Raw genomic sequence first — 72089 nt, 5'->3', positions numbered from 1 at the left:
GCACCTCATGAATCACTGAAGTCTTTCACTATTGACAAACTGCAGTCAGAAGTGCTGTGGAATAATTTGGTCTGGCCTAACTAATTCCAGAAATACTCAAGGAACCTGGCGTCATTTTGTGACTTTTTTTTAATATATATATTTTAGAGGCATAGCATGGTAATCGACCCTTCCAGCCCAAATAGCCCATTTTGTTCAAGTACACTCAATTAACCTACTAACCCTTACATCATTGACATGTGGAAGGAAACTAAAGCATCCAGAAGAAACCCACATGGTCACAGAGAGAACTTCAGCCACAGAGGTGGGAATTGAACCCAAATCGCTGGCACGGTAAAGTGTTATGCTAACCACAATGCTACCACGCTTTTCCACATGGCAGCATAACCAAGTGACATAAACACTGGCACGTTATACACCCATTATTTATGTCAGCGTTACAACATGACTACAAGATGCAGTGGAGCAATCTGCCAGATTTTTTTTAAAAAAACAAGATCTCCCAGTCTTGCAGCCTGTTCACCAGGGGTTCCCAACCTTTATGCTACAGATACCTCCCATTAACCAAGGTGTTTGTAGGCCCTAGGCTGGGAACCCCTGTTCTACACTAAGAAAAAATCTAACAATGTGCAAGCCAGCACCAAGAGCAGGAATAAATCTTCCAGATATTAACCCTACAGCACCATTAATCAAGATTAAAGCTGTTCTCTTACCTCAGCTCCATTTTTCTGCATGATCTCTTTATCCATTGATGGGCAAAAATCTTTCCTGTTTTGAATTGACTCAGTGTATGAACCTCACACATTGTCTTTCAGGGTAGAGAAATCCAAAGATTCACCATGATCTGTTTGAGGTGATTTCTCTTCATTTTAGTCCCCAATGGCCCATCTTTCATTCTGAAACTATGACCCAATTCTGGTGTTGTCAGACAGTTGAAACACCCTCCTTGCATTTATCCAGTAATGATTTTGTAAGATTCAATTTGATCTTCTCTCATTCTTGTAAGCTCTAGAGATTGCATGCTCAATCTACTCAAGCATTTATCATATAGCAAAATAACATCCCTCAAACTACTTGGGTGCACAACTTAGGCTGCTTTAAAACTGTGCAATCTCATCAAGGCCCTTTACAAGCCTAGTAAGGCATCTTAACTCAAGGACAACTTGATTATTTGTAAATACAAGAGATTCGGCAGATGCTGGAAATACAGAGTAATATACAAAATGTTGGAAAAACTCAGTAGGTCAAGAAATGTGTATGGAGGGGTATAAACAGATGAAGGGTCTCAGCCCGAAATGTTGACTATTTATTCCTCTTCATAGATACTGCCTGACCTGCTGAGTTCCTCCTGTACTTTATGTGCAACTTACTATTTGCTTTTGTAACTCTGGTGTGTTAGCACCAAGTCCCTTGGAACATTAGTACTTCCCAATCTTCCACGACTTAAAAAGCACGCACTGCTTTTCTACTATGTACATCAAAGTATTGATCTCATTTTTTATTCTGTTGAGTTCGTGCCCAATAGAATTTGCCTATATCCTCTTGAAGGCTCTCGATATTCTCCTCATTGCTCACAACTGACTCCAACATTGAAAATAAGCAAACTTGAAAATTGGATATTCAGTCCTATCATTGATTTAAATTGTGAATACTTGAAGTCGAGTCATTAAGCCTGACTAACCCTTTAGTCAGAGGTGCTCAACCAGGAAAGACTCCATTTATTCATGCTTTTTGTGTTCTGTCCATTAACCAATTCATCCTTGTCAGTACTTTACCATTGCACTCCCCCGCCCGCCAATTTAAGTGCTCTAATTATTCTGATCATCCTTCTGTGGGAGGCCTTTACAGACGCCTCTGAAAATCTAAATACACACGATCTACTGGATCCCCTTTATCTAATTTTCATATGCTCAAAAAATTTCAAGGGAAATCGTCAAACGTGATTTCCCATCTGCAATTCCACATTGAGTCTGTTTCGCCTTATTGTTCTTTAATATGTGGACAGTTATTGCAGCCTTCATTCTCGATTTCAACTCTTCCCCTACTGCTGTTGCAATAAGTCGATAATTCCCTGAGCACCACATGCATGCAAACACAATCACCCCCAAATAACACATCATCCTGATTTGCAAAGGTATTGTTGCTCCTTCACTATCACTGAGTCAAAAATCTTAGTGCATGGTGAGAGTTCCTTCACATACAGATTGCAAGAGTTCAGAAAGGTGACTCGATATGACCTACTAAAGGACAATTAGGGATGAACAATGAATTTTAACCTTGGCAGTAACTTACACATCCTGTGAATAAAGAAAAGCATGACAATTGTGCATAACAGCCTATTGGTACCGATGATATAAATGGTGAAATATACCATTGTAATAATTGATAAATATTAGTCAAGGCAACAGATGAGAGAAGCAGAATTCCTCATGTTTACAAATATCATTATAGGGTGTATTACCTCCTTCTTACAGGACAAATACAATATATTTCAATGGATATCAGCTCAGGCACTTACTCTGTTTAATACTGAAATGTTAGTCTTGAGGAGTAATGACAAATCATTATCAATAGACCAGTATGAATATAGATATAGATGATGCAGAGTACAAACTTGAAGATTTCTGAATAATGTCAACGTCTTTCATCATGGCACTCAAGCAGATAAAGAGCATTAATTCAGTTCTATGATAATGGAAAACAATCAACAAAGGTAATTATGTAATTTAGTAATTGCTATTAATTACATTAAAATTATAATTTGGTATTCAAACCATAAAAAAATGGAAATGTGATGGACTGAACAGATGCATTATGTGTTAATTAACAAACCTAACATGAAAAAATTGCCAAGTTTTGCAAAATGTATTTGATTGGCTGGCCAGCTTTTTAGTAATGGGAAATAAAAATAAATATACTCAGTGGTCTAATCAGATTATTTAGCTTACTACAGTTAAACTCAACACATTTATAATGGCAATATTACTGGGCTGAACAATTTACCAATGATCAACTTTCTCACAAGATGCACATGATCACCTCCCTCAAAGTGGAGGATTCTCTTCTTGCACTCAATGCCTTATAAAAAGTGACCTTCTGCTGCTGCAGTCCATCCACTTCTAGGTTCAAGATGTTGTGCATTCGGAGATGCTCTTCTGCACACCACTGTTAAAACACATGTTATTTGAGTTACTCTCACCTTCCTGCCAGCTTGAACCAGTCTGGCCATTCTCCTCTGATGGCTCTCATTAACAAGGTGTTTTCATTCACAGAACTGCCACGAACTAGGTGCTTTTCATTTTTCACAGGGGATCAGCAGTTTCTGAGATAATCCAATTACCCTGGCACCTAAGAGCACGGTCAAAGTCACTTAGATCACATTTCTTCCCCATTCTGATATTTGGTCTGGACAACAACTGAACCTTTTGAGCATGTTGTATGCTTTTATGCATTGAGTTGCTGCCACATGATTGGATGATTTGATGTTTGCATTAACAAGCAGGTGTACAGTGTACCTAATAAAGTGGTCACTGGGTTTATGTGGAAGAATTCATGGGTTCATAAAGAGTGAGTACCAGGTGATAATAATCATTAAAAAATGCTGAAATGGCTGACTTCATCTGAAAGATTGACATGCTTGATTACACTGTGTATAGTTGGCTCATGTATATCGGAACAGTATTTTGAAGCAAATGAAATAACCAGAGAGAAATGAGTGTCAATTTTGCTGAATGTGTTGGTTTTAAAGGCATCCAGTTTGCTTTGAAGTTTGATTCCTCCAACGAAAACCATCAGAAATGAGCTTTGCTACAATTGTAATAGTGATGGAGGAACACTTAAAACTGAAACCGTTGTTGATGGCAGAATGCCTTAGGTTTCATAAAAAGGCGGCAAGTCCATTTCAGTGTACATGGCTGAATTGAAGAAATTGTCTGAGCAAAGTCAGCTCAGTGATGGGTTAAATGATACACCAAGAGATCATTTAGTTTGTGGAATCCTAAAAGAACACATTCAAAAATGGTGCCTAACAGAAGCGTAACTTATATTCAAAAGAGAAATTGAAATTGCTGTTTCAATGGAAACCGCAGACAGGGATGCAATTACCTTACTGTCAGGAATGAAAAAGCAAGTGAGAATAAAATTGAAGTGTGTAACAGCAAAAACAAATGGTGTTATCTTTGTGACAGGGGACATGCACCAGACCAATGAAGGTTTAAGGGCAGAACTCACAGAAAATGCAACAAAGTTGGACACATACAAAAGGCATGTCAGGCAGACGAAAATAAATGGACTGCACAGGGTACAGGAAAAAATACAAAGTCAGGTTGCAATTTCAAAAAGAGCACTAATCTGCATTCTGTTGATGAGAGTGATACTAATGAGAGTGATGCAGGACAGGTTAGACATGAGAATTGCAAATTTGGAAACTAATAGGAGATAAGTAATACGGCTCAAACCAGAAGTGAACAGAAAATTAGTTTAAATGCAATTGGACACTGTTTCAGCTGTTTCAGTCAGTCCATGAAATGAGTTTGAATACCATTTCAAACATAGCCAACTAAAGCCTGCAAATACCCAACTAAGAACTTATAATGGAGAACAGATAACTTCAATTGGAATGACATTTGTAACAAAGAAATATAACAACCAACAAGCCACATTGATCTTGCATGTGGAAAGACCAGCATTGTAGGGACATGATTGGCTGAGACATCTACAAATTGATTCACGATCCATCCACAATTTGCTTGCCACATTGCCCACAATGAAGCCACCTAAAAGCAAATTAAGAAAGATACTGGATAATGCCACAACTGTCTCCATGCTGTACACCATAAACCATTCTCCAGTAGATGGATACCTCAGGCTGCAGAAATGAGAGGTTAAAGCTCTCAGTGAACCAAATGGCGCAATGCGTATTTATCAAAAGTCCAAAAGCAGAGTTTCCTTTTCCAATGACTTTAAAATAATTTGGGACATCAAATATACCTTCACACTTCAAAAATGGTCATGACAAAGCCTCAGTGGCTGAAGTTATCACCCTGTGGGGGTATTGTGTTTGCTGTCCATGAAGTTCTAAACTCAAATGAAGATCTTAAACTCTATACGATGTGGATAGCTACGGGAGGTTATATTGTAGCCAGCTACTCTTCAAAAGTTAGCTCACTTCCCTGTTTCTTCTCCATGGTGAGCCTAGCTGCCGTACCCATAAATTGAGCGGTGGGTGCCCCCTCTACCATGGAGGAGATACTTCCAGTTAACAAAGTAGCTTGAACACATTTAATTTACTTTTAGTGATACATGTTTAAATTTAGTTCAAGTTCGTAGAACCCTTTCAAAACTGATAGAAGTCTTTTATCTTATAAAAAGGTCTTCAAATTACAAATGATTTCAAAAACACAAGACTTTCAAATCATAGCTACAATTCCTATAAGCTAAAAAGACATACTAATGATTTGCACACAAATGAGACGTCCTTCACAGAATTCAAAGGAAGAGGAATGGATTCTTCTGTTATTCCTTTTGTTGATCCTTGATTATTCCTAACAAGCCTGACTGCTCTCTTACATTTATACAGTTTTGTCCTACTTGGTGACTTTACAAGCATGAGATGATTTTAAGATATCTTTACTGGGAAATTCTCAACTATGTTCTGAAAGCTTCAGGGGACAGAGAAACCAGACATCCAACATTAATACAGTGAAGGCTGACCCTCTGATTATACAAAACTCCCAACTATTTATAGGTCAGCTATTTGATGTACACTGTGATAGTTTCAATCTTGGCTGCAAGCTTTCTTGAACTAAGTAACTTTGCCAGTGTTGTCTGGTTTGATACAAGCTCTATTAACATAACCTCATTGTCTTGCATTGCATTGCTTGAGCAGCCAACCCCGTGCTGTGTGCTAACAGACTGTCCTCTGTAGATAGTGCTGTTTCTTCGCAAAGCCATCCTTTTAACTTCAGATTGATTATTGCTTGCAATTTGCAATACATTATGAGCTGAAGACTTGTCCTTGTTTTTGAGAAGAAGCTGAGCAAGGAATATCGGTTGGGAGTTTAACTTATCCAAAAACAACTCTTGGATCTCTACAAGTGTCAGTTGCTATGGTAGAAAGCTGAGCTTAGCAAAAAGCACCTTGCCCCCCCCCCCCGCCCCGGGTCCTGAATAGTGAATATCCATCACAACTGTAAGTCATTTGCATCCCCAATTGTCCCCAATTGATAAATGCAGACCAGAAAAATCACTGAGCCAACTTTAGAAGAGACCAATTTGATTTGATTCGTCTGGGGCAATAGTGCTTACACTGTACTTGGCCTGTCCTGGGGGTAGAGGACTGTCTATATATGTGAGTATAGCATTGTGCAGAATTTAGGCACACACTAAGACTTTTGCATAGTATTTGTCACAGTGGAGTGGAGAGTGAGTTTGTGAGTCTGGTAGGTGTGAAGGAGTTGGGAATGGTGAAGAGTGGAGCACCGCAGGAGGCGTGTGGACAGATGACTGAGAATGAGTGCCGAGGAGGCATGGGTGCAGATACACCCAGCCCTCAAATACCAGGCAAGGTTATTTGCTTTGAAACAATTGGTTTATTGACTGATGCTTCCTGCTCCCTCCCCTCTCCCTTCCCCCTTCACGTCCATGATTCTCCTCTTCCCGCCCCCTTCCCATTCTCTGTCAACAAGAGAATCATATATTTTATGAAATTTGTTGTTGTTGTGGCAGCAGTACAGTGCAATACATAAAATTACTACAGTGCTCTACGAAAGTCTTGGGCACCCGAGCTATATATATATATGTGTGTGCCTAAGAAGTTTGCTCTGTACTGTAGATGGGTGGGAGAGAGAAAGGGAGATCACTTTGCTTTTTGTTTAGCAACCAGCAACAAAAAGCACTTGATATTGTTATTCTGGATATTTAGTGATATCCTTGCAACTGATGCAAATAAGAAATTTTTGAATATCTGGTTCCAATTTGATTAAACATAATCAAAGATCACCTCTTTTCACATCAAAATAGTTACAAACTTTTGATATCAGGTGAAGAGCTTGACTAAAACCACATTCAACTAGATAAGAGGGGTGAAATCCAATTAAAAACGACTTTGCTTTCTCCCGGAGCTCTGAAAACTTATTTTGAAAAACGCTAGTTATCCAGAATTTTGCTTGAGTTGTATCACTCTGCAGCTCAATAAGTCTTTCTTGCAATGTGATGTCAACATTACACATATTTATGCCAAATGGATCCACTACCCATCCTGGGGGTGGATGTGGAGCTGGTCTCTGTGGGCCGCTCTGCAAGGTGTGAACAGTGCTTTGTGGGAGATCAAACAGGAGCAGAGATAACCATTTTCATGATACACACACATGCATACACATACACAGGCTAAACTGTTTTGCTGCCTCACTTACATCATCTAGTATTTTTTCCCATTCATTTCATTCAGGCTTCCAATTAAGTTACATATATTCATTGATTTTTTAATTTATATATTTTAGTAATACTTCACTAAGTTATCACGAACCATTTAGAAACTCCTGTGGCCCCCAGTCTCTTGTTTTTTTTTTACTTGTGGCCCCTATGGAATCTGGCATGGTCCCCTAGAAGACCATATGGCCTACTTTGAGAACCACTGTTTTGGAGGTGCATAAAATCAAGAGGGGCAAAGATAATGTGAACGTACACAGTCTTTATTCCAGGGAAAGGGAATCACAATCTCATGGGCATAGGCTTCAGGTGAGAGGGGAGAAGACATACAAGGGATCTGAGTGATAACTTCTTTATTCAGAGAATGCTATGTATAAGGAATAAGCGGCCACAGAAAGAGGTGCCGAGAATGTACCAAAAAAAAGATATTATAAAGATACTTTACCAGGTACAGTGATAAGAAATGTGTAGAAGAATATGGGCCAAACATGGGCAAATGGGATTAGTTGAGATGGGGATCCTGACCTGCATGGACAATCTAGGCCAAAGGACCTGACTCTAAGCTTTATGACTCTCTGTATCTATCGTTGAGTTGCTAGACCATCTGAATCGTGCTGTGTCAAAGAGGCATTGGAGTCAGTGTGCGAAGGCAGGCAGTCTAAGAGCAAGTGGTAGTTTTAGTCAATTTGCTTGTGAGTGCAAGACCCTGTTGGACACGGTTAATACGAAATACTGATTCACTGATCTTTTGCCAGACAGCAGGAGGAGCTGTGAGGCCTCGGTTATAGCAAAGACTAGGCCTCAAGCCGTAGTGTCACCTGTTTACACCACTCAAGAGAGATATGCCAGAGTCGGTGTGCTCTACTAGGGGTGGCTGAAGCTGGTGCTGCCCCCAGGGTTTGCTTGACAGAAGACAAGCTGTATTTTGTTCAACTGCAGACTGTCACAGCATTCATGGACTCAGAATCTTGGACTGTATATTTTTTTTGTGTGACTGTACTTTACTGATATCTTATGTGCGCTTACTACCTTTTTTGTGCCTTGTGCTGTGTGCGACTGTTGCTACTGCGTCTTGCACCTTGGCCCCAGAGTAACGATGTTTCGTTTGGCTGTACTCATGGGTATTCGTGTATGGCTGAATGACAATTAAGAATGAACTTGAGCTAGATGGCATGGACATCCTCGTCTGTTCTATGATTGGAAATGCTTCTGATCTCTGTGCTCACACTTCTACGTTGCTAACATTCCACTAGCTTTTCCCAAAAGTATAGCTCATACTTTCAACCTTTGGAAAAGCCCACCTTAACTCCTTGTTAACCAGTTACATTCTTCTCCCGATTTAAAGCTCTCCTTAAAACCTATTTATTTGTCCAAGGTTTTGATTGCTCCCCTTTATACCTGCTATATTCTTTTGGTCAGCATTATTTCATTTTCCAATTGCTCCTCCATGAATTCTCTTGGGATATTTCTTTCTCAACGTTATAATTTATTTGACGTGACAAACTGTACCAACTGCAAAACATAAATTGCTGGAGGGGCTCAGCATTTCAGCAGGCATGTCAAATACTAGAGGATGTGTATTTAAGGTGAGAACAGGAGAATTTAGAGGAGATGTGCATGGCAATTTTTTTTTACACAGAGAGAGGCTGGTACCTGGAATGGACTGTAAAGGATAGTGATGAAAACAGATATGATAGGGGAGTTTAAGAGGCTTTTGATAGAGACATGAATATGTAGGGAACAGAGGGATATAGAACATGTACAGGCAGAAGATATATAGTTTAATTCAGCGTGATATTTGTTACAAACATTGTGGACCAAACGCTCTGTTCCTGTGCTGTGCTGTTTCATGTTCTCTGCCTTTTACTTAACAGGTCAAGCAGTATCTGTGGAAGGAAATAGATGGCCAATAATTGGGTCAAGACCCTGCATTAGTCCTGAGTCCTAACAAGAAACTTTGGCTGTCTCTTCGTCTCCAAAGATGTTGTCTGACCTACGGATTTCCTCCAGCAGTTTATCTTCTGCTCCATCCTTCAGCATTTGCAATCTCCTCTGCTTCCAAACTGCACTGATTGCTGTTTCAACTTAGGTAACAAATGGGGCATTTTAGTTCACAAAACAAAGCACTGATAATCTTGGAATATAATCCAAATTTAATGCCAGAGTATTATTGCTCTTTAATTATTTTGTACATTTTGCTTTTCTTGATCTTATACAACATTCAAGCTAAAATATCATGATGTCATGTGTAGTGTCAACACTCTTCTAAGACTTGGTGGAGCTGCTTGATTAAGTTTGGTGTCTGCATAGATCAGATGAGCAGGAAGCAACTACGCCTCATTTGAACTGCAGGGCTAAACTTGTATGAAACTACTGAGCACTTATCATAATTAACCTTTTGTTTATTGAGAGAAGTTATAGATTTTTTCAGCCCTGTTTACTGAGTCAGTGTGCGAAGCATTATTTGCTGAACCTGTTACACAACAGTAGTTTAATACATTGTTTAGATCCAATCAAAACATTTAAGGCACTTGTTTCATTATGCAAAATATCCTTCCAAACACATGATCAAACAACCTTTTTCCTCTCTGATAAGTACTTCCTGTTGCATTACAAATCACTATAGCAACCAACTTTAATTAAGTTGTTTACCACATTCTTGACACATTAACCATTACTACAGCAGTATTTTTGCACATGTCACAACATTTCAATAAACTGAGTAGAAAGCATAATATCACTATTCAAATCCAATTGCAAAGTCCTTGCTGTCCTTGCCACCTGACTACAGTATCATTGGCTGTTTATGAGAAGATCAGATATTTCTCCCATTCCACCTCCCAACTCATTGGCTGAAAGACTGCTTTCAACAGAAATCATAAACATAAAGCACTCAGTTCAGCTGGAGTGTAAAGCGATGCACAGTAGTGGTGCTAGCAGTGTGGGTATAACCATGATCTTTTCATGTACGCCCTTTGTGTGTTAAAAGAATAAGTTAACCATTTGGCTCTGGGATCTAAATGTCGCAGGGACAGCGCATCAAATAGTTCACTAAAGAAGCATTTTATTTTGTTTTTCTTCATAACCTTCAAGCTTGTCACAAAATCCTAATTTAGGGATAGACTTGATAAAACAACTGGCAATCATCTTATAAACATGAGAAAGTCTGCAGATGCTGGAAATCCAAAGCACACACACCGATCGCTGGAGGAAATATGCAGGTCAGGCAACGCCTATGAAAAGGAGTAAACAGTCGACGGTTTGAGCTTAGATCCTTCTTCAGGAGTGTGTGTGTGTGTGTGTGTGTGTGTGTGTGTGTGTGTGTAAACTCTTTACAGATGGATACAGTTGATTGTGTGTACTTCGATATTGATCAATATGTCATGATTCATGCATCACCTTATCTAAGCGGGATTTAATGCAACTACATCCAGTGTTTGCAGAAAGGTACAATTACCTCTATTTGGCTGACATTTAGAAAACATTTTTCAATAGAAATTACTCTTCCCCCTATATCTGAAGCCATACAAGGATCCATACATCAATATATTTACTCTTCGTCTCAAACAATAAAGAGGTGGCCTACAGGGAAGAAGTCACCTCTCCAACACAGTGGTGTCAAGAAAACAACCTCTCCCTCAATATCGGAAAAACAAAGGAGCTGGTTGTGGATTACAGGAGGAATGGAGCCGGGCTAACCCCTATTGACATCAATGGATCTGGGGTTTGAGAGGGTAAACAGCTTTCAGTTCCTCGGCATCCACATCACTGAGGACCTCACATGATCTGTTCACACCAACTGTGTGGTGAAAAAGGTACAACTGCGCCTCTTTCACCTCAGACAGTTGAGGAAGTTTGGTATGGGCCCCCATATCCTAATAACTTCCTACAGGGACACAATTGAGAGCATCCTGACTGGCTGCATCACTACCTGGTATGGGAACTGTATCTCCCTTAATTGCAGGATGCTGCAGAGACTGGTGTAGACAACCCAGTGCATTTGTAGTTGTGAACTTTCCATGATTCAGAACATTTAAAAGGACAGGTGTGTAAAAAGGGCCCATAGGATCATTGGGGACCTGAGTCACCCCAACCACAATCTATTCCAGCTGCTGCCATCCAGGAAATGGTACCGCAGCATAAAAGCCAGGACCAACAGGCTCCGGGACAGCTTCTTCCACCAGGTCGTCAGACTGATTAACTCACACTGATTGGCGTGTACTCTATGTTACATTAACTGTTCTATTTATTATAAATTATTATAAATTACTATGATTGCACATTACACATTTAGACGGATTTTTACTCCTCATGTCTGTGAAGGATATAGGAAATAAAGTCAATTCAATTCAATTCAATTCTTTTGCCTTCTTAGGACATTCAGCTATTCTTAATGCTGACATGCTGTAGATCATCCAGAATGGACAGGACAGTTTAAAATTGGTCAAAGTAAACAAAATCCTGAAAGCAGATACTACTAAGCTCAAGAGTAGCTTGCTGAAGGGTCTCTACCTGAAACATCAACTGTACATTTTTCCATAAATGCTGCCTGGCCTGCTGAGTTCCTCCAACCATTTTGTGTGTGTTTTGCTTGGATTTCAGCATCTGCAGATTTTCTCTTGTTTGTAATGGCATCTATCCCACTGTTCTAAGGCTACTAAGTGGTTCTCTGATACTTTTGAACTCATAACCTATCTCAATGGACTCACGATCTCACATTCTACGTCATTATGAGGTTGCAGTTATTTCCATCTGCACTGCATGTTCTCAGTAACTGTAACACTTTATTCTGCAGTCTGTTACTGTTTTACCTTGTACTACTTCAACGCACTGTTGCAATGAATTGATCTGTATGCCAAGCAGGCAAGACAAGCTTTCACTGTATCTTAGTACATGCAACAACAATAAACCTATTTACCAATTTAGATGAAAGCATCAAGAATGGACCTCATCATTGTGTTGGATGATTCATGCAAAGCAAGGTAATTGAATCTTTGGCAAGTTAATTAAGTTTTTGATGGACATGTGATATTGTTGACATAAATGGATAGTGAGATGAGCTCCTCACCAAACAAGTGCAAACATTGATGAGAAGAACCAACAGCAATGCATGTAGTTTCTTATGTGTGTGACTTTGGATTTCTATCATCTGCAGAATTTCTTGTGGTTATTCAGTTTATTTTCTGCTTACTGTTAACTGACCAAACTATTTTAAAATCAATTGTTTAACTTCAATAAACGATAGGGAGTCCGTCTTTACTGCTGAAGAAGTTGTATGCCGAGTAACGTAAGTGCTACAGTGCTACAGAATAACTGAGATCACATTACTCCAAAACTTAACAAATTATTGAATTACCGGGTCAATGGTGAATTTAAGTAGAGCACAGACAGATCTGTGCCTCATTGATATGCCGGTGCTGCAGCTGTCTTGGAAGACTGCCTTTTCAGGTCACAAAAACTCTAGGCTCTCGTAAAAGAATCACAGCCAGGGATGAAGATGTGTGAAAGACAAAGGGTGGGATTGAAGGTCCAAATGGGGTTCCAGTCTGACACGAAGGGACATCCATTCTGTGTGTTAGGAAGGTTTTGCAAAAAGGCAAATATTCATAAACACTACCATAATTCAAGAAAAAATTGAAACAGACGATGGTGAACTTTGTTATAGTCACCATAGATGTAGCCCTGGTAGCTTATACTTCCTTCAGCTTTCTCTGTAAAAGTGAATTAAGCATGCTTATATCATCTCCTGTAAAGAAGTGCACCTCAGACTCAGCCTCTGACTCAGTCCTCATTGATGCCCTTGTTTCCTTTAGAGATAATTATTCCAATCCTCTCCTTGCTAACTTCTCAAAATATATTATTCCTGAGTTTGTGGGACTAGACTGTATTTCTCAAATGCAATGTTATTTTCTGGAATCCAAATAAATTTAGTCTAAAACCTGATCAATAAAGATATTAGTGTCTTTTATGCTGCGCAAGACTGGAAATGGGAAGTCCTACTTAGAGGTCGCGACCTGAAGCAATGAGTGCCCAATTCCTTCCACAGAATCTGCTTCCCCCAGAGTCCCCCCGGCAGATTTTTTGTTGCTCCAGATTTCATAATCTGCATTCTTGTGTGTCTGCATTTTCTTCATGTTGTTGGTTGCTTTACAACTTGGTTATAGTACTGAGGCATATATTGTGTACTGTATCCATATTTACTTCAAGATTCCAACTGGTCCCTAATATATGACGTCAGATACCAATCCATGTATTAATACTGACCTGTGCAAAGCACTTGAATCTTTTGAATGTCCTCCTGAGGAATCATTCAAGAGCCAGTGGCTGAATTATTGGTCTACTATAGCCAGACTGTAACTGATGATGTTTCTGGCACATATCACATTACAATAGAAAATCTGGCATCCTAATCTATAGGATGAAAATCAAATTCAACACAAACTGTTGATAAATTTGGTTGAAAAGGATTTTCATAGGATTGTGATCTTTTTCTCATTGTCTGGCTCCAGAATCTGTTGAGAATATCAGAAGGCTTATGGCATTTTAAGGGCAAATTATATCCAATGTGTACGATGAGCCTTTGCCATAGTCTGAAAAAACTGTGCTGGAAGCTGGACACACCTACCAAGCCTAGCCATGAACCCAGATCAAATTAATCACCATTGCAGGTTTCTGTGAATTGTGCCAATATGGGCAGAGGGAGATTCATAAAATTAAATTTATTTAGACTCTAAAAGACAAAGAGGTATGTTTTGAAAACTCAAAGAGAATTTATTGTTTGAATTATTCAAAAAATGACAGTTGTAATCAATATGACTAACATGTACTGGGCTTGATGAAGTCCATTTCAAGTTATATAAAATTGGGTTATTTTACTGGTTACTGATTAAAGCTCTTCCTTATAAATAAAGCATCTTCACATGTTCTAAACAAACAAATGTAATAAGGAATATATTTTAATTCTATTTGGAGGCCTGGGTCTTGGAAGCAGGGGTTAACAATGTTACGTCTGTGAGTTCAAAACATTAATCTAATTCAAACAAAGACACAGGGGTCTGAAATGCGGATCTAACTTTGAGTTTAAATGATATGTGCGCGTATCACGTGATTGTGTATGCAATTCACATATTTATACATATAACCCATAATGGATTATTTAAATGAACAAGAATGCCTAATCAACCAATATGTACACAAAATTACTCAAATATAACTGACATATTAAATACTCAACATGTCTCCCTGCTTAGCTATAAACTCAAATTCAATAGAATGAATCTCATGTATATACTTAACATACTATATAATAGAACTACAATATGTAGGTATCTACAGTGTAGTAAATTTTAAATTGACCACTCAGGCCAAAAGATTTAATCCCTGTAGAAGCTTTCTTACTCTTGAAGGATAACGTCTTTCCTGAAAAGGGGGATCCCTCTGCTTGGCAGGTGAGACTTGCAGCTGTGAAACTGTCTCTGGTTCTGGGGGGACCTTCTCCATGGAGATTGTAGGAGTTAACTCTGAGACTGCCATAATAACAATTTCAGCAGATCATTCGCTCAGAAGCTTGATATAAGGCTCCTGGACCATATAGTAAATTGCATGTACCATGGAGAAGGTGCACGATAATGACTAGATCAAGAGGTTTTAACTTATTTAGAGGAGAATCCAAATACATGGACAAGAATTGATCCTGTTCTGGAGTTTTCACTAAATATGAATAGCAAATACTATGCACTGCAGATCTTGGAAAATATAATAAAAACTAGATGAAGATTCTCCCAAGAAATCAATGTGAAGGAATTTAAAAAGTATGTTTTTGGATTGATTATTAAGACTTCATCTGATTCTGTAAATATTGAGATGGAGAAAATTTTCATTGGGAAGCTAAAAATGATTTTGGTGTCGATGCTCACAAGTATTCCCAAAGCACTAGCCTACACTCATCAGTGACATTGTAGGTGCAAATAGAACCAGCAAGGAACAGCGAGTCACATAAGCAGCCCAGCACGTACAGACAGTTGAGTTAAAAAAAAGGCCATAAACAGAAGAATTCAGGGTACATAAAGACTAAGTATTGGGTGATAATAATCATATTTTAAAAAAGCAGAAATGGATGACTACATCAAAAAGATTGACAAGTTTGATTATGCAATGGATAACTGGCTCATGCATACTGAGCTACTGGAACAGCATGTTGAAGCAAATGAAATAACGAATGTGAAATGAGTGCTAATTTTGGTGACTGCATTGGGTTAACAACATATGCTTTGCTTCAAAGTTTAACTGGTCCAACCAAACCATCCGAAATTATCTTTGCTGCTATTGTAAAAGCAATGTAGGAACACTAAGAATCAAAACTAGAATGCTTTAGGTTTCATAAACAGAAGCAAAAAGGAGTCCATTTCAGCATACCTGGATGAATTGAAGAGATCATCTCAGCATTGCCAGTTTGGTAATGGTCTTAAGGATACACTAAGAGATTGTTTAATTTGTGGAATTTTAAAATAAAACATTCAAAAATGGCACCTACCTAAAGAACAGTTGAAATTGCTGTTTCAATGGAAACAGCAGAGCACAACTGAGTTGCAATCTGCAGCGTCCAAACAGAAACAAGCCTGGCTGAACAAATTGTGTTAACCATTGTAGCAGGGGCTCACATACACCAGATCAATTAAAATCTATATTACCACATAACCATATAACAATTACAGCACAGAAACAGGCCATGTCAGCCCTTCTAGTCCGTGCTAAATGCTTACTTTCACATAGTCCCACTGACCCACACTCAGCCCATAACCCTCCATTCCTTTCCTGTCCATATACCTATCCGATTTTACTTTAAATGACAATATCGAACCTGCCTCTACCACTTCTACTGGAAGCTTGTTCTACACAGCTACCACTCTCTGAGTAAAGAAATTCCCCCTCGTGTTACTGTTAAATTTTTGCCCCCTCACTCTCAATTCATGTCCTCTTGTTTGAATCTCCCCTACTCTCAATGGAAAAAGCCTATCCACGTCAACTCTATCTAACCCCCTCATAATTTTAAATACCTCTATCAAGTCCCCCCTCAACCTTCTACACTCCAAAGAATAAAGACCTAACTTGTTCAATCTTTCCCTGTAACTTAGGTGCTGAAACCCAGGTAACATTCTAGTAAATCTTCTCTGTATTCTCTCTATTTTGTTGACCTCTTTCCTATAATTTGGTGACCAGAACTGTACACAATACTCCAAATTCAGCCTTACCAATACTTTGTACAATTTTAACATTACATCCCAACTCCTATACTCAATGTTCTGATTTATAAAGCCCAACATACCAAAAGCTTTCTTCACTACCCTATCCACATGAGATTCCATCTTCAGGGAACAATGCACCATTATTCCTAGATCACTCTGTTCTACTGCATTCTTCAATGCCCTACCATTTACCATGTCTGTCCTATTTGGATTATTCCTACCATAATGTAGCACTTCACACTTATCAGCATTAAACTCCATCTGCCATCATTCAGCCCACTCTTCTAACTGGCCTAAATCTCTCTGCAAACTTTGAAAACCCGCTTCATTATCCACAACGCCACCTAACTTAGCATCATCTGCATACTTACTAATCCAATTTACCACCCCATTTAATGAAAATGCAACAATGTAGGACATAGACAAAGAGCATGTCAGGCAGTCACAAATAAATGGACTGCACAGGGAAGAGAAGAAGATAAAAAGTCAAGTTTCAGTTTTAAAAAACACACTAATCTGCATGTTGTTGATGAAAAATCTGATAATGATGAGAGTGACACAGGGCTGTGTAACCTTGTGATTTACAATGTGAAAATTAGCAATAGGTAAGCAATATGGCCTACAGCAGAAGTGAACACAAATTAACTAAAATGTAACTAGATACTGGTTCATCTCTTTCAATCATTCAACAAAATGAGTTTGAACGGCATTTCAAAGATACCAAACTGAAGCCTGCAGGTTTCCTGGAGAACTTACACTGGAGAATAAATATGGAATGGAATTCGTAACAGTGAAACTCAGCAACCAACAAGTCACAGTGAGTTTGTATTTGGTAAAAACAGGAGGGCCAGCCTTGTGGTGGTGTGATCGGCTGAAAGAACTACAATTTCGTTGGAGATCCTGTTCTTGTCACCAACGTTATATTTTGTAACTTCAAAACATTGGACTAATTTAAACAAAGACACAGGAGTCCGAAATGATGGTATAACTTTGAGTTTACTTTAAGTGTGGTAGCGTGATTATGTGTACAATTCACATATTTATACATATAACCCATAATGGATTATTTAAACAAGCAAGAATGCTTAATCAAACAATATATATATACAAGATTACTCAAAATAAACTGAAATATTAAATACACAAAAAGCATGGACCATTACTAGTAATATCATATTCAAATAAATTGAGGAAACGAGAGGGGAAAATGTTGCTTTAAACAAGCCCAAATTTTGATACTGTTTGTGTACAGTTATTAATACTCAAAGCAGAAACTCTATCATGACACTTCTAAGAATAAAATTACAGTTTCTCATTGTATCACATTGGACCCAAACATATTCATCATTTTGATGAAAGGAAAATTATGTTTTCAAACAACTCTCTTTGTTTGAAAGTGCTGAGTTTAGTTATCTCTAAAAGATCATCAGAAAACATAAACAAGCTAAAGAATTCAGCTCTTGAAGAATGCTGTCTTTTGGGATTATCAGTGTTGCTAAGAACCAAAGCATTTCTTTGCTAAGCTGCTCAATTGCATGTCTCTGTATGAATCACGATGCTGTCCTGAAGAAAAAGAATATTCGTGAAAATGGTTCCGTTAAATTCAAAAAGGTCGATGAGACAGAATTTTATACTTCATTGTTGCCAAATAGTATCATATGTAAGTTACTGATTTTTTTCTAATTTGTTAATTTAAAGACTAACCAAATACTTTAGCCCAGAATTATCAGTCACCTATGAGCCATCTCTATTTGCCATTCGTCTGTCTTGAATATCCAAATATACATTTTACATACTGAATGTTCCTCAACCACTTCCTGGATAAACCTGGCTTTGACTTCATCACCAAGGTCAATAAATGAGTTGCATGACAGAAACAGGATAGCCACAGAAATGATATAATATATTTGACACCCAACTAAGTCAAGTCTCCAGGTGACTGATTGGCAAAATTGTCAAAAAGAGAGTGTCTGCTAGGGCAGAAAGCAGAAAGCAGTGTCAGTCAATCTTTAGAGGTCAGTGAATCCTAGCTGCATTCCAACACACAACTAACCTTTAACAACAAACTGATAGTCTATCTTGATTTTTGGAGGGAATGTTGATGGAAGAAAGCAGAGGTTGCAGTTACTGCTTGTAACAGAGGACTTAGGCCCGTCTCCAGCATCTACTGCAACTGCTAGATGTACTATGGTGCATTTTCTTGGGAACTAGAAGGGAACATTCATCTTGGCTCACTTCCCTGTGAGTTGCACCATGAATCCTGAGTTTGTCACAAACTGTGAAGGAGACCAGCCTAAACAGTTAGCTGAATGGAGCAGGAATCAGCCATTGGAGGAATAATCTTTAATAATGAAGGATTAAAGATTGATCTGCTGCAATGTTATTGATGAAAAACCACTAATGGTGAGTTTCAAGTGGATATATTCAAAATTGGCTTGTGCCCATTGAACTTTTTGATCACTAGTTGCCACTGTGAATTTTTTTTTCTCAGTGTGAAGAGTATTGATGTTCTGGGATTGATTGACTCCAATTATGGCAAAAACACATTCTGTCGTGGCTTTCAAAAGGGAAGTGAATAGGTGCTGGAGGAAAAATAATTCCTACTGGACACCCTAGGAATGTAGCTGAATGGATACAAGGAGCATTAGGAACTCAAAGTACAAAATGGCCCCCTATGCATTCCTATCAATTTTTTTGGTTCAATGATTCAAGTTCAAATTCAAGTTGATTACCATTCAACCATACACACAGTCAAATGAAACAGCCTTCCTCTGTGGCCAAGGTGCAAAGCACAGAACCAACAATCACACACAGCACATGACACATATAGCACATATAATTGGGATAGCAGAAAAATGTACAGATACTAAAAATAATATTCAAAAAGTAATAATAAAGCCCAAGTTCCTGAGTGCCATGGCCTGTAGATTGGTGGTGTATGGATGTTTTCTAGGGGCCAGGTTTCTGTAAGAACAACCCACAGCAGTTCCTCCCATCATGCACTGCACCAGCAAATGTAGGCAATCTAGTTTGCATTCCTGGAAGTGATACTGGAGTGCAGCCCCAACAAGAGGGGACCAGCCCCCAGTAGGGTGAATCAGCAGGGAATCCAATAGCACACAGAGAGTGCCAGATTCTATTTAATACACCTGGAAACTTGCAATTTAAAAAAAACGTATGGATCACCGAAAGCTTATAGCTCTCTCTTGCAGCTACTGCTCTCTATTGAAATTAATGGAGTCAAATGAACCAATGCTTTGTTTCACTTGGTGCAAAATTTGATTCTGCAATGAGAGAGCTAGGGAATTGCAGTATAAGTGTTACCTGTGTAATGCCCTGCTTAAGATTTTTACTGCTGATGCTGCAGGGTATTTCATTTAGTAGCTTTCTGTGGAAGCCGTGTGTCTTGCTGATAGTGCATTTGGGTTTTGGGTAAAGATAAGGGGTTGTGTTGTTCATCTTAAGAATGCAGTGTCAGTCAATCAGGAATGTGGAATTGGGTGAAGGTTCTAGAGAAGGTTTCATTTTTAGACAATAACGCAGCAAAGATGTTTTGGTGGAGGAAAATGAATGAGTTCACCAGCAGTCTAGAAGCTATTACCATGTTTTTCTCCTGATAGCTACACATGCAAATGGCTGTTGGGAACTAACACAGACATCAGTGGCATCTTGTCATCTATTCAATGTCATGTTACTTTGCAACACAGCAGGATCCAGAAGAAAAACTTGTTTTTACATAAATAAATTCCCCAGCCTTTCCTCTCAGTCTACAGTCTGTTGGAAAAGTTCAGCACTGACACCAGGTTCCTCACAACGTCCTCAGGTTGGGATTATAACCAGTTTTGGTTCACCACGGTTTGCACATTCTTGCTGAAGACAAGACTACAGATAGGATTTCTGCAATTTTGCTTAGGAATCCTCAGTTTCCTGCACTGCTGTTACTTCTTAGAAAAACCCAACTAAATATTTTTGTAAAATAATACTTAGTTTTTGTTTTCATTGTTTGGCTGCATCTTCTAAATAATTTGCTTGATAAATCAAATTGTAAACAGTTTGCAATTCAGAGAGCTAAATAATAGAATTAATTTACAACTATATACAAAAAATCCACTTATGGTGGAATCTGCTCAGCAAATGTAAGATAAATTAAATCAGCTATAATCATAAACAGATTTTGTCTTTATTCAATCCAGAATGGTGAGTATCATTATCAAGTATAGCTTTCTTAATCACAACTGATTGAGGAGTTGGTGGAGTACTTCCTCCAAGTGTTCGACATGCTACGATTGTGAAATCATCATTCATCTGGTAAACAGTTGGGGATAGGAACATTAAGGTGTATCCAAGGACTGAGAAAACCAGCATAAAATTAACGCATCCATTTTCTTTGAACTGGAAGAGAAACTCTTCTGATTCCATCAGTTTGCTTGAGTTGTATGATGCCATGTGCAGTCAAATGTTGAATCAATGTCAAAGGCATTCTTTCACCTCGCCTCTGCAGACCATCTGCTTTAGAGTCATTGTCACAGAAACAGAACCTTTGGCCCATCTAGTCAATGCTGAACTATGATTCTCCCTCGTTCCATTAACCTGCACCAGGACCAGAGCCCTCCAAAATCCTCCTGCCCATAATGTGCTTATCCAATCTTCTCTAAAATGTTGAAATCAAATCCGCTTCCAGCACTTCTGCTGGTAGCTCATTCCACACTCCACCGCCCTCTGAGAGAAGAAGTTACCCCTCATGATCTCCTTAAATATTTCACCTTTCTCCTTTAACCCATGACTTCTAATTTTAGTCTCCCCCATCCTCAGTGTAAAGTCTGCTGGCATTTACTATCTCTACCACTCATTATTTAGTATACTTCTCTCAAGTCTCTTCCCATTCTCCTATGCTCCAAGGAAAAAAGTCCAAACCTATTGAACCTTTCCCTATAATTCAGGTCTTCAAACCCTTATAGCATCTTTGAAATTTTTCTCTGTATTCTTTCAATTTTATTGATATCTTCCTTTCTGTCCATGCTGAGTGCAAGGCTGTAAGATGCAGAGCTAAGTAGCTTTAGCGAAACCCTATGTGAATACTGGTGGAGATTTAATTGCTGAGTTACCACCTTACCTTTGGTTAGCACTGCCAATGGCACCTTCCAACAAATTGCAATATATGGCAACATACTGATGGTTTGGCAATTAGCCAGGATGGATTTGTCCAACTTTTTGTGATCACTGCTTCACTGGGCACTTCTCTATTTAGGTGAGATTCTGTCTAACAACTGTGACACAACTACTTAGCGAGAGATACAACTGGTCTCAGAGCACAAGTCTTCAGTACTATAGTTCAAAGTTCAAAGGAAATTTCTTAATAAAGTACATATATATCACCATATACTATCCAGAGGTTCATATCTTGCAGGCATTCACATCAGAACAAAGAAATATTATAGAATCAATTACAAATTACACAGAAAGACTAGCAAACAAACAGTGTGCAACTGAAGGCAAACTGAAATTTTTTTACAAATCAATCAATCGATAAACTAATAAATACCAAATGCTGAGACCATGAGTTGCAGAGTCTTTGAAAATGAGTCCATAGGTAGTGCAACCAGTTCAGTTTGGGGCTAGTGATGTCCATGTTGGTTCAGAAGCCTGATGGTTGAAGGGTAATAACTGTTCCTGAACCGGATGGTGCGGCACCTAAGGCACCTGCATCTCCTTCCCAATGGCAGCAGCAAAAAAAAAGAGAGCATGGCCTGGACTGGGAGTCCTTCAAGATGGCAGCACTCTTCAAGAGAAAGTAAAGATTTTGTCAGCCTCGTAATTTTTAGATTTTCATGCTGTGGAGTGAAGAGAGTGGATCTGTTTGAAGACTGACATCTGTTAATCTTGTCATTTGAACTTTTGTGTTGGTCTCCACCAGGATGTATTTAGTCATGTTCTTACGGAGCCTCCAATGTGCCTTAATTATTTAATTGTTCACCACCATTTGTGGGAGGAGTGTGGAGTTTTGATCTGGTTATTTGGCCAGGCGATTGCTAAGCTGCTCACATAGACATGACATGACAGTGGATATATTTCATTTGGAGTTTGAAGTAACTTGGCATGTCACCAAAGCCACCCAAATTTCTTCAGATATACCATGGACAGCATCCTAACTGGTTGCATCACTATCTGGTATGGAGGGGGGAGGCACTGAACAGGGTTGGAGAAAAGCCACAGAAAGCTGTAATCTCAGCCAGAACCATCTCAGGCACCAGACTCACCAGCATCGAAAGGTAAAAAAAAGAGGCATCCATCATTAAGGACCCCTGTCAGCCAGGACAAGCCCACCTCTCATTGCTGCTGTAATGTCCTGGTTCATATTTTTTACTGTTATACTGTTCTGTATTTCATTTTCTGCTGTTCTGTGTGAGCTGCTTGCTTTCCGCTTAAGTTTGGGTTATTGCTGAAGATAAGAGATGGGAAGACATGACCGCCATTCAGTTAGGATGGTCAGATTAAGGGGAGGAATTTGTGGTGAGGGACACTAAGTTTGGGCTTGGGACTTTTATTAGAAAGAGAGAGATGAAGAGAGAAGTCGCCGGAGAGAAGCTGTCGTAGGATTCGATCCGGAGTGGGATCATGCTTGACGAAGCCCGGAGAGGGACAGTGACTCGACGAAGCCCAGAGTGGGACGGTGACTCGACGAAACTCGGACTGGGACCGTGACTCGACGAAGCCCGGAGTGGGACGGTGACTCGACGAAGCCCGGAGAGGGACAGTGACTCGACGAAGCCCAGAGTGGGACGGTGACTCGACGAAGCCCGGACTGGGACCGTGACTCGACGAAGCCCGGAGCGGAACGGTGACTCGACGAAGACCGGAGTTGGACGGAGACTCGACGAAGCCCGGAGTGGGACCGTGACTCGACGAAGCCCGGAGCGGGACAATGACTCGACGAAGCCCGGACTGGGACCGTGACTCGACGAAGCCCGGAGCGGAACAGTGACTCGACGAAGCCCGGAGTGGGACGGTGACTCGACGAAGCCCAGAGTTGGACGGTGACTCGACGAAGCCCAGAGTGGGACAGTGACTCGACGAAGACCGGAGTGGGACGGTGACTCGACGAAGCCCGGAGTTGGACGGTGACTCAACGAAGCCCGGAGTGGGACAGTGACTCGATGAAGCCCAGAGTTGGACAGTGACTCGACGAAGCCCGGAGTGGGACGGTGACTCGACGAAGCCCGGAGTGGGACGGTGACTCGACGAAGCCCGGAGTGGGACGGTGACTCGACGAAGCCCGGAGTTGGACGGTGACTCGACGAAGCCCGGAGTTGGACGGTGACTCGACGAAGCCCGGAGTGGGACGGTGACTCGACGAAGCCCGGAGTTGGACGGTGACTCGACGAAGCCCGGAGTGGGATGGTGACTCGACGAAGCCCGGAGTTGGACGGTGACTCGACGAAGCCCGGAGTGGGACGGTGACTCGACGAAGCCCGGAGTGGGACGGTGACTCGACGAAGCCCGGAGTTGGACGGTGACTCGACGAAGCCCGGAGTTGGACGGTGACTCGACGAAGCACGGAGTGGGACCGTGACTCGATGAAGCCTGGAGTTGGACGGTGACTCGATGAAGCCCGGAGTTGGACGGTGACTCGATGAAGCCCAGAGTTGGACGGTGACTCGACGAAGCCCGGAGTGGGACGGTGACTCGACGAAGCCCGGAGTTGGACGGTGACTCGACGAAGCCCAGAGTTGGACGGTGACTCGACGAAGCCCGGAGTGGGACGGTGACTCGACGAAGACCGGAGTGGGACGGTGACTCGACGAAGACCGGAGTGGGACCGTGACTCGACGAAGCCCGGAGTTGGACAGTGACTTGACGAAGCCCGGAGTGGGATGGTGACTCGACGAAGCCCGGAGTGGGATGGTGACTCAACGAAGCCCGGAATGGGACGGTGACTCGACGAAACCCGGAGTGGGATGGTGACTCAACGAAGCCCGGACTGGGACGGTGACTCGACGAAGCCCGGAGCGGGACAGTGACTCGACGAAGCCCGGAGTGGGACGGTGACTCGACGAAGCCCGGAGTGGGACGGTGACTCGACGAAGCCCGGACTGGGACGGTGACTCGACGAAGCCCGGAGTGGGACGGTGACTCGACGAAGCCCGGAGTGGGACGGAGACTCGACAAAGCCCGGAGTGGGACGGTGACTCGACGAAGCCCGGAGTGGGACGGTGACTCGACGAAGCCCGGAGTGGGACGGTGACTCGACGAAGCCCGGAGTTGGACGGTGACTCGACGAAGCCCGCAGTGGGAATGTGACTCGACGAAGCCCGGAGTGGGACGGTGACTCGACGAAGCCCGGAGTGGGACGGTGACTCGACGAAGCCCGGAGTGGGACCGTGACTCGACGAAGCCCGGAGTGGGACGGTGACTCGACGAAGCCCGGAGTGGGACGGTGACTCGACGAAGCCCGGACTGGGAATGTGACTCGACGAAGCCCGGAGAGGGACCGTGTCTCGACGAAGCCCGGAGAGGGACCGTGTCTCGACGAAACCCGGAGTTGGACGGTGACTGGATGAAGCCCGGAGTGGGACGGTGACTCGACGAAACCCGGAGTTGGACGGTGACTCGACGAAACCCGGAGTTGGACCGTGACTCGACGAAACCCGGAGTTGGACCGTGACTCGACGAAACCCGGAGTGGGACCGTGACTCGACGAAGCCCGGAGTGGGACGGTGACTCGACGAAGCCCGGAGTGGGACGGTGACTCGATGAAGCCCGGAGTGGGACGGTGACTCGACGAAGCCCGGAGTTGGACGGTGACTCGACGAAGCCCGGAGTGGGACCGTGACTCGACGAAGCCCGGAGTTGGACGGTGACTCGATGAAGCCCGGAGTGGGAATGTGACTCGACGAAGCCCAGAGTGGGACAGTGACTCGACGAAGACCGGAGTGGGACGGTGACTCGACGAAGCCCGGAGTTGGACGGTGACTCGACGAAGCCCGGAGTTGGACGGTGACTCGACGAAGCACGGAGTGGGACCGTGACTCGACGAAGCCTGGAGTTGGACGGTGACTCGATGAAGCCCGGAGTTGGACGGTGACTCGATGAAGCCCAGAGTTGGACGGTGACTCGACGAAGCCCGGAGTGGGACGGTGACTCGACGAAGCCCGGAGTTGGACGGTGACTCGATGAAGCCCAGAGTTGGACGGTGACTCGACGAAGCCCGGAGTGGGACGGTGACTCGACGAAGACCGGAGTGGGACGGTGACTCGACGAAGACCGGAGTGGGACCGTGACTCGACGAAGCCCGGAGTTGGACAGTGACTTGACGAAGCCCGGAGTGGGATGGTGACTCGACGAAGCCCGGAGTGGGATGGTGACTCGACGAAGCCCGGACTGGGACGGTGACTCGACGAAGCCCGGAGCGGGACAGTGACTCGACGAAGCCCGGAGTGGGACGGTGACTCGACGAAGCCCGGAGTGGGACGGTGACTCGACGAAGCCCGGACTGGGACGGTGACTCGACGAAGCCCGGAGTGGGACGGTGACTCGACGAAGCCCGGAGTGGGACGGTGACTCGACGAAGCCCGGAGTGGGACAGAGACTCGACAAAGCCCGGAGTGGGACGGTGACTCGACGAAGCCCGGAGTGGGACGGTGACTCGACGAAGCCCGGACTGGGACGGTGACTCGACGAAGCCCGGAGTGGGACGGTGACTCGACGAAGCCCGGAGTTGGACGGTGACTCGACGAAGCCCGGAGTGGGAATGTGACTCGACGAAGCCCGGAGTGGGACGGTGACTCGACGAAGCCCGGAGTGGGACGGTGACTCGACGAAGCCTGGAGTGGGACCGTGACTCGACGAAGCCCGGAGTGGGACGGTGACTCGACGAAGCCCGGAGTGGGACGGTGACTCGACGAAGCCCGGACTGGGAATGTGACTCGACGAAGCCCGGAGAGGGACCGTGTCTCGACGAAGCCCGGAGAGGGACCGTGTCTCGACGAAACCCGGAGTTGGACGGTGACTTGATGAAGTCCGGAGTGGGACGGTGACTCGACGAAACCCGGAGTTGGACGGTGACTCGACGAAACCCGGAGTTGGACCGTGACTCGACGAAACCCGGAGTTGGACCGTGACTCGACGAAACCCGGAGTGGGACCGTGACTCGACGAAGCCCGGAGTGGGACGGTGACTCGACGAAGCCCGGAGTGGGACGGTGACTCGATGAAGCCCGGAGTGGGACGGTGACTCGACGAAGCCCGGAGTTGGACGGTGACTCGACGAAGCCCGGAGTGGGACCGTGACTCGACGAAGCCCGGAGTTGGACGGTGACTCGATGAAGCCCAGAGTGGGACGGTGACACGACGAAGCCCGGAGTGGGAATGTGACTCGACGAAGCCCGGAGTGGGACGGTGACACGACGAAGCCCGGAGTGGGAATGTGACTCGACGAAGCCCGGAGTGGGACGGTGACACGACGAAGCCCGGAGTGGGACCGTGACTCGACGAAGCCCGGAGTTGGACGGTGACTCGACGAAGCCCGTTGGACGGTGACTCGATGAAGCCCGGAGTGGGACCGTGACTTGACGAAGCCCGGAGTGGGACGGTGACTCGACGAAGCCCGGAGTGGGACGGAGACTCGACGAAGCCCGGAGTGGGACGGTGACTCGACGAAGTCCGGAGTGGGACCGTGACTCGACGAACCCCGGTGTGGGACGGTGACTCGACGAAGCCCGGAGTGGGACGGTGACACGACGAAGCCCGGTGTGGGACGGTGACTCGACGAAGCCCGGAGTGGGACGGTGACTCGACGAAGCCCGGTGTGGGACGGTGACTCGACGAAGCCCGGAGTGGGACGGTGACTCGACGAAGCCCGGTGTGGGACGGTGACTCGAGGAAGCCCGGAGTGGGACCGTGACTTGACGAAGCCCGGAGTGGGACGGTGACTCGACGAAGCCCGGAGTGGGACGGTGACTCGACGAAGCCCGGTGTGGGACGGTGACTCGACGAAGCCCGGAGTTGGACGGTGACTCGACGAAGCCCGGAGTGGGACGGTGACTCGACGAAGCCCGGAGTGGGAATGTGACTCGACGAAGCCCGGAGTGGGACGGTGACTCGACGAAGACCGGAGTGGGACGGTGACTCGACGAAGACCGGAGTGGGACGGTGACTCGACGAAGCCCAGAGTTGGACCGTGACTCGACGAAGCCCGGAGCGGGACGGTGACTCGACGAAGACCGGAGTGGGACGGTGACTCGACGAAGCCCAGAGTTGGACCGTGACTCGACGAAGCCCGGAGTGGGACGGTGACTCGACGAAACCCGGAGTGGGACAGTGACTCGACGAAACCCGGAGTTGGACGGTGACTCGACGAAGCCCGGGGTGGGAATGTGACTCGACGAAGCCCGGAGTCGGACGGTGACTCGACGAAGCCCGGAGTGGGACGGTGACTCGACGAAGCCCGGAGTGGGACGGTGACTCGACGAAGCCCGGAGTTGGACGGTGACTCGACGAAGCCCGGAGTTGGACCGTGACTCGATGAAACCCGGAGTTGGACGGTGACTCGACGAAGCCCGGAGTGGGACAGTGACTCGACAAAGCCCGGAGTGGGACGGTGACTCGACGAAGCCCGGAGTGGGACAGTGACTCGACGAAGCCCGGAGTTGGACGGTGACTCGACAAAGCCCGGAGTGGGACGGTGACTCGACGAAGCCCGGAGTGGGACAGTGACTCGACGAAGCCCGGAGTCGGACGGTGACTCGACGAAGCCCAGAGTTGGACGGTGACTCGACGAAGCCCGGAGTTGGACGGTGACTCGACGAAGCCCGGAGTGGGACGGTGACTCGACGAAGCCCAGAGTTGGACGGTGACTCGACGAAGCCCGGAGTTGGACGGTGACTCGACGAAGCCCGGAGTGGGACGGTGACTCGACGAAGCCCGGAGTGGGAATGTGACTCGACGAAGCCCGGAGTGGGAATGTGACTCGACGAAGCCCGGAGTGGGAATGTGACTCGACGAAGCCCGGAGTTGGACGGTGACTCGACGAAGCCCGGAGCGGGACGGTGACTCGACGAAGCCCGGAGTGGGACGGTGACTCGACGAAGCCCGGAGTGGGAATGTGACTCGACGAAGCCCGGAGTGGGACGGTGACTCGACGAAGCCCGGAGTGGGACGGTGACTTGACGAAGCCCGGAGTGGGAATGTGACTCGACGAAGCCCGGAGTGGGATGGTGACTCGACGAAGCCCGGAGTGGGACGGTGACTCGACGAAGCCCGGAGTTGGACGGTGACTCGACAAAGCCCGAAGCGGGACGGTGACTCGACGAAGCCCGGAGTGGGACGGTGACTCGACGAAGCCCGGACTGGGAATGTGACTCGACGAAGCCCGGAGAGGGACCGTGTCTCGACGAAGCCCGGAGAGGGACCGTGTCTCGACGAAGCCCGGAGTGGGACGGTGACTCGATGAAGCCCGGAGTTGGACGGTGACTCGACGAAGCCCGGAGTGGGAATGTGACTCGACGAAGCCCGGAGTTGGACGGTGACTCGACGAAGCCCAGAGTGGGACAGTGACTCGACGAAGCCCAGAGTGGGACGGTGACTCGACGAAGCCCGGAGTTGGACGGTGACTCGACGAAGCCCGGAGTGGGACAGTGACTCGACGAAGCCCGGAGTGGGACGGTGACTCGACGAAGCCCGGAGTTGGACGGTGACTCGACGAAGCCCGGAGTGGGAATGTGACTCGACGAAGCCCGGAGTCGGACGGTGACTCGACGAAGCCCGGAGTGGGACGGTGACTCGACGAAGCCCGAAGCGGGACGGTGACTCGGCGAAGCCCGGAGTGGGACCGTGACTCGACGAAGCCCGGAGTGGGACGGTGACTCGACGAAGCCCGGAGTTGGACCGTGACTCGACGAAGCCCAGAGTGGGACGGTGACTCGACCAAGCCCAGAGTGGGACCGTGACTCGACGAAGCCCGGAGCGGGACGGTGACTCGACGAAGCCCGGACTGGGACGGTGACTCGACGAAGCCCGGAGTGGGACGGTGACTCGACGAAGCCCGGAGCGGGACGGTGACTCGACGAAGCCCGGAGTGGGACGGTGACTCGACGAAGCCCGGAGTTGGACGGTGACTCGACGAAGCCCGGGGTTGGACGGTGACTCGACGAAGCCCGGAGTGGGACCGTGACTCGACGAAGCCCGGAGTGGGACGGTGACTCGACGAAGCCCGGAGTGGGAATGTGACTCGACGAAGCCTGGAGTGGGACGGTGACTCGACGAAGCCCGGAGTGGGAATGTGACTCGACGAAGCCCGGAGTTGGACGGTGACTCGACGAAGCCCAGAGATGGACGGTGACTCGACGAAGCCCAGAGTTGGACGGTGACTCGACGAAGCCCGGAGTGGGAATGTGACTCGACGAAGCCCGGAGTGGGACGGTGACTCGACGAAGACCGGAGTGGGACAGTGACTCGACGAAGCCCGGAGTGGGACGGTGACTCGACGAAGCCCGGAGTGGGACGGTGACTCGACGAAGCCCGGAGTGGGACGGTGACTCGACGAAACCCGGAGTTGGACGGTGACTCGACGAAGCCCGGAGTCGGAATGTGACTCGACGAAGCCCGGAGCGGGACGGTGACTCGACGAAGCCCGGTGTTGGACGGTGACTCGACGAAGCCTGGAGTTGGACGGTGACTCGACGAAGCCCGGAGTTGGACGGTGACTCGACGAAGCCCGGAGTGGGACGGTGACTCGACGAAGCCCGGAGTGGGACAGTGACTCGACGAAGCCCGGAGTCGGAATGTGACTCGACGAAGCCCGGAGTGGGACGGTGACTCGACGAAGCCCGGAGTTGGACGGTGACTCGACGAAGCCCGGAGTGGGAATGTGACTCGACGAAGCCCGGAGTGGGACGGTGACTCGACGAAGCCCGGAGTGGGACGGTGACTCGACGAAGCCCGGAGTGGGACGGTGACTCGACGAAGCCCGGAGTTGGACGGTGACTCGACGAAGCCCGGAGTGGGACGGTGACTCGACGAAGCCCGGAGTGGGACGGTGACTCGACGAAGCCCAGAGTGGGACCGTGACTCGACGAAACCCGGAGTGGGACCGTGACTCGACGAAGCCCAGAGTGGGACGGTGACTCGACGAAGCCCGGAGTTGGTCGGTGACTCGACGAAACCCGGAGTTGGACGGTGACTCGACGAAGCCCGGAGTGGGACGGTGACTCGACGAAGCCCGGAGTGGGACGGTGACTCGACGAAGCCCGGAGTTGGACGGTGACTCGACGAAGCCCGGAGTGGGACGGTGACTCGACGAAGCCCGGAGTGGGACGGTGACTCGACGAAGCCCGGAGTGGGACGGTGACTCGACGAAGCCCGGAGTGGGACGGTGACTCGACGAAGCCCGGAGTGGGACGGTGACTCGACGAAGCCCGGAGTTGGACGGTGACTCGACGAAGCCCGGAGTGGGACAGTGACTCGACGAAGCCCGGAGTGGGACGGTGACTCGACGAAGCCCGGAGTGGGACGGTGACTCGACGAAGCCCGGAGTGGGACGGTGACTCGACGAAGCCCGGAGTCGGACGGTGACTCGACGAAGCCCGGAGTTGGACGGTGACTCGACGAAGCCCGGAGTGGGACGGTGACTCGACGAAGCCCGGAGTCGGACGGTGACTCGACGAAGCCCGGACTGGGACGGTGACTCGACGAAGCCCGGAGTGGGAATGTGACTCGACGAAGCCCGGAGTGGGAATGTGACTCGACGAAGCCCGGAGTGGGACCGTGACTCGACGAAGCCCGGAGTGGGACTGTGACTCGATGAAGCCCGGAGTTGGACGGTGACTCGACGAAGCCCAGAGTTGGACGGTGACTCGACGAAGCCCAGAGTTGGACGGTGACTCGACGAAGCCCAGAGTTGGACCGTGACTCGACGAAGCCCGGAGTTGGACCGTGACTCGACGAAGCCCAGAGTGGGACGGTGACTCGACGAAGCCCGGAGTCGGACGGTGACTCGACGAAGCCCGGACTGGGACGGTGACTCGATGAAGCCCGGAGAGGGACGGTGACTCGACGAAGCCCGGAGCGGGACGGTGACTCGACGAAGCCCGGAGTGGGACGGTGACTCGACGAAGCCCGGAGTTGGACGGTGACTCGACGAAGCCCGGGGTTGGACGGTGACTCGACGAAGCCCGGAGTGGGACCGTGACTCGACGAAGCCCGGAGTGGGACGGTGACTCGACGAAGCCCGGAGTGGGAATGTGACTCGACGAAGCCCGGAGCGGGACGGTGACTCGACGAAGCCCGGAGTGGGACGGTGACTCGACGAAGCCCGGAGTGGGAATATGACTCGACGAAGCCCGGAGTGGGACGGTGACTCGACGAAGACCGGAGTGGGACCGTGACTCGACGAAGCCCGGAGTGGGACGGTGACTCGACGAAACCCGGAGTTGGACGGTGACTCGACGAAGCCCGGAGTTGGACGGTGACTCGACGAAGCCCGGAGTGGGACGGTGACTCGACGAAGCCCGGAGCGGGACGGTGACTCGACGAAGCCCGGAGTTGGACGGTGACTCGACGAAGCCCGGAGTGGGACGGTGACTCGACGAACCCCGGAGTGGGAATGTGACTCGACGAAGCCCGGAGTGGGAATGTGACTCGACAAAGCCCGGAGTGGGACGGTGACTCGACGAAGCCCGGAGTGGGACCGTGACTCGACGAAGCCCGGAGTGGGACAGTGACTCGACGAAGCCCGGAGTGGGACGGTGACTCGACGAAGCCCAGAGTGGGACCGTGACTCGACGAAACCCGGAGTGGGACCGTGACTCGACGAAGCCCGGAGTGGGACGGTGACTCGACAAAGCCCGGAGTGGGACGGTGACTCGACAAAGCCCGGAGTGGGACGGTGACTCGACGAAGCCCGGAGTTGGACGGTGACTCGACGAAGCCCGGAGTGGGACGGTGACTCGACGAAGCCCGGAGTGGGACGGTGACTCGACGAAGCCCGGACTGGGACGGTGACTCGACGAAGCCCGGAGTTGGACGGTGACTCGACGAAGCCCGGAGTGGGAATGTGACTCGACGAAGCCCGGAGTTGGACCGTGACTCGACGAAGCCCAGAGTGGGACGGTAACTCGACGAAGCCCGGAGTCGGACGGTGACTCGACGAAGCCCGGACTGGGACGGTGACTCGACGAAGCCCGGAGTGGGACGGTGACTCGACGAAGCCCGGAGCGGGACGGTGACTCGACGAAGCCCGGAGTGGGACGGTGACTCGACGAAGCCCGGGGTTGGACGGTGACTCGACGAAGCCCGGGGTTGGACGGTGACTCGACGAAGCCCGGAGTGGGACCGTGACTCGACGAAGCCCGGAGTGGGAATGTGACTCGACGAAGCCCGGAGTGGGACGGTGACTCGACGAAGCCCGGAGTTGGACGGTGACTCGACGAAGCCCGGAGTGGGACGGTGACTCGACGAAGCCCGGAGCGGGACAGTGACTCGACGAAGCCCGGAGTCGGAATGTGACTCGACGAAGCCCGGAGTGGGAATGTGACTCGACGAAGCCCGGAGTGGGACGGTGACTCGACGAAGCCCGGAGTTGGACGGTGACTCGACGAAGCCCGGAGTTGGACGGTGACTCGACGAAGCCTGGAGTGGGACGGTGACTCGACGAAACCCGGAGTGGGACAGTGACTCGACGAACCCCGGAGTGGGAATGTGACTCGACGAAGCCCGGAGTGGGACGGTGACTCGACGAAGCCCGGAGTGGGACGGTGACTCGACGAAGCCCGGAGTGGGACCGTGACTCGACGAAGCCCAGAGTGGGACGGTGACTCGACGAAGCCCGGAGTGGGACGGTGACTCGACGAAGCCCGGAGTTGGACGGTGACTCGACGAAGACCGGAGTGGGACCGTGACTCGACGAAGCCCGGAGTTGGACGGTGACTCGACGAAGCCCGGAGTGGGACGGTGACTCGACGAAGCCCGGAGTGGGACGGTGACTCGACGAAGCCCGGAGTGGGACGGTGACTCGACGAAGCCCAGAGTTGGACGGTGACTCGACGAAGCCCAGAGTTGGACAGTGACTCGACGAAGCCCGGAGTGGGACGGTGACTCGACGAAGCCCGGAGTGGGACGGTGACTCGACGAAGCCCGGAGCGGGACAGTGACTCGACGAAGCCCGGAGTTGGACGGTGACTCGACGAAGCCCGGAGTGGGACGGTGACTCGACGAAGCCCGGAGTGGGACGGTGACTCGACGAAGCCCGGAGTGGGAATGTGACTCGACGAAGCCCGGAGTGGGACGGTGACTCGATGAAGCCCGGAGTGGGACGGTGACTCGACGAAGCCCGGAGTGGGAATGTGACTCGACGAAGCCCGGAGTCGGACGGTGACTCGACGAAGCCCGGAGTGGGACGGTGACTCGACGAAACCCGGAGTTGGACGGTGACTCGACGAAACCCATAGTGGGAATGTGACTCGACGAAGCCCGGAGTGGGACCGTGACTCGACGAAGCACGGAGTGGGACCGTGACTCGACGAAGCCCGGAGTGGGACCGTGACTCGACGAAGCCCGGAGTGGGACGGTGACTCGACGAAGCCCAGAGTTATCGATGGACGATCGGCAAAGGTGAAAACGTGAGCTCCAACTTGTCCACATTAGACTGCTTCATTAAAATGGGTCAGTTTCTTTCTTTTTGTTCTTTCTTTACTAACCCTTAAGTCAAATTAAGAATTATAATGCTAAATCTTCTAATAGTATGCGGTGTACTGTCTGTTATTTTGTGGCACTCATTTGTAACAGGGTAATGAATTACACCACATCCACACAAGCAGGGGGTTTGGGGTGGGCCCACGTCTCAATCTCACACGTTTTGCGGGGCCCGAGATTGTCTACCCCAGTCTTACGCAGCCAAGGAAACCAAAGTGTTTCATTGCCATCAAGGGGGAGGTACTGGAGCCTGAAGACAAACACTCAACAGTTTAGGAACAGATTCTGCACCTCTGCCATCAGATTTCTGAATGGGCAATGAACTCATGTACACTACCTAACTTTTTCTTCTCTTTTTGCTCTACTTATTTAAGTTAATTTTTATATATGCTTCTTATACTTATTGTAATTTATAGTTTTTAATTATCTCGTATTACAAAGTACTGTTGTGGCAATTTAAATACGTTCACGGCTTATGCCAGTGACGCTAAACTTGATTCTGATTCTTCATTGTAACATCAACATAAGAGTTTCTGCAGATGCTGTATCTCTTGAGCAGTACGCAAAAAATTCTGCAAGATCTCGGCAAGTCAGGCAGCATCTATGGAGAGGAACAAGCAGTCGATGTTTTGGACTGAAACCTTTCATCAGGTCTGGAAAGTAAGGGGGAAGGAGCCAGAATAGGATAGTGTGGAGGGAAGGGGAGAGAGGAGGAGAAGGAACACATACTGGCAGATGATAGGTGAAACTAGGTGAGGAGAAGGTTGGTGGGTTGGAGAGGGGGGAGAAAATAAGAAGCTGGGTTCATATGTGGAAGAGGTAAAGGCCTGAAGAAGAAGGATTCTGTTAGGAGAAGACACTAGACTAGGGATAAAAGGGAAGGACGGGGGCACCAGAGAAAGGTGATGGGCAGGTAAGGAGGTGAGGCGGGGACAAATCACCATGTTGCACCTCAACTTTAGGTACCGTAGGAATTTCCAATTCAGAACAATCTTACAAGGCTAGAAAGCTACAAACTGTGAAGTGGTTCATTTTGGTAGGTCAAATATAATGGCAGAATATAGTATTAATGGTAAGACTCTTGGCAGTGTGGAGGATCAGAGGGATCTCGAGGTCTGAGTCCATAGGATGCTCAAAACAGCTATCAGGTTGACTCTATGGTTAAGAAGGCATATGGTGTATTGGCCTTCATCAATCGTGGGTTTGAGTTTAAGAGCCGAGAGGTAAGGTTGCAGCTATATAGGACCTTGGTCAGACCCTACTTGGAGTACTGTGTTCAGTTCTGGTCACCTAACTACAGGAAGGATGTGGAAGCCATAGAAAGGGTGCAGAGGAGATTTACAAGGATGTTGCCTGGATTGGGGAGTATGCCTTACGAGAATAGGTTGAGTGAACTCAGCCTATCTTTCTTGGAGCGATGGAGGATGAGAGGTGACCTGATAGAGGTGTCTAAGATGATGACAGGTATTGATCATGTGGATAATCAGAGGCTTTTTCCCAGGGCTGAGATGGCTAGCACAAGAGGGCACAGTTTTAAGGTGCTTGGAAGTAGGTTCAGAGGATATGACAGGGGTAAGTTTTTTACGCAGAGAGTGGTGAGTGTTTGGAATGGGCTGCCAGCGACGGTGGTGGAGGTGGATACGATAGGGTCTTTTAAGAGACTCCTGGTTGGGGACGTGGAGCTCAGAAAAATAGAGGGCTATAGGTAACCCTAGGTAATTTCTAAGGTAAGGACATGTTTGGCACAGCTTTGTGGGCCAAAGGGCCTGTATTGTGCTGTAGGTTTTCTATGTTTCTATGCACATCCTATGTACCACCATGAGCCCTTTGCACCTTATGAATGTCCACCTCTGAACTAATGAGAATTTTCTATGTAGATCCTATTTAGCAAGGTGGTGGTATGGTGTACATCACATCAGAGAGCTTGTTTACAATGAACTGGGGGTACTGTCACCACAATAATGCTCACACGCCATTTCGCTCATGCCCCAATGTATCTATAACAGGTTAAATAAAGAGGATGACTTAGAGAGTGTTGTTCAGTCACACTGACACTCTCACTGCCTGTCATCATTAGTTAATTAAAAATGAATCAGTGTTGAAGATGATGAAATGTAAAAGGGAACACTAAGAAGTGAAGAGTAAACACAACTAATGCTCTGTTGTAAATATATTTAAGACAAGGTTAGATAGATTTTTGTGTAATAGAGGAATTACGGGATATAGGGAAAGGGCAGGTAGGTGGAGATCAATCCATGGTCAGATCAGCCATGATCTTATTGAATGGCAGAGCAGGCTCGACGGGCCAGATGGCCTACTCCTGCTCCTATTTCTTATGTACCGTGTCCCATCCGGTATACTTCCCTATCATTGCCTAAGCTATATTTTTTATTTATTTAGCAATACAGCGCAGAGTGGCCCTTCTGACCCTTTACACCATACCACCCCAGCAACCCTCAACAACCCCAATTAACCCCAACACAATCACAAGAAAATTTACAATGACCAGTGAAATGAACGGTATGTCTTTGTACTGTGAGAGGTAACTGGAGGGTGTACAGAGACTCTTTACAGAACGGCGTTGGACTTGAGCTCCAAACTCTGACTCTCTGAACTGTAATAGTGTCGTGCTAACCACTATGCTACCATGGCACATATAAGATATAACCATATAACAATTACAGCATGGAAACAGGCCATCTCGGCCCTTCTAATCCGTGCCAAACACTTAATCTCACCTAGTCCCACCTACCTGCACTCAGCCCATAACCCTCCATTCCTTTCCTGTCCATATACCTATCCAGTTTTTTTTTTAAAATGACATCGAACCTGCCTCTACCACTTCTACTGGAAGCTCATTCCACACAGCTACCTCTCTCTGAGTAAAGAAATTCCCCCTTAAGCTTACCCTTAATTACCCTTAAACTTTTGCTCCCTAATTCTCGTGTCCTCTTGTTTGAATCTCCCCTACTCTCAATGGAAAAAGCCTATCCACGTCAACTCTATCTATCCTGCTCATAATTTTAAATACCTCTATCGTCCCCCCCTCAACCTTCTACGCTCCAAAGAATAAGGACCTAACTTGTTCAATCTTTCCCTGTAACTTAGGTGCTGAAACCCAGGTAACATTCTAGTAAATCTCCTCTGTACTCTATCTATTTTGTTTACTTCTTTCCTATAATTCAGTGACCAGGACTGTACACAATACTCCAAATTTGGCCTCACCAATGCCTTGTACAATTTTAACATTACATCCCAACTCCTATACTCAATGCTCTGATTTATAAAGGCCAGCATACCAGAAGCTTTTTTCACCACCTTCAGGGAACTATGCACCATTATTCCTGGATCACTCTGTTCTACTGCATTCCTCAATGCCCTACCATTTACTATGTATGTCCATGTATAACATTATATGTTTAATTTTTGCAAGTAACACAATAACACTGCCACACAAATGGTTGCAGTCCTGAAGCAAAGTTTTGACCCTAAATGACAGCATTTCCTTTCCCTCACAGATGCCGTTTAACCTGCCGAGTTCCTCCAGCAGTTTATTTGTTGCTCCAGATTCCAACATCTGCAGTCTCTTGTGTCTCCCCTATAACACTACCACGTTCCCAAACTTCCTGAACACACTGAAATAATGAAAATTGTTCTCCTAATGATTATTCCAACACACATTAGCAAAAGAATTATGGCCTTGGCTCAGGGAGAGATTTTTACACCATTCTGTGGACTGAAAAGGAATTCCAGCCTTGTGAGGAAGCAGGCTGAAACAATGTACACAGATTCTTCATTATAAATGCTATCTACAATGATCATTCTGTAGTCTCATATTGAATCAGAAATTACATATCTTATTGATTTAAATAAGCTGCAGAGAGTTGTACACAGCTATATCATGGACACTTTCAAGGAGAGTTGCCTCAACAGAGTGGTATCCATCATTAAAGACCTCCATCACTCTAGGTGAGTCCTCTTCTCATTGTTACCATGAGGAAGGAGGTACAGAAGGCTGAAAGCACACACTCACTCAATGATTCAGGAACAGCTTCTTCCCCTCTGCCATCTGATTTCTGAATCAATATTGAATCCATGAACACTACCTCACTACTTTTTTCTTATTTTTGCACTATTTATTTTATTTAACTAATATATATATTGTTACGTACCCGTAACACGTGACAGTGGTACCCTTGTCACGTGACTGGTGTTGAAGCTATACTGGAGTTGAGGTAATGGTCTTGTGATGGTGGAGTGACGTCATTTTCCCACCAGTAGAGTCATGTGACAGGTTTTTTTTACAGGGTATAAAAGGAGGACCCCTCCCTGTGAGGAGGGGCAGTTCGTGGCTGGATTTGCCATGTTGACTTCATGCCACTGCGTGATTTAATGTTATGACGCAGTTTAGTTGAAAGATGGAGTTTTATTTAATGCCTAAAGTTTAAAAGGTCATTGCCAGCAGTTTCTTTATAATACTGCTAGTTGAGAATCAGTGGAGAGTGAAGATCGGAGTTCGGGAGTTAACGATCGAGGAAAGTCGATTTCGACGGTGAAACAGGTTCGACCTTGTTTGATCCTCATTCAGAAGGAATTCATTGACTGTGCTCGTGTTAATCCCTGTGAATAGCAGAAAGGATTGAGGACAGTGTTGTAAAGGAAAGGTCAGTGCCTTTAAGCCGTTACATTTCATCTTCATAAATTCTTCGTGAGACAAGTAGTTCGACTGGGAACCGCAACAAGATGACGTGAAAGAGAATTTAAATCATCTTAAGAATTCTCTCCCTTAAATGGACTGTAAGCATTTTGAACTTTTGCACATCGCTTTAAGAACTGTTTTTGCAACATTGCTTTAAGAACTGTTTAAGCTGCTGCACTGCAGCTGATTTCCGGTTACGTTAGTGATTTGTTTACTTTTGGGGGTTTGTTTTTCAGTGTTTAATAAACGTGTTATTTGTTATAAAAACCCCTGCCTCACTCATTTATTGTTGCTGAATCCGTAACTATAAATATATATATATATATTTGCTGTAATCCACAGTTTTTCTCTATTATGGTATATTGCATTGTACTGCTCCCATAAAGACACCAAATTTCACAGCATATGCTGGTGATGTTAAACCAGATTCTAATTTTACACTTCAACACCTTTCTGCTTTCTAACCATTTCATTATTCTGTCAAGACAAGGGAGAAGGGATCAGGAGATAGAACTACCGAGTTGCTCCATTTGAGAGCTAGCATGGATAAGATGAGCTAAATGGCTCCTTCTGTGCTTCAGTCATTCTCTGATTTCAATCTATGTTGCTCTCATAATTGTCCAGAGGCTCTGATAAAGACTTCATAATTCCCCAGGTAATACAACTAGTCACATGATATAGAATTTTACTTGCAAGAAACTTGATTCTTTTTTGTTTTTAGTGCACTAAACATTTGCTGTTTAAACAATAACACTCAATAAGATTTCTTACAAAAATAGCAACATTTGCCAAAAAATACATTAAAATGGTTGTTCACATCCAGAAAAGTGTGCTAAAATGGAACCTATGAGTTTACAAAGGAGAGCTTCATGATAAGCCTCAAGCCACTATATGGTTGCTAAGATGACCAGTGGGAAAGGTGTCAACCATGAAAGAACTCTCCCCACAGTAGTCAGAATGAATCTTTTCAATGAAGTGCATAGAGCTGAGGGAAAACATGTGGGAAGGGGTACATGATAGTCTTTTGAACATGTGGACATGTTATTGGCCAGAAGAAACTACAATATGCAATTAGTGGATTTGATGAATCAAGGACAGGGGAAGCAGACAAAACAGTTGTCTTTGTTCTCCCCCACCCCCACCCCCACACATCTTGTGGACTCTGAATTGAATCTTGCTCGAAGATAACCTAATCAGAGCAATTGAATGTGGACACAAGGAACTTCAGGTAATGGCCAGCTAAACCTGAGACCATTCTCAGACAAGTAGCTGCTTGTTATGTAAAGAGGGTGAATCCTGAACTGATTCTTGTTCTGGGACAATCTAATCAAAGCAATTCAATGTGGACACAAGGAACTTCAGGTGGCCTGCGACCATTTTCAGATGAGTAGCTACATACAGTATAGTCTCATTAGACTTTGTCTGGGTTGCCTCGTTTAACTGGTTTGGAGCAGTCAAAGACACAAATACACAAGGATGGGGTGGGCAGAACCATTTAACAAAGTTGGCTGTACCCCTGTACAAGAACCAGTAAGAAGGTGGCCGAGGTAGGTCAGGTGACCTCGAGCCAATGGGTTGGAGATCCACCAGTTCAATTAATGAGGAGCAATATGAGAGTCAGGAGCTCCAAGTACACGGGGAAACAACTCTCCACTGACCAGAGACCAACCATCACAGATAAGGAGGACCCCACAGACGTGGAGATCGGGACCATGAGGAATGCCTGGCCAACGGATACACCTTTCCTGGGAGATACCTTTTCACTTCATTGGCTGTTCACGGAGGGTCAGGTAGTTAGTCTGTGAACCCACGTGCCTTTCAGTTGAGACAATAAAAGTTACTTGTCAGTAAACACTGATTCTCTGTGCCTCACTGATCTTTACTACAAGGAGTGATTATTACAATGTCCTACATAACTGCCTTTTCCGAATGATTTCCAAGCTGGAATGGCTCCATGCCACTACAAGGGATGGGATGATCAAAGAGGCAAGAATCACATCATCAGGCTTTGATCTGCACTATATGAAACAATTGTAATTAGTGATGAGACAAACCCTGATGAGGTGTCAGATTTCCTGGGCTCTGGAAATTGAAATTGACAGATGTTGTGTGAAAGGCATCAATGTCAGGATGTAGACCCTTTAATTGCCAACTCATTGGTCATCTCGGTGCAATGCGCTTTTAGGTTTTCAGTGATTGTTGAATAAAAACTGCACTCAAAATTCAAGTTCATGACAGTAAGGGTAGAAAAGTACTGTACATAATTTCAGGTAAATGACTGATGGTTGATAAATGTCAGACACACTGAGGTGTAATGAAAGTAAATGTTCATGGACCAATTTTTCAAAAGACACTACTTCACAGAGTGTCCTTTTTATTTTTTGATTTATTATTTAGTCACACAGCATGGTAACATGAACCTCGAAACACTGAAACATACAGTGAAGTGCTTCATTCATATGAAGTCAAATCAGGAAGGATTTTACTGGGCAGCCCACAAGTGTCACCATGCTTCTGGCACTAACATAGTATGGCCACAACTTATTGACATTAATGCGTACATCTTTGGAATGTGGGAAGAAACTGGAGCACCCAGAGGAAACCCACATGGTCACAGAGAGAACATACAAACTCCTTACAGACAGCAACAACATTGGAACCAGATTACTGGTGCTGAAATATCATTATACTAACGGCTATCCTACACTGCCACCCCATCAGTGTAATCTAGTTTGGGTTAAATTGTTTTATATGAATATTTAGGACCTAAAAAGCAGGGACTGACAAATCTCCTTTCTAAGATTCATGTGTTTAATGTCATGAAACAAGTGGAGAAGATCACGGAATTTATTTATGTAGCTTTAATTACTTTGGTTGCAAAGCAATCCATGGTTTCAATTTTGAATGATAAGTTTTTTGGCTTCATGCTTATTTGGTCTGGTTGCCTACAGTTTTTGATTAACTTTTGCAGTTTCAGTTTAGTCTTATTGAGCTTATCATCTGCTTTGAAAGGGAGTATGGAAAACAAATCCTGGGAATTTTCTACATAACATGGAATTGGGGACCTGGTGAATTTCAAGAGAGCACGGGAAACAGTACCAGATGGTTTCGAGAGAGTGTGGACAACATGGGCCCCTCTGTGTTGAGGGCAGGACTGACAGCTCCACTGGTGAGCCAGATTCTGAAGTATCAGTGTTTCAGAAGATAAGATAAAACTTTATTTATCCTGAAGAAAATTATTGTTGCAAAATTGCTCAGTCAAAAATATACACTTTAAAATACAAAATGTGAGCATTGAGGTATGAGAAAAATATAGAATGTGCATTAAAAAGTAACAGTGCAAAATACAGATGTGCAATGAAACCAGGGACATATGTACTTAAGGAGGAGGGGTTGTAGAGTCTTATAGCCACGGGGAGAAAGGATGACCTGTGGCATTCAGTGGAGCACCTTGGTGGAATCATTCTGTTACTAAAGGGTCTCCTCTGTCTGTCCAGTGTGTCATGGAGGGCTGAGAGGGATTGTCCATAAAGCTCCGTAGCTTCTGCAGCATCCTCCCCTCAGACACAAACACCGGGGAATCCAGTTCCACTCCCAGAGCAGAACCAGCCTTCCTGAAGAACTTAGCGAACTTCCTGGCATCAGCTGCTTTCACCCCGCTGCCTCAGAAGACTACAGTGTAGAATACAATGCTGGCAACCACTGAGTCATAGAGCATCTTGTGGTGAACTACATATACCTGTCTGGACTCGCCCCCTGCTGACTGCTCCTGTGGCTCCTCCCACTGACCCCGGTATAAAGGCGATCGAGGTCTGAGCCCTGGTCTCAGTCTCCAGGATGTAGTGTGGTGGTCAATTGCTGCTTGTTCCTTCTTCCAACCAATAAAAGCCTACATCTCGCCTCACATCTCAGAGAGTTATTGATGGTGCATCACATCTGCAGCATAGTATTGTAGATGTTGAATGACCAGAACCTCTTCAGGAAGTACAGTCAGCTCTGTCCCTTCTTGTACAGAACCCCTGTATTTTTAGTCCAGTCCAGTTTATTGTCCAGGTGAGCTGCCAGGTGTTTGTAGTCCCAGATGACTTTCACATCCGTTCCCTTGATGGAGGTGGGAGTGCAGGGTGTTTTAACCTTCCTAAAGTCCACTATGAACTCCTTTGCTTAGGGACGTTGAGCTGCAGGTGATTCATCCCACACCACTCAACAACGTTGTCCACAAACAAGAGGAAGCCTGCAGATGCTGGAAAACCGAGCAATACACACAAAATGCTGGAGGAACTCAGCAGGCCAGCCAGCCTCTAGGGAAAAGAATACAGTCAGTGTTTCTGGCCGAAACCTCTCGGGGGAGATTTAAACTTCTTCAGGGTAGGAATCCCTGGAAGAGACTTCACAGTGCAGTGTCAAATCGCAAACAAGCGAAAATCTGCAGATGTTGGAAATCTGAGCAACACACACAAAATGCTGAAGAACTCAGCAGGCCAGGCAGCATCTGTGGAAAAGAGTAAACAGTCAACGTTTCAGGCTGAGACCCTTTGGCAGGATCAGTTCGGCCTGAAACATCGACTGTACTTTTATCTACAGCTGCTGCTTGGCCTGCTGAGTTCCACCAGCATTTTGTGTGTGGAAGCTGTCCACACTCTTCTGTACTCAGCCTCTTGGGTTTTACTATAGTCAAAATGAAAAATCAAAAATGATGGAAGGGGGAAATCGCAGGGACCACCTCTCAAGGAGGTGATCAAAATTCCAGTGGTAACCCCACAGTTTGTCGCTATAGCTTCAAAAGATCTCACAATAAAGAGGAACGTGGACCTGGGTCATTTCAGAATTTCCTTGACAGAACTAAATCAAATTTTTTAAAAAATCTTCAGAAATCCTAAAGTTCATCCCTGCTTCCCCTGTCTTTAGAATATTATGTAGAACACTACATACTCTGAAATGTTCTGCACAATGTACCTTGCAGATCAGGATTAAAATCAGAAAGTTGAGTAGCAACAAGTAAACAAAAAAGTTAAGTAAAAGAAAGAGTTAAATTCATATTCTGTGGTCATCCTTCCAGCCATTTGGAAAATAGTGTAGTGTTCAACAATTGCATCAGAACTTTGAAGAAAACCCAGACCAGGAATCGTTCAGGAAAAGTGCTGGAGGAAGACAGTTTTAGTGGATGTTGTAATTGAGTTCATTGGAATTATTACAAGAGCAATCTTTGCACATTTTTTTCTGTTTATTATACCCAATACAGGAAAGTTGCTTTATGTGAGTTTGGCAAATGCAGTGACAAAGTGTGTGGTTGTACATTCGGAAAGCAGCAAAGCACATTCAGTGCTGAAAGGGTATGCTCCAAAAGAAAATCCAAACCTAGCACTTCATTAAAATGCTGAGATCAGCACAGTGCTTGTTAATTTAAGGAAAATTCTAAAGAAACTGCAGCTGATTTATTTTTACAACTTTGACAATTACTTGACCTTAGTGTTCTTGTTCTTTCATTTGCACCTGAAAGTATTAAAATATTATATTAAAGTGTCACTAATGAAAAATAAAATCAAAATACACAGTTTGAAAATACTTCCAATTATTAAAAGACCTTACAAAATGTAGTGTTCTGCTGATGTCCACCTCCAAACTACATTTCCTTCCCCCTCAGCTGGTTTCACCTATTACCTGCCAGCTTGAATAATGTCCCCTCCCCTGCACCCATCTTCTTATTCTGGCTTCTTCCCTGTTCTTTTCCAGTGCCGATGAAGAGTGGTGTCTTGAAACATAGACTGTTTATTTTTCTCCATAGATGCTGCCTGACCTGTTGAGTTCCTTTGGCATGTTGTGCATGTTGCTCCAGTGTACACTGACAATCTTTAATGAAAGCAGAGGTAAAATTTGGGTTGTGTAGTTGGTAGTGGTTGTTACCTACCTGAAAAGTTAACTCTATTTCTCTCTGTGCCAGAGCTCTTTGTGTGCCCTCTACCTCCAGAATTTTCTGTTATTATTTCAGATTTCCAGAAACTGCAGTTTTTTTTTGTTTATGCCATTTGGCTCATTGAGTCTGCTCCGCCATTTCATCATGGCTAGTCCAGTTTATCTTTCAGCCCCAATCTCCTGCTTTCTCCCCATATCCCTTCATGCACTGACTAATCAAGAATCTACCTCTGCCATAAATGTACTCAATGATTTGCCCTCCACAGCCACCTGTGGCAATGAATTCCACGAATTCACCACTCAGATGTGTAGGTTCCCCACAGATTGTATCCAAGACCAGGAAAGTACCTACTGCTCCGAAGCTGAGGCTACAGCACTAACTACTGTGAGAAGAACAGGACATTATTGCAGGTGCCATGAACACCATTTATTCCTTGGCCAATTTCACAAAAAAAAGTTCTGTTTTATTACTGCAGTGGGACTCTGAAGGGATCAAATTGACAACTGTTCAGTTAGGCCATTCTGAAAACGACATGAAAAGCACAGTATTAATCACTCTAGCTTTTTAGTAGGAAAGAAAGCTGTTTAATTCAAAATCAGATATTTTCAAGTTCTTCATTGCAAAGGCAAGTTCTGCAGAGCTGTTAAACATGTGTCATCTTTCACATTCTTTCCAGTAAATGGTTTCACAGTAACTAATGGACTATGTATTGGAAGATGCTGAGGCACACCATATTTGGTGATGATCACTCTTGTTTAGCTGATAAATGAGGCCATAGTATTTAGCACCTGATGTGAATAGGGAGAACAAATTGGCTGCCATTTCCTAGTTCATTTTCAGCTCTGTAGTCAGTAGTTTTAAACCTATTATTACTGCCGCACTTTTCAGATATACTCAGAGTTGGTATTATATGACATATCTCACAGAGGAATGGGGAGTTCACTTTTTCCCCAGATTAGTAAAGGTCAAAAATTAAAATCTATTGTAGAAAAAGATAAAACCATTTTCAGACAGCTGATGAATCACAATTTGAAATATTGTGGGCTCTTGCTTGACTGACTATTTGCCAGAGATCTGTAAGAGAGTTTGACTGATCCCAAACATGTGATCATTCTAAGTCTACATCAGCATATCGGGCTCATTGTGAAACTACTTACTGAAGCGAACAGATCTGACTTAAAGATATTAGCATCAAATGGAATAGAAAGGCAAGAAATCATGCTAGGATTACAGATATAATATAATACTGACAAGGAAGTTCAAATTAAGCCTAGAGCATTGCATGATTTGGAACAGGGACTCAGAAGGTGTTGAAAATCTTGTCTGTCTTCCATGATCCCAATATTAACTGGGTTTTATTTGGTCAAACCTTCTTAGAAAACAAGGCAGAAATTGCTGAGAAATAGTACCTTCAGAATTATGCAGTGAGTTGAAAACTTCCAATCACCGCAATGGGTCCAAGCCCTGTGATCTGCATTTATGTCCAGTGTGTGAGAGTATATACTGAGCTAAACACAAATGAGAACCAATTAAACCCAAAGACTGTGGTGGGTGAAAAGGGCATACCAATGGGCTCGCTGTTGGGACCATCATGCCAACCCTGAGCATTTTATAATGCTAATCACAACATTTCACAGCCCACTGTCTGCAAGTCAACGTTCACTAACAAAATTCAACGAAGATGAATCTTTCTCCAATGCTACAGAGTGCAATAAGATATGTTTCTTCAACACGTGCATAATCATCATAGTCTGCTAATTCCTGAATATGTATAACACTGTCAGCAGTGGGAAGAGCAAGTGCAGTCACAATTTTACATGACTTTACTTACAAGAAGTCAAAATAAAAGTTGATAACTATGTAATTCCATTTAAAAGTTGAACAAATGGGAGGAAGCATTATCTGGTATCCAGACAGGCTACTTCCTTCCCAGCATACCACAACAGATTTGACGTAAGCGAACACGTGCTTTGATAGAAGTCAACATCGAAACCAGTCAGATTAAAAAGTGTTTCGTTTATGCTTAAAGACCCAAATTTAGAGCATACATAAAAAGCAATCATTAGAAACAGAATTGGTCAGTTTCATTTTCAAGGATTCTGCTTCGCTATCTCACAATATATGTAGATTCCATGATAATCCTATAATCCTCTGGGCCAGAGATCTTGTTGGCTTGAAAATGCACTCTTGATGGTGTTGGGCTGAGAACCAGGGCAATTGTATGGCTATAGATGGATTGATTGTGAATAAGACCATGACCATAAGACTTGGTAGCATATATGGGCCATTTGGCCCATCATGGCTGATTTACTATCCCTCTCAAATCCATTCTCTTGCCTTCTCCTGTAACCTTTGAAGCCCTGACTAATCAAGAACCTATCAACATCCTCATTAAAGATATCCAATGACTTGGCCTCCAGAGCCATCTGTGGCACTGAATTCCACAGATTCACTATCATCTGGTTAAAGAAATTCCTATGCAGCTCCTTTCTACTCTGGGGCCATACTCTGGTCCTAGATCCCTCCACTACAGGAAACATCCCCTCCATATCCACTCAGTCTAATTTTTCAATATTCAATAGGTTTAAATGAGATCTCCCATCATTTTTCTAAACTCCAGGGAGAATGGGCCCAGAGCCATCAAACAAACCTGATCCATTAACCCTTTCATTCCCAGAATCTTTCTTGTGAACCTGCTTGGACCCTCTCTGATGACAGCACATCCTTTCTTAGATAAGTGGGTCAAAATTGCTCATAATACTCCTTGCTTTTATACTCTAGTCCTCTTGAAATTTATGCTAAAATTGCATTTGCCTTCCTTACCATCGGCTCAACCTGCAAGTTAACTTTTAGGAAACCCTAGCTTGAGGACTCCCAAATCTCTTTGCACTTCTGATTTTTGAAATTTCTCCACATTTCACAAACAGACTACACCTTTATCCCTTCTACTGAAATTAAGGACTATATGCTTTCCAATGCTATATTCCATCTGCCACTTCTTTGCCCATTCTCTCAATCTGTCCACGTCCTTCTGCAAACTCCCTACTTCTCAGCACTACATACCCCAAACCTACCTTTTGTATCATCCACAACTTTTGCAACAAAGCCACTAATTTTGTCATTCAAAACATTGACATACAACATGAAAAGAAGCAGTCCCAACACTGATCTCTGTAGAACATTACTAGTCACTGGCAGCCAGCCAGAAAAGGCCACCGTTATTCCCACTCTTTGACCCCTGCCAGTAAGTCAATCTTCCATCCATGATTTTTTTCCTGTAATAGAATGGGCTCTTAACTTGTTAAGCAGTCTCATGTGCAGCACCTTGTAAAAGGCCTCCTGAAATTCCAAATAATCAACATCCACTGACTCTCCTTTATTTTGTTACGTATTCAGACAACAATAAATATATGAGTTCGGTGAGGGTTTTTTATAACAAACAACACGTTTATTAAACACTGAAAACAAACCCCCCCAAAAGTAAACAAACACTAACGTAACCGGAAACAGCTGCTGTGCGGCAGCTTAAACAGCTCTTAAAGCAATGTTGCAAAAACAGTTCTTTTAGGTAGGATTGCCACAAGTTCAAAATGCTCACGGTTCATTTAAGGGAGAGACTTTTTAAGACGATTTAAATTCTCTTTCTCGTCGTTTTGCTTCGATCCCCGGCGTCGAACTTCCCACGAAGGATTTATGAAACGAAACGGCTTAAAGGCACTGACCTTTCCTTTATCACACTGTCCTCAATCTTCTGCTATCCCGCAGAGATTAACATGAGAACAGTCAACGAATTCCTTTCAAATAAGGATTAAATAAGGTCGAACCCGTTTCACCATCGTAAATTGATTCTCCTCGAACTCCAATCTTCACTCTCCACTGATTCTCAAACTAGCAGTATTGTAAAGAAGCTGCTGGCAATGACCTTTTAAACTTTAGGCATTAGATAAAAACTTCATCCTTCAACTAAACTGTGTCATCACATTAAATCACGCAGTGGAATGAAATCAACTTGGCAAATCCAGCCACGAACTGCCCCTCCTCACAGGGTGGGGTCTTCCTTTTATAACCTGTAAAAGAAACCTGTCACATGATCTCTACTGGTGGGAAAATGACTTCACTCCACCATCACAAGACCATTACCTCAAGTCCAGTATAGCTTCAACCCCAGTCACGTGACAAGGGTACCACTGTCATGTCACGAGTACGTAACAATTTATTCAGCTCAAAGAATTCCAACAGGTTTGTCCGGCAAAGTTTATCCATAAGGAAACCATGCTGATTTTTTACCTATTTTGTCATGTTCCTCCAAGTACCCTGAAATCTCATGATTCATAATTGACTCCAATATCTTCCCCAACCACTGAAGTCAGGCTAACTGGCCTATAATTTCCATTCTTTTTCCTCCCTCCCTTCTTAAAATGTGGAGTGACATTGCAATTTTCCAGTCCACAGAAAGTTTGTGCATGCTGCCTCTGTCTCCTGGAATCCTCTCAGAGACTGCGGAATACTGGAACACCCAAATGGTCTCTAAACAGCAAATCACAGGCTCCAACAATTCCAGAAACTCATCCAAGATAAAAAGCAATGTAAGAGACAGAAAAGAAGTGAAATGTATGGTTTCATGTTCTATCCAGAAGATATTGACTGAAAGAGCATTGCACACAGGCACCATCATGACCGGTTGATGAGTTTCATTCTGTCAAGATAAAGGTATTTAACAACACCAAAGCCGAACTGGAGTTACTTAGTTATTTACTGCCCATTACACCACTTAGGGCAGCAATGAAGTTCTTCCATCTTTGCAGTGTTCAGGTGCCGGTAGCTTCCTCCCAATTTTCACTGCTGTCAACTACGCAAGTCGCAGGTGGAGTCTCAGGAGTGCCACAGATGTAGAAAGATCCTTCATTGCTACTTCCATAACAGTTTTGTTTTACTAATCCGGGTTGTTAGTTCTGAGCTGAACCCCTGAACCTGGAGGACCGGCAGACCACTCTTAGTCTGGCCTCTACCCTTTTTCCTGTTTGGCATGGATGACCCGACCATGAGCTAAAACATACAGCCCTGACTCTAGCCAACATAGCTCTCTGGGTCATTGAGGCACGCAAGCCTCCAAGTCACGGTGAGGTGGTGGTCCATTTGAAAATGAGATTGTGTTGCTTTATGTTAAATACACAAATCCTTGAATACTCACTAGAACAAATAAATAGCAGTGTTTGATTAAACCACAGATATTTATTGTCTTGCAGTTATTTATGATGAATTAAAAACATAGAAACACAAAAAAACCTACAGCACAATACAGGCCCTTCGGCCCACAAGGTTCTGCTGGACATGTCCCTACCCTGGAAATTACTAGGCTTACCCATAGTCTTCTATTTTTCTAAGCTCCATGTAACTATCCAAAAATCTCTTAAAAGATCCTATCGTATCCACCTCCAACACCATTGCCAGCAGCCCATTCCATGCACTCACCACTCTCTGCATAAAAAACTTACCCCTGACATCTCCTCTGTACCTTCTCCCCAGCACCTTAAACCTGTGTCCTCTTGTGGCAACCATTTCAGCCCAGGGAAAAGGCCTCTGACTATCCACGCAATCAATACCTCTCATCATCTTATACACCTCTATCAGGTCACCTCTCATCCTCTGTCGCTCCAAGGAGAAAAGGCCAAGTTCACTCAACCTGTTTTCATAAGGCATGCTCCCCAATCCAGGAAACATCCTTGTAAATCTCCTCTGCACCCTTTCTATGACTTCCACATCCTTCCTGTAGTGAAGTGACCAGAACTGAGCACAGTACTCCAAGTGGGATCTGACCAGGGTCCTACATAGCTGTAACATTACCTCTCAGCTCCTAAATTCAATTCCACGATTGATGAAGGCCAATACACCATATGCTTCTTAATCACTGAGTCAACCTGCGCAGCTGCTTTGAGCATCCTGTGGACTTGGACCCCAAGATCCCTCTGATCCTCCACACCACCAATAGTCTTACTATTAATACTATATTCTGCCATCATATTTGACATACCAAAATGAACCACTTCACACTTACCTGGGTTGAACTCCATCTGCCACTTCTCAGCCCAGTTTTGCATCCTATCAATGTCCCACTGTAACCTCTGACAGCCCTCCACATTATCCACATTTGTGTCTTCAGCAAACTTACTAACCCATCCCTCCACTTCCTCATCCAGATCATTTATAAAACCCAGATCAGAGCCTTGAGGCACCCGTTGACATCCATGCAGAATATGACCCGTCTACAACCACTCTTTGCCTTCTGTGGGCAAGCCTGTTCTGGATCCACAGAGCAATGTCCCCTTGGATTCCCTGCCTCCTTACGCTCTCAATAAGCCTTGCATGGGGTACCTTAACTACCTTGCTGAAAACCATATACACTACATCTACTGCTCTTCCTTCATCAATGTGTTTAGTTACATCATCAAAAAATTCAATCAGGCTCATAAGGCACCACCTGCCCTTGGCAAAGCCATTCCTAATCATATTACACCTCTCCAAATGTTCATAAATCCTGCCTCGCAGGATCTTCTCCATCAACTTACCAACCACTGAAGTAAGACTCACTGGTCTATAATTTCTTGGTCTATCGCTACTCCCTTTCTTGAATAAAAGAACAACATCCACAACCCTCCAATCCACCGGAACCTCTCCCGTCCCCATTGATGATGCAAAGATCATCGCCAGAGATATACTTAGCAAACATAGAAAACATAGCAAACTCCCTCCATGACCGATTACATGTTAAATGAGAAATAAGTACTGTTACTCTACTACAACACAACCATCAGCTGCTTAAAAAGTCAATCTGATCAGCACCCTCAATCTCACCCCTCTAGAAATAGTAAAAATAAACTGAACATACTATAAATAAAACTGTCTGCTATGTGCATTCGAAGAATACCTACATCAACAATTTAGTCTGAAAAGAAATCCCACTTTGCGTTTTGACAATATTGACTAAACAAATCTGAATCATAAACATTAGTTCTGACCAAAACAAAATGTTTACAATTCATGTCTTAAATCTGATCCACCTCTTCCACTCCGCAAGTTGTCAGCAAATGATCTGAATGGTTCAAGGCAAACAAAACAGGGTAGGTCAGCTCCAATTAATGGGAATCTAGTCTGGTTCTATAAAGTCCAATATAGAAACATTTTGGCTAAGTTATCATACAAACTTTTGCACTTTTTTTTTGCAAGTTTTACTCTTTTATCAAGTTTGTGGATGACACAACAGTAAGATGGCCTCATCAACAACAATGACGAGATGGAGTACAAAAAGGAAGTGGAGCAGCTGGTGAAATGGCGTTAGAAGAACAACCTAAGCCTGAATGTGGAGAAGACCAAAAAAAAATCATTGTGGACTTCAGGAAAGTGCAAATGGACCATCCCCCTCTGTGAATACTTGGCTCCTCCATAGAGAGAGGTAAGTAATCCCAGTTCCTGGGACTTCACATCATGGATGATATCATCTCGTCCTTTAACATCAACTCCTTGAACAAGAAGGCACAGTAGTGCCTCAACTTCCTAAAGAGATTGAGGCAAGCAAAGCTCCCTCCCCTCCCCCATCTTAACTGCATTTTACAGGAGCACCACTGAGGGCATTCTGGCGAATTGCATCTCCATCTGGCATGGAAGCAGGCACGCATCGGACCAGAAGTCCGTCCAAAGGTCTGTGAGAACAGCTGAGAGGACTATAGAGGTCTCCCTACTATTCACTGGGGATATTATCAGGAGAGCTGCATACCAGGGCCATTAGTATTATTGATGCACCATCAATAACTCACTCTGAGACGTAAGGCGAGATATCGGCTTTTATTGACTGGAAGAAGGAACCAGAAGTGAGTGACCATCATACTACGTCCTGGAGACTGAGGCCGAGCATAGGCCTCAGATCGCCTTTATACAGGGGCCTGTGGGAGGAGCCACAGGAGCAGTCAGCAGGTGGCGTGTCCAGACAGGCACATAGTTCACCACATTCACCCCCCCCCCTTTGTTTAAAAGAGTCCCCATGTGGCGAAGTTTCTTACAAGTCAAGTCTATCAGGTGGTCGAATCTGTCGCTGCGATCTACGTAGCACCGGCTGTGATTGCACGGATGCCAGCGACATTGGTGATTGCACAGGGGATGGAGGTTGTGCTTGTTCCAGCCCACTAGGCGCCGGTGATCCCTCACGCATGTGCGAGGCACCTGGTATAAATGCGTACGAAACGCCCGGTATATAAGTTTCGTGAGGAGTCTGTGTAGGGCCTGGTGAGCTATAAGTGTCGTGAGGAGTCTGTGTAGGGCCTGGTGAGCACGGTGTCACCTCAGGTGCAGGGTTCATAGGTAGCGGAGAGTCTTCAGGGTAATGGTCTGCTGCACCTACGGGTGCCAGGTCGCGGATGGAGACCGTGTCCTCCAGCCCATCAGGTAAGACCAAGTAGGCATACTGGGGTTCGCATGTAGAAGGTGAACCCTCTCGACCAGCGGGGAGTATTTATTGCTCCTCACATGTTTCCGGAGCAGCACTGGCCCCGGGGACGTCAGCCGAACTGGTAGGGTGGTCCCAGTGACAGACTTCCTGGGAAAAGAGAATAGGCGTTCGTGAGGGGTGGCATTGGTGGACGTACATAACAGAGAGCGGATAGAGTGGAGTGCCTCAGGGAGGACCTCCTGCCATCGAGAGACCGGCAACCCTTTTGACTTAAGGGCTAAAAATGTGGCCTTCCACACCATGGCATTCTCCCGCTCCACCTGTCCATTACCCCAGGGATTATAACTCGTGGTCTGACTAGTAGCAATGCCCCTAGCTAGCAGGTACTGGCGCAGCTCGTCACTCATAAAGGAGGACCCTCTATCACTGTGGATATAGCAGGGATACCCGAACAGAGTGAAGAGCTGGCGCAGGGCTTTTATGACGGACATGGCAGTGGTGTCGGGGCAGGGGATGGCAAAGGGGAACCGTGAGTACTCGTCGATAACATTGAGAAAATAGACATTGCGGTCAGTGGAGGGAAGGGGGCCCTTAAAGTCAACACTCAGTCGCTCAAAAGGGCGGGTGGCCCTTAAGTCAGGACGGTAGAAGTGCGGTTTGCACTCAGCGCAAATTTGGCAGTCCCTGGTCATCGTCTTGATGTCCTCCAGGGAGTACGGCAGGTTCCGAGCTTTCACAAAATGGTAAAATCGGGTGACCCCCGGATGGCAAAGTTGTGCATGAAGAGCGTACAGCTGGTCGAGCTGTGTGCTAGCACATGTTCCCCGGGATAGGGCATCAGGGGGCTCATTGAGTCTGCTAGGCCGGTACAGGATATCATAGTTGTAGGTGGAGAGTTCTATTCTCCACCGCAAAATCTTATCATTTTTGATTTTGCCCCGCTGTTGGTTGCTGAACAGGAACGCAACCGAGCGCTGGTCGGTCAGCAAGGTGAACTTTTTGCCAGCAAGATAGTACCTCCAGTGCCTAACAGCCTCCACTATGGCCTGGGCTTCTTTCTCCACCGCGGAGTGCCGAATTTCAGAGCCTTGGAGGGTGTGAGAAAAGAATGCTACTGGCCTGCCTTCCTGATTGAGGGTAGCAGCCAGAGCGAAATCGGAGGCGTCACACTCCACTTGGAAGGGAACGGTCTCGTCCACCGCATGCATCGTAGCTTTGGCAATGTCCTCTTTAATGCAGCTGAAGGCCGCGCGGGCCTCAGCAGAGAGGGGAAACGTGGTAGACTTGACCAGGGGGCGTGCCTTATCTGCGTAATGGGGGACCCATTGGGCGTAATAGGAATAAAAACCCAGGCACCGTCTGAAGGCTTTGAGAGTGGTGGGAAGAGGGAGTTCTAATGGGGCGCATACGGTCGGGATCAGGGCCAATAACCCCGTTTTCCACGACATACCCAAGGATAGCAAGGCGGGTGGTTCTGAACACACACTTGTCCCTGTTATAAGTAAGGTTCAGAACTGCGGCCACTTGGAGAAATCGTTGGAGGTTGGCGTCATGATCTGGCCAGTCGTGACCACAGATGGTGATGTTATCCAGATAGGGAAATGTGGCCTGCAGTCAGTACTGGTCCACCATCCGGTCCATTTCCCTCTGGAAGACAGAGACACCATTCATGACACCGAAGGGGACGCGCAGGAAGTGATAGAGCCTGCCGCCTGCCTCGAAGGCGGTGTAGGGGCGGTCCTCTGGGCGGATGGGGAGCTGGTGATAAGTGGATTTCAGATCTGTTGTCGAGTACACCTATCGAGTACTGAGCTATCTGGTTGACCATATCCGCGATGCGGGGTAGGGGGTACGCGTCAAGCTGCGTAAACCTATTGATGGTTTGACTATAGTCCACCACCATCCTATTTTTCTGCCCGGTCCGAACAACAACCACCTGGGACCTCCAAGGGCTTGAGCTTGGCTCAATGATCCTCTCCCTGAGCAGCCGCTGCACCTCCGACTGAATGAAGGCCCTGTCCCCCGCGCTGTACCTCCTGCTTTTAGTTGCCACAGGTTTGCAGTTGGGGGTCAGGTTGGAGAACAGTGGTGGGGGAGGGACCTTGAGGGTGGAGAGACTGCAAGTGGTGTTGGTAGCGCAGCTGTCGGCATGGTTCTGGATGGGACGTGTGGGCCCGTGTGTGTGTGTGTGTGGTCAGTAGTGATGAAGTCCCACAAAACTGAGGATTCCGGACAGTGAGTGGTGGGAGGGGCCCGTCATATACCATAGTCACACTTTCGAGATGGCTCTGGAAGTCCAGCCCCAATAGCACAGGTGCGCACAGTTTAGGCATGACCAGCAGTTCAAAGTTCCGATATTCTCTGCCTTGAACCACCAATGTCGCTACACAACCCGCCCGGATGTCTGTGGACTGCGACCAAGAAGCCAAATGGAACCTCCGACTTACCGGCCGCGTTGCGAGTCCGCAGCGTTGCACTGTGTCCGGGTGAATAAAACTCTCAGTGCTGCCTGTGTCAAACAGGCATCTAGTCCTGTGCCCCTCCACCAGGGATGTCCATCATGGACCTTGCAAGCTGGTGTGGGGCGCTTTGGTCGAGAGTTACAGTGGCTAGAGTTGAATCGCCATCTTGGTGCCCGGTAAACACCAGTGGGTCGGGGACGGGGCATGCTGACGCCGACAAAGATGGCCGCCCACATCCGGGGTACCCGGTAAGCATCTGAGGTGTCCACGGAACCAGCGGGGAATCGCGCGACTGGACAGCATCAGCGTTGTGCAGAGCAGCTTCCAGAGCGTTGGCTGTCTCGATCGCCAAGCGTAAGGTCAGATCGGCATTTTCCAGCAGCCGCTGGCGCATGTACACTGACCTCAGTCCCGTCACAAAGGCGTCTCGCACCAGCAGCTCTGCATGCTGTTCTGCCATGAGCGTCTTGCAGTCACAAGTTCGGACGAGTGTCTGTAGTGCTCGGAGAAACTCAGCGCACGATTCGCCAGGCCGCTGTCGCCGGGTAGCTAAACGATGTCTTGCGTAGACGGTGTTCACCGGCCGCAGGTACTGTCTTTTGAGGGTGTCCAGTGCCCCATCGTAGGTCGGCAGGTCCCGGATAATGGAGTAAACTTTTGGGGTGACCCTCGAGAGGAGAATTCTGTGCATAACGGCGGGTTCAGTTGCACGAACCTCCTCCAAGTATGATTGGAAGCATGCAAGCCAGAGTTCAAAGGCAAGAGCTGCTTCAGGGTCTTGAGGGTCCAAATCCAACCTTTCCGGGCGTAAAACGGTTTCCATGTTTTAAAACTTCCAGTCAATAAAATGGATGCACCATCAATAACTCACTCTGAGACGTAAGGCGAGATATCGGCTTTTATTGACTGGAAGAAGGAACCAGAAGTGAGTGACCATCATACTACGTCCTGGAGACTGAGGCCGAGCATAGGCTTCAGATCGCCTTTATACAGGGGCCTGTGGGAGGAGCCACAGGAGCAGTCAGCAGGGGGCATGTCCAGACAGGCACACATAGTTCACCACAATTATTAAGGTTTCCACCTGTCCATCCAGCATCAGACCGGAGACTCTTATTCATAAAAGCAAGAACAGTCAGGATTGAAACAGTTTCTTCCCTCAGGCCAATAGGCTTCTGAACTCCCTGCTGCATTGCCTTCAAAGTATTACTAATTAATTTGGTCTTTACCTTATAATATTTAAATTATGCATTTTAGTTTGTTATTTATGCATGATTCATCTATAGATTTTATCCTTACCTTCATAAGTTATTGTATATTATGATGTTATGTGTACTGACGTTCTTCACTCACTGGTTCAGAGAAATGTCTCATTTCAATATACATCATATGATGATGTATGTTATATAGATGTATGTAGATAAATAACACATAAATTTGGCTTGGCTTGACTTGTAAATGCACACTTGTAAAACTATGGAAGTAATATACTATATGTTGAATACAACTTCAGAACAAAAATATTAATGTATGATTTCTGTTCTGTTTTGTACGTTCAGAATCTAATCGAAAGAAAACCATGGGAGCCCAGGATAATGTGTACACTTTGTTAACTTTTAGTGAGGCATGCAAATATGACATGGTGGCATAATGACATATTCCATTCACATGCTTCCTACATATGAATTATGTAAACAAACAAAGAATGCTTAATCAAACTATATATTTACACTATCATTCAAATATTACTGAAATATTAAATGCACAACAATTTCTGGATGAGAGTTCTTCGAATGATTGAAGAGTACTGTTTCAGATGGCAGGGAATGACTTCTAAACACAAAGTACACTGCAGATACTGTGGTCAAATTAACATGTACAAACAAGCTGGATGAACTCAGCAGGTCGGGCAGCATCCGTTGAAACGAGCAGTCAACGTTTCTGGCCAAGACCCTTCGTCAGGACTTTCTATGCGGCTTAACTTTTGGTCCATTGCAAATTGGTCAGCTTTGGATCGAAACATTCCACTTTCAAGATCAGTTTTGAAATGGAAAGGATCAATTCGGAAGCCCTGTGAGAAGTCATGTGATTAAAAAGAAAAGGCTGTCTTCATTATTTATAACTTGGGAATTGTTCTAATTCTATTTCATTCCATAACTATTCTAATAATATCCAGTGGTGACCTTGGAATGTGACTCATGTAATAACAAAGTTTCCTGTTATTCTCAGTTCCCATGTTTTCATCTCAACAATTCCAACAGTGTAGTCACAAGACTCCGCATCATCACTTTCCCACAATCATCCATCTCAGGAGCTCACATCAACTGCACTTTGTTTGGAAAATTGCCAAAGCAGGACAAAACAAACCAAAGGCTGATGGGATATAAGCTGAGCACTTCACTTTCTGATTACATAGTAAGGACAGCTGGAACAAGCTTTTTAATTAAAATGCTTCATGTTGCTGTTGACAGTCTTGAGAACTATTAGAACATTTACTGTGTGTTGCTTTATGTTAAATACACAAATCCTTGAATACCATACTGAATAGCTGCTTTAACATCTTTTTCTTTCCCAGCCCATATTTTAAGTGGGGCAATGATAAATCAGATTAGGGCCTATTTGATAAAAAAGTAATAATTCATGTTCAGTTTCTTTGATCCCAAAATGAGTATCCATTCACTGGAAATTAAATAAATAGCATCGGATTAATTTCAATTTATTTCCACATATAAGCAATTAATTTTTAATCAACTATAGGATAATAACAAACTTCTAAGTTGACATCTTCTTAGAGCCACTGCCAACAATGCCTCTATCCCAAGATTGGATTCAAAATGTTATTTAACATTTAATGGGCCTAATCATTCTGCTAAGAGTTAGGACATGAATGAGGGCACCAAAAGATCAAAAAGAATTACCTGTCATTGATACAAAGCAAATCTGTTTGACTGGTTATGCTATATTATTGCTTATCTATAAAGGGCTGCTTCACGAGCGCCCAGGGAGACAGGACATAAACGAGGAAAGCCCACATTGTTCTTAAGAAGGTGACGCATCATGTAAATTCAGAACAATCAAAGAAATGTAATGGCTGCAGGAATCCTGCCAAAGCAATTTGTATTCAAACTTTAATCTGTACTGCACAGTTCTACATCTCATTCAGTCATGAGAAATGGCAATGTGTACCTGCCATAGCTATAACTAGAGCTTAAAATGTGGTGTAACTTAAAAGGACAGGCTGTATGGCTCACTCCAAGCATTCCTTGTACAGATTTGGTATTCTACTCATATGCTGAAAAGTCAAAGGAAAAGTAACAAATAAAGCATATTTGATCATAAATGTATCAATAATATGAAGAAAAATATTAGAAAAATTAACTATTCTGTTAACTTCTATAAATGGAAATACACATCAAAGTAACAGATGGAAGATTGTTTGGAAATACAGAAGATATAAACCATAATGAATTTCCACTGCTGGTTAGTGAATGCAGGGCCCTGAGTGGCTTCAGAAACCCATCAGCAAGCTGGCGTGATTCCTTGTGAGATTTATTCATTTCAGTCCCATTACAAGTTGGGTACTGCAGGAAAGTGATGCCTAGCAGACAAGCATATTTAAAAGGAGCTATTGTACCTAAAAGAGAAATTGGGCGATTCAGATAAAAGTAAACAGGGATGAGGCCAGTTGAAGTGGCTAAAAGAGGACTCTGAGGGAGTTCCAGGGTAGTAGATGCGTCATGATTGAATAGGAAGGGATTTCTCCCCTTTGAGAAAGGTGATCATGTGAGAAGGTTAATCATTCATAAATTGTTCAGCCTCAGTAATATTGTCATTATAAATGTACTGACTTTAACTGCAGTAAACTGGATGATCTGACATGACTGTAGCAAACAGTTCCACCTCAAAATATTGTAAATAAATTCCACAGATAAATATTTCTTATTTTGAACATCATGAGAACTTTAATGTAAGTCCACTTTTGCATCTTCCAGAGAAACCTTCTAATGCTTGTAATTTATCCCACAGCTCGTCCCTGTGAACAGCTCTTGTGCTTTGTTCTCAATGCAGAGTTCAATGTAGAAGAAAATACATTGCTAACTGCATCCTGTGCCAAGATTGTATTCACAAGGAACATCTACAGTGCATTTTCTGGCTCAGGTTTGAGTGGGTGCAACAACTTACCCTGCAAGTAAAGAAACAATTAAGCCCTTCATGTCTTCCTTTAATGGTACAAGGTGTGGGTTATTGACTGAGGATATTACAGGTCATAGACTCATAGAGCACTACAGCACAGAAACAGGCTCTTCGGTCCATCTAGTCCAGGCTAACCTATTATGCTGTCTGATCTCATTGACACCGGCTCTCCATACCCCTCTCATACATGTACTTATCCAAACTTCTCTTAAATATTGAAATTCAACCTGCCTTCACCACTTCTGCTGCTGACTTGTTTCACCCTCTCACCATGCTCTGAGTGAAGAGGTTCCTCCTCATCTTCTCCTTAAATACTTACCTTTTACCCTTAACACATGACCTCTTGTTCTAACTGCACCCAACCTCACTGGAAAAGCCCTATTTGCATTTACCCTATTTATACCCTTCATAATTCAAAATCAGATGACTTGGAATCTGAATCACGTTTGATATCACCGGCATATGTTGTGAAATACGTTTTGTGGCAGCAGGATATTGTCATACACAGCAATGAAAACTATTAATTCCAATGAGAAGTATATAAAAAATAAATTAAATAACCAGTGCAATACAAAGGGAAGAAATACAATAATGGGTCTATTGGCTGTTCAGAAATCTGATGGGGGAGGAAAAGGAGCTGTTCCTGAAATGTTGAGTGTGTTTTTAGGCTCCAGTGCCACCTCCTTGATGGTGCCAATGGAAGGAGAGCATGTCCTGGGTGATGGGGGTCTCTAATGATGGCTGCTGCCTTTTAGAGGCATTGCTTTTGAAGGTGTCCTAGATGCTGGGAAGGCTGATGCTTCCAATGGAACCGGCTGAGTATTGTTACGTACCCGTGGGTATCTTGTACTTGTCACATGACAGTGGTGTTGAAGCTATACTGGACCTAAGGTAATGGTCTTGTGATGGTGAAGTGACGTCATTTTCCCGCCAGTAGAGGTCATGCGACAGTTTTTTTTTAAACAGGGTCTTAAAGAAGGACCCCTCCCTGTGAGGAGGGGAAGTTCGTGGCTGGATTTGCCATTTTGACTCCATGCTACAGCGTGGTCCAATATTACGATGCAGTTCCGTTGAAAGGTGGAGTTTTATTTAATGCTGAAAGTTTAAAAGGCCATTGCTGGCAGTTTCTTTACAATACTGCCAGTTAAAAATCAGTGGAGAGTGAAGATCGGAGTTCGGGAGCTAAAAGATCGAGGAAAGTCGATTTCGATGGTGAAACAGGTTCGACCTTGTTTGATCCTCATTCGGAAGGAATTCGTTGACTGTCCCCGTGTTAACCCCTGCAATAATAGCAGAAAGGGTTGGGTACAGTTTCGTCAAGGAAAGGTCAGTGCCTTTAAGCCATTTCATTTTCATCTTTGTAAATTCTCCGGGAAAAGTATAGTTCGACTGGGAACCGCAACAACACGACGTGAAAGAGAATTTAAATCGTGTAAAAAAGTCTCTCCTTTAATGGACTGTAAGCATTTTGAACTTTCGCAGTACTACTTTGAAGAACTGTTGTTGCAACATCATTTTAAGAACTGTTTTCACTTTATCCCTTAAGAACTGTTTAAGCTGCTGCACAGCAGTTGATTTCCAGTTGCGAAGTTTTGTTTACTTTTGGGGTTTGTTCTTCAGTGTTTAATAAATGTTTTATTTGTTATTAAAAAAAAACCTGCCTCACTTATATATTTATTGTTGCTGAATTCGTAACAGTATACAACTTTATGCAGCTTTTCCCAATCCTGTGCAGTGGCCCCTCCATACCAAATAGTATTTTACATACCAGACGTAATTTTGTATGTCTCTATCAAATCTCCTTTCACCTTTCTATGCTGCAGGGAATAAAGTTCTGACCTATTCAAGCATTCCCTACAACTCAGGTTGTCAAGTCCTGGGCAACACCCTTGTAAAATATCTCTACTGTTTCAATCTTACTGATATCCTTCCAGTAGATAGCTGACCAGAATTGCATGGATTACACCAGATTAGCCCACACCAATTTTATTCAACTTCAACATTAAATCCCAACTCCTGTAATCATTTATTTTTGAAGACCTTTGTACCAAAAGCTCTCTTCATGACCCTATCTACCTGCGATACTATTTCTAAGGAACTATGGATCTGGATTCAAATATACCTCTGTTCTTTGCGCTCTTCAGGCAGGCAGAGGAAGTCCTAACATGTTACTATAGTCCTAACCTTGCACTGTAGACATGGGAGAACTGCCCTCCTCTAGGTCAGTGGCTGAGCAATGTCTGGCTTCTTTTTTCTGATATTGAAGAAGACAAAATAATAGAGGTGTGGTATGCACTGATTTGTTTTTTACAGAAAAACTCACTCAGCTTTCATTTCAGCAGAGCCAGTAAATGTCCGCATCATTTTTTCCATTTGTTACACAGGAAGCATTGGGCCATCCTTTCTGCCTTCCTCTGAACCAAAGATTAGGATGCTTCTTGTCATCAATTTAAACTCCTTTCTAAGAATGAATTCTCAGCAGACAATCATATGGTGAAAGCCTCGTGAGAGACAGAGGAGTAGTAATGAATTACAAGTTGTCCCTGCAGCTTGTTTGAGACATCTTCTAAGTCTGGCCTATTAATTTACCCTTGTCCCTACCAGCTGCAGCCTGGAACAGAAATAGAAACTTTAAGTCAGCAGGAAGCCACTGGAAAAGGTTGCTTAAACGTATTTGTAAGTATTTCAAATGGAATATTAGTCAATTCATTCTCAAGCCCGACAAATGGACTGAAAGCTATCACACAACAAAAATACATTAACATTGGAGCCTTTGCTAAGAAAGGCTGTTTTGGCTAATAGTGATCAAAGTTTGGAAATTGGACACTTCTATAAGTGGTAATAAGGTATCAGAAATGTAAAAAAAGAATAAAATGGAAAAAATGTAAGGTAGATCTTCAGTGAAGCCTTGGTACTGAACTGAAGCATGCAACAGGGATTTGGAATAACTACAAGAAACTGATGGAAGCACTAGCAGGTCAGGAAGAGAGAAGTCCCTTCTTCTTCAAGTATGATCAGAATCAGAATCACTTTATTGCCAGTATGTGAAACATATTAGAATTGATTGTGGTTCAGTGCCAAGCATAAAACACAGGGCAATACCAAAACGGACAACACAATAGCAACCAACAATTTACAAGACAATAATGTGAGCAGCCATGAAGCATTAGTAGAGTGGTCACATACATAAACCTCAATAATCAAACTTAAATAATTGTTAACATATGAACAAACTCACTAATTATTGATAGTACACAAACAGCATAAAGACCATTTAACAGATGCTGTCCAGGAACAGTTAGGGTATTACACCTGAGTGAGTTTTGTTGAGATTCTGGATAGCTACAGGAAAGAACTTCGGAGATGATGTGTAGTCCTGGTGGTGATGGACTTGTAGCATCTCCTTGATGGCAATTTGTTAAATAGATGACTGCTAGAGCAGGTGGAGTCAACAATAATTTTTTTTCAGCTGTTTTCTTTGCTTTGCCAATGAACAGGTCTCTAAATGTCAATGTTTGACAGCCAGTGATCTTCTCTGCCAAGTGGACCACTCATTGCAACCTGGATTTGGAAATGGAGGGAAACCAAATGGTGACAGAGGTGGTTGCAACACTGTCAATGAGGGCTGAATAAAAAATCATCAGGATAAGTCCTGAGATGTAAAGCTTCCTAAACTGGCATGGGAAGAAAAGTCTCTGTTGGGCTTTCCTGAAGATGAGCTTCAATGTATTGGTAATGGTAGTACGCATGAATTTGAACAGCTCAATCACAGACAGAGCATGACCATTAATTTCCAAGGGAGAGGAGACAGGTAAGGGGTTGTCAGCAGAAGTCAATCCTAATTCCCACTGTCTTGATAGCATTAAACTCCAAGTTATTACAAGTGCACCATGCTGCAAGTTGGTCTACCTCTCTTTGACAACAGGTCATTTCATTATTGGAGATGAGACCAACTACAGTCATGGCATCCATGAATTTTAGAGTTTTAATGGATTTGGCTGTGGAGATACAGTCATTTGTATAAAGTGAAGACAGGAGGGGTGAAAGAACACAGCCCTCGGGAGAGTCTGTTCTTATAGTCATTGGATTGGACAAGTAGGAGCTCAGACTTATGTGCTGCTTCCTTCCTGTCCGGAAGTTCATAATCCAGACAGACATGAAGGTACAGCTATATGGGTTAGCTCGCTGTGGAGCAACTCCAGAACAAGCTAAAATCCACAAACAAGATTCGCAAATAGGTGGTAAAGAAGTCCAAATGTTGAAGTATGTAATGCAGGCACAAGTTAACTGCATCCTTATCTGAGCGATTTGTTCTATAAGCAAACTGTAGTGGTTCAAGAAGGGAATCAGTAATGGACTTAAGGTAGGCCAACATCAGAGTTGCCTATAATTATTAAGTCCAATAATCTTGTCTTTCTTGGGAACTGGAAATATTTGTGGAAGGAGGGGGTGTATTAAATATGCAGGTGAAGACGGAGGCTAGCTGATCTGTACAATGCCTTAGAGTACCAGGGAGACACCGGCAAAGCCTACAGCTTTCCTAATGTTCTTTTTTCCCAATAATTTGCAGGCATCTTTAGCTTTGCAGGAAGTATAGGGTGGGATGGGGGGAGGGGGAAAGAAGGGGTGGAGGTGAATGGGGTTGGATTAAAGTGGGGGATGATGATATTGGAGTGGTTGTGAAAGGGGGTGGTATAGGGTCTCAGCATATCAGGATCAGAGAATGCGAGAAGTGACAGGTATTGATTGTCCTTATCAAACTGTCAATAAAACTGATAGAGTTGATTGGTCAATCAGCTCAATTTGGTAGGGGGAGACTTGGGAGCTCTTCCATTTGAAGTTGGTAAGACCTTGCAGGGAACTCCAGACTGCCCAGCTGTTGAAGTATTTCTCTTTCTCCGCAATCCTGTAAATGTCAGAGCTTTATTAAACTGCTGTTTTGCAAGCTGTGTTCTGATTCTGACTCCCATTCCCATTCTGACATGCCAATCCATGGTTTTCTCCTGTGCCAAAGGTTCCCATGAGAAAGGGCAGAATGCCCCACTAATGTTGGAATAGAAGTGGTCCAAAGTTCTGTCCTCAAGTGTGGGGCAGCTAATCATCTGGTGGTATTTGGGCAGATCAACTTTATGTTATGATGGTTAAAATCCCACATAATCAAAATGATCGTAATGGGAAATTTATCCTTGGAACTCCCACAGAATCCTTTCAGCACTTGAACTGGCCATATCTCAGTTTACTTTTACCTGCATGGTGAGCTTGGTTGTTAGAAACTGCACCTGTAGAAAGCAGAACAATTAACTCTACAGGTCAGGGACTCTTCATCAGAACCAATTTGGAGATGCTTCAAAAAGCGGTCTGTCTTTCAATTGGTGAAAACACTATCACAAGAGCTCTCAATTTTATATCTTTCTTGTTGAAGTGGTTTTCATCCATACTGGATAAGAATTCTCAGTGGGACCAAAATGGATGCCATTGCCATGCAAGCCCTTAGCAACTGATCTAGAGACATCCTCTTCATCAACAACCTGCAAGTGCATTTGTCTGGCTAGCACCCGAGGCATTCTTTTCCCTCTTTGTAAAGCACGTTGCACTGCTTTGTGTTTGAAAGGTGCTTTACAAATAAACTTGCCTTGACTCCGAGACAGCTTGATACAGGCTCTTACTACTCATCGCCTGCTGCTGCTCCTTTGTGGTTCAGCAGCTGGTTCATCCTTACTCCTCCGAGTGAACTGATGAGTGTCAGACACAAGTCATGTTGCACAGCAGCTTTAGCAAGAGTGACCTCCGGTCTGGGAGCATTGCCATCATCATCTGCCTCAGTGTGGTCAACCAGTGCTGAATATACCATCAACTCATTGTTCCTGGCCAAACGGAATTACTCAACTGCTCCTGATGCCGAATCTAAGAGCAGAGATCAATATCCCTGTTAACTGCAGATCACAGTCCTGCAGACTTCTTTGACTCAGTTGTGGTATCTGCCTCCCTCCTCCTATCAGCAGGAATGTGATGTCCTTATATTCCCATCATTGCCCAGGTCTGAGGAGGCGCCACTGAATCCCAAACCAGTCTTGCCACATCTGGCGTTACACCTCTTACCAGGCTGTGCAGTGTAACCAACCCCAAGCTTAATCAAATATCATTCTTGAAAGTGAATTGACACTATCACTGTGACTAACTCATTGGGAGAAGTACAAATATTGTTTTAATATTACAGCTGACAAAGGAAAATGCCAGGTCTGCTACAAACAAGAGAAGATCTGCAGATGCTAGAACTCTAAGCAACAGGCACAAAACACTGAAGGAACTCAGCAGGCCAGGCAGCATCTATGGAAAAGATTAAACAGTCGACATTTCAGGCCGAAACCTTTCATCAGATTCACCCACGACTGGAGTCCTCTCTGCTCACAGCACATCTGCCCTGTGTCTATCGAATAACAGATCCATTATGTCTTTTCAGAGATTTTAATTTGTACAACAGTAACATTAACAACTGGAAATATAAGCTAAAAATTCTGGAAATATAACTAACGATTAATACTACTTGTGGCCATGCTGGAATACTGCTATAAACATCTGGCTGTGAGTTATTTTTATACTTCATTTGTTGTACAGTACTGGTTTTACTATGCATGTGTCACCAACAACACTGAACAAGTATTGAATAATGTATTGGGATTCACTACAAATGTTCTTATTCATATTTAATTCATCAAGTGAATGTTCATCTGTGTTGTATGTATTAAATGTGACAAAATGTTTACATCTTAAATTTATTGGAGTTTTCTCAGAGGATCAGAGGTGGAGAGGGTCAGCAATTTTAAATTCCTCGGTTTCATTATTTTGGAGAACCTGTCCTGTGCCCAGCATGTAAGTGCAATTGAGAAGAAAGCACGGAAATGCCTCTATTTCCTTAGGAGTCTGTAGAGACTTAGCATGATATCTAAAACTTTAAAAAATTTCTATAGATGTGTAGTGGAGAGTACACTGACAGGCTGCATCACAGCCAGTGTGGAAACACCAATGCCCTTGAGTGAAAAATCCTACAAAAAGTGTAGATATGGCCCAGTCCATCATGGGTGTAGCCCTCCCCTCCATTGAGCATTGAGCACGCCTACATGAAACACTGTCGCAGAAACGCAGCATCCATCATCAGGGACTCTCACCGCCCAGTAAATGCTCTCTTTTTGTTGCCATCAGCAAAAGCCTCAGTACTTACACCACCAGGTTCAGGAGCAGTTATTACCCCTCAGCCATCAGGCTTTTGTACCAAAGGGGATAACTGCATTGAATATCACTTGCCCAATCATTGCAAAAGACCCATAACCAATGGATTCACCTTCAAGGACTTCATCTCAAGCTCTCAATATTTATTCCTTGTTTGATTATTAATATTATTCTTTCTTTTTGTATTTGCACAGTTTGTTGTCTTCTGTACTCTGATGGAACATTCATGTTAGATGGCATTTCATTGATTCTGTTATGGTTATTATTCTATAGAGTTATTGAGAACGGCCACAGGAAAATGGGTCTTAGGGTTGTGTACTTTAAGCTTAAAGTCAAAAGTAAATTTATTATCAGTTTCTGAAATTCATTTTGATGAAGTTACATGGTGTTTCTGACACATACAAGCGACAATGAAGTTTGTATCACATTGAACTTTAATTATTACATTCTTTAATAGTTAATTGCTTTGGAGAGTGCTGTAGACACATCGGTAAATAAAAGTAACAAATACATTTGCAGAGAGGTAAAGATTTCCCCATAAAGGAGCAACCTTATAGTATGATTATTTCTCCAACTTTTTGGATATCATTAAAATCACATACTTAGAAATGCTGATGAATACAAAAATGGACAGGCTGCACCAGAGAGAAGTTCATCTTTATGTGAATTTATCATTTTTGTTACTCTTTTATAAATCAAACTTCTGCAGTCACAAGTAAAAACACAAGTGACGTAAATATATTTGTGATTTGTAGAATTTTCATGATACGTTTATGAATCTGGAGATAGTCCAAGAGTTTCTATGCTTTCTTGTCAATGAAGTTCAATGCAGTGTGTGGGAGACACTAGAAGTGGTACTTGGTGAAAGCACTAGAAAGCTAAATGCTTAAATAAAGCGGATCTTTGATCTTACCATTAATATTTTCATATTTACCACTTCATGATGCATGGTAGTATGCATTTGACAGACCAAACGGTCTGCTCATGTTTGGTTATGATTCTATTAATTTAGCGGTCTATACCTTTGATCTTTTATGCAAGTTTTCAAGAGATTTGTGGACGTTGCAGGCTATATTAGATAAGCAAATTCAATGTCGTTAAGATACATTTCCACAATATGTTCCAATATTTCACTATGTATTGATCACTGACAGTAGTTGTGAGGGCTTTATTGATACACTTGGAAAGCTACAATAGAGGACAGACTTATAGGGCAAACATTAAATTGAAGTTTATCTGTTTCCTTGAGTAGATTTAAAAGCTTCCTGGATAGTACTTCATTGGAAAAAGTAAGCAATAAATGGGTTATCTCACAGGACAAGAGCAATATTATCTCTCAGTCATGATCACAAAAGCAGATTATTCGTTCGTTTACACATTGCTGTTTGCAGGATCTTACTGTGAACAAATTGTATACATTGCAAGATTTGCTTCAAAAACCAGGTGTGAAGTGCTTGAGATATGATAGCTCCTGCAAGCCTTTCTCTCATTCTTTTCAGTCAAACCTAACATGAATTCAGGCCTGACGGAGTTAATCAGCACAAAGTGATGTTATGCAGAACAGCTTGCTGGAGTTGTTCTGTGATAAAGATCTGCTCTGTGGCAATTCGGCAACTCATTTCTAGGAAACGACATGTAGCTCCTGCAGTTCAATTTCAAATTCTTGTGCAAACTCAAAGGATGAATAGAATTCTCCTGACCTATGCTGTTTTACCAGATGATTAGCATCTGATTATTAGCAACATTATTAGTCATACATTTGTCAATATTGGATATAATATCTTTTGAATGCATTACCTTAGACACATCTTCAGCAACTTGGGAAATTTTGAATGGCACCTTAAAACCAGGAAGTAGATTGAAACATTGATGTTCAAGTTTGCTTGAGTGCATTCTTTGCTGCTTCTAAGCCCAACAGAATATGAACCACAAACATGAGGAAATCTGCAGATGCTGAAAATTTAATCAACACACACAAAATGCTGGTGGAACACAGCAGGCCAGGCAGCATCTATAGGGAGAAGCACTGTTGACATTTCAGGCTGAGACCCTTTGTCAGGACTAACTGAAAGGAAAGATACTAAGAGATTTGAAAGTAGTGGGGGGAGGAGGAAATGCAAAGTCATAGGAGAAGACCGGAGGGGGTGGGATGAAGCTAAGAGCTGGAAAGGTGATTGGTGAAAGTGATACCGAGCTGGAGAAGGGAAAAGGATCATGGGACGGGAGGCCTCAGGAGAAAGAAAAGTGGGGGGGAAGCACCCGAGGGAGATGGAGAACAGGCAAACAACTAAATATGTCAGGGATGGGGTAAGAAGGGGAGGAGGGGTATGAATGGAAGTTGGAGAAGTCAATGTTCATACCATCAGGTTGGAGGCTACCCAGCTGGTATATAAGGTGTTGTTCCTCTAACCTGAGTTTGGATTCATTTTGACAGTAGAGGAGGCCATGGATAGACATATCAGAATGGGAATGGGATGTGGAATTAAAATGTGTGGCCACTGGGAGATCCTGCTTTCTCTGGCGGACAGAGCGTAGGTGTTCAGCGAAACAGTCTCCCAGTCTGCGTCGGGTCTCACCAATATATAAAAGGCCACACCGGGGAGCACTGGACACAGTATACCACACCAGCCGACTCACAGGTGAAGTGTCGCCTCACCTGGAAGGACCGTCTGGGGCCCTGAATGGTGGTGAGGGAGGAAGTGTAAGGGCAGATGTAGCACTTGTTCTGCTTAAAAGGATAAGTGCCAGGATCGTCGACAGTGCTTCTCCTTATAGAATATGGACCTCTGTGTTTTATAAATGGCTTAATAATCATATACCCAGTACCCAAGCTGTATCGGCTCCTGCCCTTCCCTTGGACAACACCGGTGGCATGGAGAGGGGAGAATTACAGCATAGGCAACTGCCGGTCTCCCATACTGCCCTGCCCAGACCTGTGACCTGGAAACTTTCCAAGGCACAAATCCATGGTCTCTCCAGACTAACGGATGCCTATAAATACTCGTATCCCATTATCTGGATGTGTTGTTTGATGAGTGAAGCCCTAGAGAATGAAAATCCACTAGATTGATAGGCATAGTGGGTATTTCCAAAAGAGGGAAATACTCTTAGCAATAATAATTTCATAAGGATCATCCAATTAGCTCAAATCACTCTAAATCATAGCGTAGTTGTTATCACGTCCCTGCAGAATGAAGTTGAGAATATCAGATATAGAAAGAACTGAAATAGCTTTTAGATTAACAACCTCTATACTTCTGCCCTCTTGTGCTAACCATTTCCAATCAAACAAATTAAGAAAGTAGATTGTGCTGATTTTGTCTTGGCATACAGTGTAACAAAATCATTATCCATGACTTAATCCTATATCAGTCTATATATTGATGAAGATAATTGTTCATGGCTAGCTTTATTGATGATCGTGAATGGGTAGATTTCAACCCATTTTCTTGAAAAAAAAAGCAATAGTTGAGACCATCTAACATATCTCCTTGATTATTACATTAATTACTTCATATGATGCATACTCTCCTTATGACAATCTGAGAGTAGGTATATTTTGTGGCTTGAGCTTCATTGACTTTTGGATGATACTTTCTTTACCTGTGCATCCTGACACGGTCCATATTTCATGATGAATTACAAAAGTAAGGTTGTATTTAAAAGCACTGTTGGCTGTTTTATTGGTCACTCATCTTTTAATGAACAATCAGTGCACACTTTGAGAACTGAACAAGTGGTTTTGCCACTGAAGAAAGAGGAGCTGCAATAATTTTTCACTTGGACTTTTCATAAAGGAAGCCACCCTCCATTATTGCTTCATGCATAATTGAAATACCTTTCTTGAGCCTTCTCAGTTCTTCCACAAACTGTAGTAGTATCTAAATGAGGAAAGGTCTGTTGAATTTCCTTACCAAATACTGAGTTAGCTTAGCATAGTTCCTCACATTCTGCCACTTTGCCTTTGTTAAGCACATCCAAAAGATTTCCTTGATATGCTAACAGTGTGTTGTGGACGGATCAGTCAGATACAGAATATGCCTTTGGTGTTAAAATGCCCTTGCAGAAGACAATGTTGCTTGCATTCCCAGCTGCCAACACTGTTCGTATTTTGACTATGTTGGATGTTATTGCACAATACATGGTCAATAACATATTATTTTGTTTATATCTTGCTTAACACGGTTCAAATTCAAATACAGGAATTCTCTTTGTACTATTTGCATGAAACAGTCTCTGTCCGGAGTGACAGAAGCAAAGTCTGCTCGAGTAACAGAGTAGATCTTTTATATAATTACAATTTGATACTGTTACCCTAAGAGGATTTGCAAATGTCCAGGTTGAAAGTATCTTGTCAGTTTTAAATGACAAATGGCAATGCAGGTATCCTACGATGTTGCGGCTTCGTTTTGATAACTGTTGATTGGATATCAGTTGTTTTGACTGCATGTACGGAGAGATAATGATAATGAAAGCAAGCAATATATCTAAGTCTAGAGAGGGATAACCACATTTTCTAAAATGTGTGGCTATCACACTTTCAAGTATAAGTCTTACATTCCTCCCACAAACTGCTCCTGGCATATAGTTTTGGCAAATTCGAACTCACCCTAAAACTTTGCCACTTTTACTTTTAATGGCCATGATAAATTATATATATATATATATCTCCTTGCTTTGCTGAAAGAGCAGATTACATAAACCTTTCATAGGTTTAATAATAGGAATTTGAATGATTATTTTTATTTTATGTCCTTTGTCATCTGATTCAATTTGTAATGAACTCTTCAGGCCTGTGC

This window comes from Hypanus sabinus, chromosome 25 (genome assembly GCF_030144855.1).
Source record: "Hypanus sabinus isolate sHypSab1 chromosome 25, sHypSab1.hap1, whole genome shotgun sequence".
In the NCBI taxonomy this organism is placed as follows: Eukaryota; Metazoa; Chordata; class Chondrichthyes; order Myliobatiformes; family Dasyatidae; genus Hypanus; species Hypanus sabinus.
The sequence above is the reverse complement of the archived record's forward strand: the minus strand, read 5'-3'. Positions refer to the sequence as shown.